Source organism: Solanum verrucosum, unplaced genomic scaffold, assembly GCF_900185275.1.
Source record: "Solanum verrucosum unplaced genomic scaffold, falcon-dt-bn FXZP01000067.1, whole genome shotgun sequence".
In the NCBI taxonomy this organism is placed as follows: domain Eukaryota; kingdom Viridiplantae; phylum Streptophyta; class Magnoliopsida; order Solanales; family Solanaceae; genus Solanum; species Solanum verrucosum.
Window position 1 is genome coordinate 293 of NW_026020175.1, and position 72,089 is coordinate 72,381.

At 34.2% G+C, this 72,089-nt stretch overlaps 1 protein-coding gene and 1 pseudogene across 1 annotated transcript; both read left to right on the top strand.

Moving 5' to 3' along the window:
- Positions 1–5,221: 5,221 nt before the first annotated feature.
- On the top strand, positions 5,222–6,280 carry LOC125828887 (uncharacterized; annotated as a pseudogene).
- Positions 6,281–22,003: 15,723 nt separating this feature from the next.
- LOC125828888 (uncharacterized) lies at positions 22,004–23,557 on the top strand. Its single transcript, XM_049508205.1, has 4 exons — positions 22,004–22,438; positions 22,575–22,901; positions 22,997–23,074; positions 23,312–23,557. The coding sequence occupies exons 1-4, from the start codon at positions 22,004–22,006 to the stop codon at positions 23,555–23,557; spliced, it is 1,086 nt and encodes a 361-aa protein (XP_049364162.1).
- Positions 23,558–72,089: the final 48,532 nt, after the last annotated feature.

A 72,089-nucleotide genomic window follows, 5' to 3' on the forward strand; every position in this document is an offset into this window, starting at 1 on the left:
AGGATAGTTAGAGTGCTTCCAAATATTATATCTCCTAATCAGTTTGGATTTTTGAAAGGAAGAAGCATAACGAAGAATGTGTTGTTGGCACAGGAGATTGTACGGGATATACACCTAAGAAGTAAAGAGGTTAATGTAGTGGTAAAGTTGGATATGGCCAAGGCATACGATAGAGTGTCTTGGATATTCTTAACAAAAAGTGCTTAGGAAATTTGGGTTTTCAGAGGTGCTAATAGATATGGTCTGGAGGTTGATTTCGGCTAATTGGTACTCTGTACTAATTAATGGACAAACTCACGGTTTTTCCACTCAACTAAGGGTCTAAAGCAAGGGGATCCACTGTCCCCAACTTTATTCATTATAGCAGTTGAAGTGTTATCTAGAAATTTGAATCAACTTCATGATCAAGAGTCGTTTAAGGGATTTGGTATGCCAAAATAGAGCCCTAAAATAAATCATATAGCATATGCAGATGACACAATTTTGTTTGGATCAGGAGACGCCACTCAATTATACAAATAATGAAGGTTTTGAGGGATTATGAAACAGTGTCGGACAAAAGGTCAATAAGGAGAAGAACTTTTTTAACTTACATGAAAAGACCCCTCTGATTGTTACAATAAGACTGAGGAAATTGACTGGGATTAGGCCTGACAATTTCCCTTTCACATACCTAGGGTGTCCTATTTACTATGGAGGAAAAAGAAAAAGTTACTTTGAAAGGTTAATCAAGAAGGTTCCTGCCAGAATCTTCTCTTGGCAGAACAAATTCTTATCATTTGGTGGAAAATACATTTTGATAAATCATGTACTACAATCCATACCTATTTACATGCTATCAACTATGTCTTCACCAAAAGGGGTTATAGAACAGATTCACCAGCTCTTTGCTAAATTCTTTTAGGGAAATTATACAGAGGTGAAAGGTAAACATTGGGTTACATGGACTGATATGTGCTATCCAAAGAGGGAAGGGGGGCTGGGTTTCAGATCGCTCTTTGATATATCTAATGCTCTCTTTGCTAAATTATGGTGAATGTTTAGAACTCAGACATCTTTATGGAGCACATTTATGTGGAACAAGTATTGAAAAAAAACACCATCCCATAATGGTGCATAACAGAGGTGCATCTTAGGTATGGAGAAAAATGATACGAGTCAGGGAAGATGTAGAGCATGAAATTTGGTGGCAGCAAAAGTAAGGGAATGCTAGTTTCTGGATGGACAATTGGACAAAACAAGGCGCTTTTTATTATATAGAACCGCAAGGAGTAGAGGAAGAAGTGAAGGTCAAAAAGTTGATTCAGAATGGGCAATAAGACATAGCAAGACAACAACAATTATTGTCTCAAGATATGGTATAATGCATTGTGGAGAGTATCAGTCCTAAATTGAGTGTGGTTACTCAAGATAAGGCCTGGTGGATGGGTAATTCACATGGAGAATTTACTGTGAGATCAACATTTCATGTAACAAGACAGAAAAGGGAAGAATTTGAATGGATAAATAATATCTGGATTGGGGGATTATCATTTAAAATCTCTTTCTTTTTCTGGAGAGTATGGAGACAGAGAATCCCTACAGATGATGTTCTTAAAAGGATGAGGGTACATATGGTATCGAAATGCTACTGTTGCAATGAGGGGAAGGAGGAAACAATGCAACACCTATTTCTAATAGCTCCCATAGCCCAAAAGCTATGGAAGCATTTTGTTTCATGTGCAAGTATTAGCATTGAAGGAGTTCACTTACAACAATTGATTACTATCTGGTGGGATTGGCCAGGACAATACAAGGTTAAACAAATTTTTAAAGCCATACCAACAATTATTATTTGGGAGTTGTGGAAAAGGAGGAATGCTAGAAGTCATGAAAAAATGTTACATATGCGAGGTTATTAGGGCAATGTCTACAAATTGTTCAATGGTCCATTAGAGTGAAGTATCTGTGGATAAGAGGAAGGATTCAGAATTGGAGGGAGATGCTCACCACTTTAAGTGCATATAAACCTACACTATATTATAGAATATTGTATTGGGAGAAACCAGATCAGGAATGGGTGAAATGCAATACAGATGGTGCATGTAAAGGAAATCCTGGACAGTACGAGATAGCAGGGGAGATTTAATATATGCGGAGGCACAAAAGATAGGGGAAGCCACCAATATGGAAGCTGAAATTATGGGTGTGTTAAAAGTAATGCAATATTGCGAAACACAAAATTTTCAGAAGATAATTCTGGAGACAAACTCATTAATAGTTACAAACATGTTGGTTAAACAATGGAGGATTCCTTGGTTACATGCTGAAAATATAGAGAATATACAGCAAAACATAGCAAGGAAGCAGGTTCATGTAAAGCACATATTTCGGGAAGCTGATCAATTAGCAGATTATCTGGAAAAAATGACCCTAAATGAAATAGAGGAAATACAAGTAAATAACTTCTATGATCTACCAAGCATTGGAAGAAGAATTCTCAACATAGAAAAACAACACATTCCATCATTGAGAATTAAAGCAAGGAGAATCAATCTATTATGATAAGTGAGAATATCTACAAACCAGAATCATTCAGCTACAATATTTACAGGTTCTGTCTTCTAAGAGATGATCTAGCTACGTTAGGGCTACTTCAATTTACAAAAAAAGATCAGCACAAAAGGGGGATTTCAAACCTGGTCAATGGAGCACATACTCGATTCAGCAGGCCGGTGTCCTCAAAGCCTTTAGAAGGAGTGTCATTGTTCAATCCCAACAAAAGAAGAGGAATTCCAAACACTTTCACCGGGATGCACATCTACAAGAAGAGGAAAGTTAACACGGAAACTAGGTGGGAGAAGCACAGAAAATAAAGTGAATACCTTTGTGAGCTGTTATATCGCCTCACTGTCCATGGATGCAGAATATTGATGACCCAGAGGTGGAGAAGAATCAAAATCAAAGAAACAGGAACAAGAAATATGGAGGCGGTGGAATAAAGGAGAAAGGAAATGGAGGCGGAGGATAGAGAGGAAAAAACTCTTTTAGGAAATCCTACTAGTCTTTTATTTCCTATTTTGGGCCATCTTTCTCTTGCTTAATTCGGCTTATTTTGTCATATGATGTAAGGATTTTTCATGTGAAATAAATGGACCCCTGGTCCAAAAATTCATTTTAAAAAAAAGAAGTGAACATGGTTCACTACTTATTGTCTTATGTGTACTCTATCAGGTGAACCAAGTTCTCAGACGTGATTGCAGACAATCTGTACAAATATGAAAGATTGCGGCAAAGATGAAAAAGTGCAGAAATAATTGAGCGAAAAAAGAAATAAAGAAAGAGCTGGAACGCAGGAGCAAAGAAGGAAAGAAATAAAGAAGGAAAGAAACAAATAAGGAAAGAAATAAAGAAGGAAAAGAAGGTAGCCAAATAAGGAAAGAAATAAAGAAGTAGCAATTCAAGTCAAATAAGGAAAGAAGTAAATATAGACAAGTTCAAGAAGGAAAATAATTTGTTATTCCTTTCCTTGTAGAAGTTGATGAAGGCAAATCAAACTCTATAAAAGGTTCAAGCCAAAGAAGAAAAAAAGTCGTCTTTGCATAAATAGAAATTGAGAGAATTTTCCAGCAAAGCCAAAACGATACCTATTGCATATTCACGAAATTCATCATCTTGAGATCAATAGTTATTGGAGCAAAAATACAGGCTTCGTCACAGCAACACAAGGACCAGGTTCACGCTTCGTCATAGCAACACAAAGACCAGGTTCACGAGTTGTGTTCGAGTCTGAACTATTGATTGTTGAAGTCTGATCAATTAAAGTCTAGGGTTATTAGTCTTTGTTGATTTGTTCTAGGTCTATTATTGAGTTGTAGTAATTCCTAGATTGTGTAATAAGAAGTGGGTTTGACCTCTTGGAGGGTAGAGTCTTGAAAAAATTGTAACAAGAAGTGGGTTTGACATCTTGGAGAGTAGAGTCTTGAGAGAATTGTAACAAGAAGTGGGTTTGACTTCTTGAGGGGGGGGGGGGGGGTTAAGAGAGAGTTATGAGAGAATTGTAACAAGAAGCGAGTTTGACTTCTTGGAGAGTTGAGTCTTCAATTATAGTTAATCGTTGGAGAGTTAAAGGTACTAGAGTTAGTTTCTTTAGAGTTGTAATCCTAAAAAGGACGTGAATCTTGAAGTGAATAAGATTGTGGTGTGGTTTTTACCTTCCTTGAGGTAGGAAGGTTTCCACGATAAAATCTCCATTTTATTGTGTTGCGTTTTGTTTGTCTTGACAAAAGTACAAGAACCTGGTCCTTGTATAGGGGTAAGGTTTCTTCAATTGGTATCAGAGCAGACATTTTCATTAAAAGACTCACATCTTGAAAAGGATCAATGGCTGCACCACCTACACCACGAGAAGGAGCTTCTCAAACTCGACCACCACTGTTCAATGGAAAGTACTATGGATGGTGGAAGAACTGCATGAATGATCACTTAATATGAGAAAATCAAACCTATGAGGAGTCGTGTTGGATGGTCCAACCATACCCATGAAGAACGGAACTGATAGAACTACTCAAGTACCAAAGGATAGGAAAGAATGGAATGATGCGGATAAACATGCAATTCAGAACGATACTAAAGCTAAAAAGATCTTGATATGTGGAATAGGTCGAGATGAATACAATCGAATCTCATCATGTCAAGATGCAAAATCAATATGGGAAACTTTGCAAACTGCGCATGAAGGAACAACTCAGGTAAAGAAATAAAAAATTGATAATTTGAACAAACAATACAAATTGTTTCTAATGGAAGAAGGTGAAACAATTGAAGATATGCATACCAGGTTCACTGCAATCATTAATGAAATCTACTCACTAGGAGAAATAATTTCCAATGGGAAGGCAGTCAGAAAACTTTTGAGTATTCTTCTAAAGTCTTGGGAAAGCAAAGTAGAAGCCATTATTGAAGCACATGATCTAGATAAGTTAGCTATGGAGGAACTCATCGAAAATATCATGACCTATGAACTCAAGAAAAATCAAGAAAAGAAAATTGGTGGAAAAAGAAAAGAGAAGAACCTGGTTCTTGAAGGAAGAACACCAGAAGATTTTGAGGACGAAAACATTGCGCTAATGACCAAAAGGTTCTCAAGAATGTTAAAAGCGGACAAGTATTTCAAAGTAGGAACAGTTCAGAAAAAGTAAAAGAGATCAAGAATGATAAGTACATTCCCACAAACAGACGAATGACCAAGCAAGAAGCAGATCTCTCAATGAGAAAGGCCTTTGCCGCTATGAGAGACTTATTAGAAGAACAATCTAAGGATAAAAGATTCAAAAATTAGTCACTACTTGCAATAGAGGAAACAAATAAATATGACTTTCTTGCACTAGTTGCTGAAACAAAATCAAAAGATGAGAGAAACACCTGTCAAACACAAGAAACAATTCAGGCACTAATGACTAGAACAGGTTCTGATGAAGATGAAGAGGAGGACAAACAACCAAAAGTAAGTTTTCTTGAAACTAAGTCTAAAATAAATATGTATTCCAAGAAACAATTGCAATCCCTGTCTTCAGTTCGTATTGATGCATACTATCTAGTGAAATCCAAAAAGAATCAATTGATGAATGAGTATGCATCCCTAAGACTTGATTGTATGACATTGGAAGATCAAATTGCTTCTTGTGATAACACCATCAATGATCTAAAAGAGCTGGTTAATACCACATAATTAAGTCACAAGGGCAAAAACTCTGCTAGTGAACTTCAATTAGCACTGGAAGAAGAAATCCAACGGTTAACCATAAATTGTTAGGTCTTAACTGAAAGAAATAGGTTGCTACAAGAAAATCTTGATAAGACCAAACCTGATCTGGAACAAAATCTTAGATGGACCAGATCCTCTGAAATTTTAACTCAGACTCAAGAAAGGTAGACCACCAGTCAAAGTGGGATAGGTTTTAGAAAACAGAAAAATCTTGTAGCACACACTATTCACATGTCTAAAAATTTATGCACTAATTGTGGAAAATCAGGTCATTTAAGGAATCAATGTAATGCTCTATTTGAGGCCTTGCAGAAAAATATTAAGTTCACCAAAAAGGAAAAGGCTGAAACAGTTAAAAACCTGGTTCCAAATAAAAATACTTCAGATAAAAGATCTTCTTATTTGCCTTGCTGGACTAAAAGAGATCTTATTCATCCCTTTACTCACAAAAAGGGGCCCAAGCTAATATGGGTTCCCAAGGCTAATTTTTTACTAGTGTTTCAGGTGAAGGTGAGAGGAAAAAGGTCAACCTGATATATGGATAGTGCATGCTCCAAACATGTGCTAAAAATGGTAGAAAATTTCCTCTCACTCTCTGATTTTCAAGGCGACAGTGAAGTCCTTGAAAATGACGAGAAAGATGAAAGAGTCAAGATTGATAAAGTTGAAAAGTCATAGCCACATGCCATAGATAATGTGTTTTATGTACAAGCATTAAAGAATAACACGTTGATCATCTCTGAAATTTGTGACAAAGAAAATAATGTAGTGTTCACATCAGTTGAATATCGTGTGCCAAACTATAACTCCGGGACCTAGTTCTGAAAAGACACAAGAATGTATACAAAGTTGATAAGATTCCCCTTCATGAAGAGAATCTTACTTGCCTCAGCGTCATTAATGATATTTCTCTACTTGGGCATAAGAGAATGGGTCATGCTAGTTTTTCTCTTTTAAGTAAACTAGTCATGAAGGATGTGGTTCACATCTAACAATCATTGATGCACCTACAACAGGAGTTAGTGGATTAACCCATGGTCTTGGAGATAGGGGGAATAACAGAGCAATCAGGACTAGAGTCTGGTACACCTTCAGGGGGAACTTCGTTATGTGAACCTAGTCCTTGTTACTCATTGGAAGTTATTGAAAATTGATAGGACTTAGTTCTCTCTTACTCAACTTGAGATTCCTTTGATATGGGAGAATATAATGTTGCAGACATACTCATGAAGGCCTTGAATATGAAGAACTTGAGAAAAATTATCCAAAGCTTGGTCTTGTCGAAACAAGCTGATGCATTATCATGATTTCCTTTAATAATTGGCTAGTAAACTAATAATCTTATGCTTGAGTGATTATACAATGAATATTTGCTAACTCAGTCTCATACTATAACATGTACACACTCCAGGCACATCTCAAACAATATTTAGAAGGTCTGCGGATATTATCCCTACTCTTTTACTAACAACATTTAGCAAATCATTGAGGAGCACACAAAAGGGGAACTTGGTTTCTTTGTAATACTCAGGTATGTACCATCCTTTTTCAATGTATATATTTCCTGAGTTTGTGTCAAACATAAGCACTAGTGAACCTGGTCGATCATCAAAAATTCAATTCTTTTTATTAGAAAAAAAATCGCCAAGAATCCTTTCTTTGACAATAAACATCATTCAATCCCAAACCACTCAAATGATGAAAATCTCAGTCTTGAAGCCACCCCTGTTTTAATTTAAGGGGAACCTTGTTTTACCTCTCACATATGAACCAGGTTCACAAATTCCAAATTGATATTCCATCTATTCCAAGTGTATAACCAGTTATCTCTCAAGGGGAACAATCTATTAGTAACATACTATTATCGGTGCTTGCCTTTACTATTGATAAATCCATCTCTATTGCACCAAAGTGTGATGAGTCCCTTACTTATAATTGGTACTCCTTCAAAATAGCATCAAGAAAAGGTCTATAAAAAACATGGAGGAGTGAAAATGGTATGGAGTAGAATTAAAAAAAAGTGAAAAGTTCAAAGAAAGAGAGCTCCATAACTCAGTTGTTGTTGCTCATAGTGCATGAAAATACTCACCTAACCTTTTAAAACTGATTATGCTCAAGTGATGATGGACCTCATATTGCTCTTGATGTAATTTCACATTCTAAGAAAACTGATTATAACGAAGGAGCTGGTGCACAATGGGCGTACTGAAAACATTATTGATGACATTAAGCATTCTTTTTCTCCCCACTTTAATAATCTTCGTCCCAATCCTTATCCTCCATTTTCCCAAACTCTTTGATGTGCTTGTGTTGGTCTCATACGCATGATATCATATGCTTTTGAATTAGGGCTCTAAGGGCTTAAGCTGGTACATATTTGTTTATTTTATTTCTCATTGAAGAACTTAATTGTGTGTGAGTTCAAGATGGTTAATATCCTCATATTAACTTACCTTATTGTTAGCAGTAGTGTACTTCAAAGTGTTGTCCGAGTAGACATGAGTTAAAATGATATTGCACTGATTGTATGTTAATCAAGTTCTTTGGTTATTGGTTGTCAATGATGCCAAAAGGGGGTTAGTGACATATTATGCATAGTTTGTCATCATCAAAAAGGGGGAAATTGTTGGGGAATGAGAGAACATGAAGTTTGTAGTTTTGATGATTGACAAAGAGTCTTGATGGTATATAGTTTTGATGATTGACAAAGAGGTCTTGATGTGTTACAAAGCATTGTTTATAATCATAAAAAAGGGGGAAAATGTTAGGAAGTAGGAGAACATATAGAATAGTTTTGATGATTGATAAAGTGAACATGGTTCATGACTTGTTGTCTTATGTGTACTCTATCAGGTGAACCAAGTTCTCAGATGTGACTGCAGGCAATCTGTACAAATATGAGAGATTGCGGCAAAGATGAAAAAGTTTAGAAATAAATGAGCGAAAAAAGAAATAAAGAAAGAGCTGAAATGCATAAGCAAAGAAGGAAATAAATAAAGAAGGAAAGAAACAAATAAGGAAAGAAATGAAGAAGGAAAAGAAGAAAGTCAAATAAGGAAAGAAATAAAGAAGCAGCAATCCAAGTCAAATAAGGAAAGAAGTAAATATAGACAAGTTCAAGAAGGAAAAGGATTTGTTATTCCTTTCCTTGTAGAAGTTGATGAAGACAAATCAAACTCTATAAAAGGTTCAAGCCAAAGAAGAAAAAAAGTCGTCTTTGCATAAACAGAAATTGAGAGAATTTTCATGCAAAGCCAGAACGATACCTATTGCATATTCACGAAATACATCATCTTGAGAGCAATAATTATTGGAGAAAAAACGCAGGGTTTCGTCACAGCAACACAAAGACCACCAGGTTCACGCTTCGTCACAACAACATGAGGACCAGGTTCACGAGTTGTGTTCGAGTCTGAACTATTGATTGTTGAAGTCCGATCAATTAAAGTCTAGGGTTATTAGTCTTTGTTGATTGTTCTAGGTTTATTATTGAATTGTAGTAATTCCTAGATTGTGTAACAAGAAGTGGGTTTGGCTTCTTGGAGAGTAGAGTCTTGAGAGAATTGTAACGAGAAGTGGGTTTGACTTCTTGGGGGTAGAGTTAAGAGAGAATTGTAACAAGAAGCGAGTTTGACTTCTTGGAGAGTTGAGTCTTCGATTATAGTTAATCGTTGGAGAGTTAAAGGTACTAGAGTTAGTTTCTTTTGAGTTGTAATCTTGAAAGGACGTGAAAACCAGGGAAAGTGGATTATTTATCTTCGAGGACCTGATAAAAGGATCAGACCTACCTTTATCATAGCATATAAGATTTTGATACTTTGACATGTGGATGGAAACAAGTTACTGCAGTTTATGTCATTAATGGTGGAGATGATTATCTTTAACATCTTGTAGATCAGCAGGAATATCTTTTAATGTATGTAAAATCTCAAAGTTTAGAAGTAATTAAGATGCCAAAAAACTACTTGGTCGATAACCTTTAGTAGTTACAAGGGAATGAAGAAAAATCAGCTATGCTAGTTTATCATTAATGATTTTTAAAAAACATTTAATTGTTACCTTGTTAGGTCATATATTTTCTGCTATTATTTTGATGCTGCACTTTTTGTGCAATTATTATGCTAATACTCTTCACAAGTTGTTATTTCATCATAGAGAAACTTGAAATTTGCAATCTCAATTAAGTTTGGTTCATGATCATGTTAACTTATTCAAAAAATTTGCAGCTCAATTATAAAAGTCTGCAATATTTTGAGACAATCTTTTTGAGTCTAGTTACATTTTTGTTTGACTTTATTTTCTGAGGTCCAACTTCAAGGAAGTATGAATTGGTTGTTAGGTCTATGTTTATTTTATCTTTTATAACTCATGAAAAATGCATGATAACCTTATAATATAAAGTGAAACACAATGTTTTGTCACTTCTTAACAATAAGAAAAAAATCAATATATCAAAATACCAAAAATGCACAAATGGCCTTGAATGACCCATCTGTCGCACCTTCCCTATCATTGTGGCAGACTAGCAATCGATGGTGTGAAAAAACACAATAGAAATAAAATTTGATGACGATCTTCATTATTCATGTCCAGCCACCTCTTTGTTCCCTGCTGATTATTTTACAAATGTAGTTATAGGTGAAACTCCTAGAGTTGATGCAACTATTGTTGATTCTGCATCAACCATATATGGTGTATATTTTCCCTCTTCAACCACGAATATCATCTAGCACATCAATGTATAATTTTTTTGATAAAGCTACACACATTTTAGCGATATTAATATTTAGGACGCCATCCGTTGACTCAATTTTATGAAAATTCATATTTTTTTTATTGTGCCACGTAAAAATTATCGTAATCCTACTAATATTGACTCAATTTTAAATTAAGTTCATACATAACTCTAATTTTGTCATTTTTAACTTGTAAACAGATACGATTCTTTTTTCTTTTTAGAATTTCAAAATTTTATGTCCAAACGCCACTAATAGAAGTTGTGCAAGTATATTAGGCATGTCACATCTAGATTATGGTAATCCTACTAATATTGACCAAACTTATGTTAGGTTCATACACAACTGTAATTTTCTACTATCATTTTCAACATGAAAACATGAACTATTTTTAAAAAAATATAATTTCACAATTTTTATGTCCAAATCCCAACTAATAAAAGTTGTGCAGGTATAATGGGTGGACCACATACAAATTATCCTAATCCTACTATTATTGACTCAATTTATATCATGTTTGCATACAACTCTATTTTTTGACTATCATTTTCAACTTGAAAATAAATACATTTTTTCGTCCTTTCAAATTTCATAGTTTTTATGTCTAAACACCAGTAATAAAAGTTGTGCTAGTGTACTAAGTGTGCCACATAGGCAATATTATAATCCTACTAATATTGACTCAATTTATATTATGTTAAAACACAACTCTAATTTTCGAATATCATTTTTTACTTGAAAATAAATACTATTTTTTTTCAAATTTCACAATTATTATGTCCAAATGCAACTAATAAGATTGTGCACGTGTATTTGATGTGTCAAACAGAGATTTGTCATAATCCTTATAATATTGACTCAATATATATAATGTTAATGAGCAACTCTAGTTTTCAAATATCATTTTCCAACTTAAAAACAAATACTATTTTATTTTATTTTTCAAATTTCATAATTTTTATGTATAAACACTATTAATAAAAGTTGTTCACGAGTATTGGGTGTGCCACATAGAGAAAATCGTGATCATATTAATATTGACTCAATTTATATTATGTTCATACACAAATCTAATTTTTGATAATCACTTTTAACTTGAAAATAAATACTCATTTTTTTCTTTTACAAATTTCACATGTTTTATGTCCAAACACCACCAAAAAAAATTGTGCACGTGTATAGGGTTGCCACATAGAATACATTTTTATTATGTTCATACACACTCATTTGTTTGCTCTCACTCTGTTATTTCTCGTGTTTTCAAATTTCACATTTTTTACACAACACACTTGCATGTTCATAAACACTATGCATTTGTATATGGACAAATAAAAAGAACAAAAATTTTTTTTTTTTTTTTTGGATAGTGCAACGGAGAAAGCTTTGCTATTTAAACCAAATTTGCACACTGATTCTGACTCAACAAAGAGTTTTGGTTCCTTTATTTTCAGACGGTACTAATCTTTTCCTCTTCTTTGTTTTCTTTTTAATTTTCAATCCTCCTCATGTGTGTATATATTGGAAATCTTTGTGTTTTGCTTGTTATTTTTTCTGTTTCCAGATGGTATCAATCTTTGTGTTTATTCTAGCTCTCAATTGTTAATAGCCATAATTTGAAAAAATAGGGTCATGTAAAAAAATAATTAATGTTAATAACTTATTTGAGTGCTGAAACATGAATGGATCATTGTTGCATCAACACATCGATTCGATTGATAACATTTATTGTTTAAAGTACTATTTGGTGATTAATGTTGTGTATAGTATAAGGTTCGATCTAGACTACGTGCATTTGTACTTAAGATTACAAAGGTAGTCAAAATATTTGCAAAAGAGAGATGAACAGTCAAGTTGAACTTTAATTAGTTGACTAGGTAGTGTTATATTATTTATATTTTTGACATCTTAATATGCTTTGGTCAACTATTTAATCTGTTTTTTTTATTAGTATTAATTTCCTTGACTTAAATTTTTTATTAATACTTTCATATCCTTTCTAGGATTTAGAAGTTGTTGGGGAACCAAATTCTGCACAGTGAGAAGATGGAAGAGTGCAAGAAGGACCGCTTGTTGATTAATGGAAAGAAAGTTGTTTCTTTCTTTAAAGTAATGATTGCAGAAACTTTCCTGGAAGTTCTGGTAAAGTGTTATTCTTTGTGTACGCTTGTTTTTCCTACTTAGTTTAAAGTACTTTTTTAAATGTATAGTTGGTTTTGATAATCATATGCGTAATTATCTATTATTATAGTTATTAATTGTCTGCTTATTAATGTGAAAATTTGAGTTATGTATCAATATAATGTATTTCTTAGTTTTAATTTCATTAATTTCTTTTCAGTTTTTTCCTCCAAAGTTTGCTCGTTCAGTTCCACACCTAACTGATCGGGAGATTTATTTGGAGGACTCACGTGGACGACGATGGATGGCAACAATATGCAACTATAATGGTTCACTTGCTATTCGACAGGGATGGGACAAATTTTCAGCTGAGCATGATCTAAAAGTGGGTGAATTTTTGCTTTTCCATTATGTTCCGGATGATCGCCACTTCATTGTTCAAATATTCGGAACAAGTGGTTGTGAAAAGATCAATTTTAGTAGTGACATTGGCCAAGGAAAACAAAATGAAAGGACTTATCAGGAAACAACAACCCCCTTGCTGGATCCAAAAGAAGCATCTCAATCTGGTAAGCTTTCTATTCACAACAAATTTTTAGGATTATTTTGTTTTTTGTTGTGTTGTATTGTACTGAATTTACATATTAGGGCTATAAAGTTGAGGCAATAATGGCTTAGTTAAAATTTGATTTTTTTGATGCTATGTTGAGCTAGTTCATAAATATAATTATAGATCAACAACATGTTTTTGATAATCCCACAAGTAACCCTACTTTGAAATTAGAGAAATTGTTTTTCTAAAATAAGTATCTCAAGATTATACCTGGCACACTATAATTTTTCTCAAGTTTAGCACCTTTGAAGTAGGACATGTCAATAGTGGCATCTAAAAAGAATGAGTATTTTTTTTATTGTGCATTGTAACACCTAGGAAATTAAAAGGTTGGATTAAAAGGAAAAAGTTTAGTTTTGACACTAAAGCAGTGAACCACGAGTCCAATCTATGGACTATAGAAAGGAAGTCGTAGGATCATGATTGAGTTTTGAAATTTTCAAGTCCCAGTAAATTGACCTACTAGTGAACATGACGGATCGTGGTTTGTTTACGGGTCATAGATGGGTTCCATAGGAGTGTTCCAGGCTTAGTGAAATTTTGGGCTTGAACTTAGGTTCTATGTGCCATAGAAAGGTTGACGGGTCTTAGGAAGATTTCTTAGAAGTTGGATAGATTTTAGGCCCCAATAAGTGACTCTACGGTTGACCAGTACAAACCGTAGAAACTCCTATGGATCGTAGGTCCAACCCGTAGGTCACTCTAGCAATTCTTTTTTAAGTGTATTTGGGTCTTTTGTTATGCATTTAGTACTCATACTATGTCGTTTTGACCTTCTAAGTCCTATAACTACCTTTCAACTCCTAAAACTACCCAAACCCTCTCATTCTCTCAAATGCCTAATTACCATCCAAGTTCATCGTCTCCAACTCTCTTTCTCAAGCTCAAGGAAGAAAAGCTAGGGTTTCAAGATCCAATTCTTCAATCTGTTTGCATTTTAGGGTTTTGATTATCAAGGTATGTGGGAATTTACCATTGGATTTCATTCATCCATTGGGTCCCAAAAGAATCTCAATCTCCAAAGTCAATTTCACCTAATTTGATTAGGGTTTCATGCCATCTCCATGTGTCTTATTTGATTATGATTCAATTGTTCAATTTCAATCTTATTAGGCATGATTTAATTAAGCTACATGATTTCCAATTGATTTCACATATACCCATGCTTCTTACTTGATGATGATGATGAATTTATGAAGAAAGCTTATGAACTTATGAATTATGATTTAGGAAAGCGATGGACATTTTATGAAAATGATATTTATAAACTAAGGATACTTTTGAGATAAGTATAAATGAAATCGTGAAAGGTTTTCTCACATATTATGAAATCATAGTTGTGAAAGATTTTCTCACATATGTATGAATATGATTATTAGGAGCTACTCTGTGATGACTAATGATTGGATTGGTAGTTTAATTGTGTCTTTTCAAATATGATAATATGAAAATGATTATGACTAATTCCATTGGGATTTTACTTAGCATTGAGAGGACTTTGAGATGAAGGCTCTCCCATTAGTAGAAATTGAGTCTCTAGAAACAATCTTTTTGTGTCAAACTACGTGCTCCTTAGTATTGTCTTAAATGACCTAGCTAGTGGATCCACAAATAGAATATGAATGAATGTTACGGAGACTACCTTGGCAAGTAGAATCCCTTTTTCGATGTTAGGGTTGCATCAGATTCCATGTTATAGCTCGCATGGTCTTAGTGTCGGTTAACGGTAAGTATCCCACAAAACGAACTATGTTACCTTTAAAGGTTTTACGAAAGTTTTCATTATGTTTTAAGAATTCATTGACCTCGTTTATGACTTACAAATCTTTAAAAGTTTTTACTCAAGTTTTAGCTTCGTAACGCATATCATGTTTGAATCCTCATATGATCATGCTTATGTCTTTTATTTATTTCCCCATACTTAGTATATTCCATATACTAATACATACTTGTATCAATATTGTTTTATAATATAGGATCCGACGCTTCTCCTTCCACTCGTGGCTAGCTTGGGTTGCTACTTTACTATTGGGTTGGTGAGTCCTCATGCATTCGAGGGCAAGGTCATGAAGACTTTTATTACTTTTGTTGTTTTTCGTTGAGACTTTGTATGTGGTGTATGGGTTACGTCCCAACCACTCTTATGTTGGTTTAGAATGGCTTGTCAAGACATAGTTATGATTCTATCTTTATGTTTGAAACTTTATTTGATAATATGAGACGATGTTTACCTAATCTCTCTATCTTTTGTCATAATTCCTTATGCATTATGTATGTCAAATGGCTTGTGTAGGGGCTCTCGTGGTCTTCTACGTCATTCTTTGGATCGTGACACACATGTCCTTGAATAAATGTGAGATTTGATTTTTTTGAAATATATGAATAAATTGATTAGTTTGACCTCTATTAATCATACTTCTTTTTTAATCAAAGCAACTGAAGGATTTCCACCAACTCTTGCGTGTGCAGACATTTTGTTAGGTTTCTCTTTACAAATAAGAAATATTGCTTTTTTGGTTTATAATCTAAAGGAGATACGTTAGTTTATCATTAATGATTTTTAAAATACATTTAATTGTTTTCTTGTTGGGTCCTATATTTTGTACTATCATTTTGAAGCAGCACTTTTGTTGCAACTATTATGCAAGTAGTCTTCTTAAATTGTCATTTCTCATCATAGAGAAACTTGGAATTTACAATCTCAGTTATGTTCGATTCACAATCATGGAAACCTATGTAAAAGTTTTTGCAATTCAATCATAGACGTTCGCTGTATTTTGAGACTAAATCTGTATGAGTCTAGTTACATGTTTGTTTAACTTTGCTTTCTATGATCCAATTTCAAGGAAGCATGAATTTCGTGTTAGGGTCTATGTTTTTTTTTTCTTACGGCTCATGATATATGCACGGTAACCCTATTCTATGAAGTGAAACACAATATTTTGAATTATCTTAACGATAAGAAAGAGCATCAAACTATCAAAAATGCACAACTGCCCTTGGATGGATCATCAATTACTAAAAAAGAGGCAAAAACTGATGGTCAAAAGCGACGGACTGCATCACTTTTTTGGTCAAAATAAATGGAATAGCGACGCAGTCAGGTCCACCACTTTTTAGAAAGCGACAGACTGCGTTGCTTTTTATTTTTTTAAAAAAAGTTTTCTTGAAAATGCGACACCATCCGTCGCTTTTTAAAAAATAATTTTTAGTTTTTTAAATTTCTAAAAAATAACGCAGTCTGTCATTTATTTTTAATTTGTAATTTTTTAAAATCTTAAAAAGTGACGGATAAAGAGACTCTATCCGTCGCTTTTATATATTTATTTTAAATACCAAAAAGCGACGCAGTCTGCCACTTTTTTCGAAATTAAATTTTGAAAAAGCGACGGACTAAAGGACCTTGTCCATCGCTTTCCTGTTTATTTTTTATTAAAAAAAGTGTAGAAAAGCGACAGACAAAACCACCCTATATGTCGCTTTTTCTACATTTTTTTGACAGCCAGTTTCTGCTGCCCACCTGCACAATCAATTCAGCCCAATCAAGCAAAATACATAATAAACATAATACACAAAATATAAAACAACAAACTTAAATTAACATTCAAAAGTATTTAAATCACAATTTAAAGACTTATAAAGTCTTTCAAATTTATTTCAAAATTCAAAAACGTTCATAAAATAAAGAGATGGAAGCTAAGGGTGCAATCTATAAAATCATCATCATCCTCCACACTCTCGTCATCGGTGTCCTCGGCAGGAGAAGATGTAGTAGGTCGACGAGCGAGGTTAGCACTTGTTCTTTGATTTGCTGAACGGTGCACTCATGATTTCTTGTTCAGCTACTCTTCTTCGCTCAGACTCTGCCAGTGTTCCTGTAAGTTTAGCTATTTGATCTAACATAACAAATATCGGAACACCGTCGAGTGACTCGACTCGAAGTAACGAACCAATACCTTCTAAGCCTAACTAAAGTCGTCGTAGGTCATTCCAAAGCCTCGACCATAGACTCTACCCTTGTGTACTCCCAACCACTTTTTCTGTCCAAATTTGAGTTGACAATTCAGACGTCATTTGGACCGAACTATCTAGACTCTCATTCATGTACTGATAATACTCTCCCTCCACATTAAAAATAAATATTAGCATCAATATATATATATATATATATATATATATATATATATATATATTCGTATTCACTTTTCATATTAAATAATGTTCGTTCGGCCCTTTCCTCCACCCACACATCCGGATCCGACTCATTTTCTTTCTTCTTCACATTAGTCCTCTTGAAAACCTATGATACAAGGGGAGTGTGCCCCAATTGTTTTTCACATAAATAGAATAAAATACTGATGATAATAGTCAACTAATTTATTTAATCAACTTTTTATTTATTTAAAAGTTTGAATTAGAACTTATCAGCTCTTGTAATCATTCCAAAGCTCTTTTCACCCCCGGTGTTCAACGAGCCACCCTAATACTGCGTCTAGCCTTTTTAACTTTTTCAGACATTGCCTTGAATTTATCTGTGTTCCAATACTGGTGTAATTCATCAAAAATATTAGGTAACATCCAAGACCGACATTGATCAACATCTCGGACTTTCATTAGCCAACTAGACAGTCTCATGGATGCCCTCCTCTCAAATGTGGTTGTAATGACCATATTGTACCTCAGTTTCCGAGTACACATAGTTTGAAAAAAATGAATAGCGTTAGATGATAAAAAAGTAAAGTATACTAAAATTATTAAACTTAACTAAAAAAATATATAATTAAACATATATATACCTTAAATTCATTAAACATCGTCTGACGTACACTGTTTGGGATCTCACTCTAGGAGTGATAAGCTTGTGTAAAAGAACTTCTAACACACTCTTTTAAAGTTTGGGTAGCCAGAGGCGTATCTAGAGGGGGTTTTTGTGTGTTCACGTGAACCCATGCTCCCCTCTTTAGATTATATATATATATATATATAGTAGTGTTATATTTTTTTTTAAAAATACTTAAATATAGATTTGTGAACCCACATTCAAAGTATCATATACAAATATGACGATGAGTGGGTGCACCTCTCTAAGTGATGATAGAAATTTAAATCTTTTATATATATATATATATATATATATATATATATATATATATATAATATATATATAATGTTTTTCTTAGTAAAACCTCTCCAAGTGGTTATCAGTAATACTTTTGACGTTTCAACAATTTTTTCTTTTATTTTTTTTACTTTAATCTTTCAAAGTTCAAGAGTGTTACATTGAAAATTCCTAAAATAATTATATAAAATTAAATCAAATTTGTATATTAAAATTTAAAACTAGTAATATTATGTATTTTGGACCTATAATTTTAAAAAATTAATGGTTCATATTAAGAACCTAAAGGCCAAACCGCTCAAATTCATAATTTAGATGTATCTTTTCGTAATAGTGCACCCATCCTTATGAAATCTTGAATACGCCAGCATCCTTTGCAGGATTCCACCTACACAACACATAATAAACATGTCCCATAACTATGTTCCTCCATAGGTTGTCTTAGATAAACATAAGCTAGTGACCTAAAAATAGAAAATTTAAGTATTGAAATCAATGTGAATATCTAACTTCTCGAAAAAAGGCCTAACCCTTAATTTTCATAATAAGCTTTAACAAATTTGAGGTACAAACTTTAAAGGCTTAAGTCATCAACGGCCCCTTAAAGTTGTCCGCATAATTCACTTAGACACCTTAACTAGAACTTGTACCTATTGAACACCTCTACTAATTCGGATTTAAACCTTTTGAACACTTTTTTGACAATCAGCTAAAAGTATGAAATGTGTATAATACACTCACGATGTCATGGAAAATTGACAAATCAATGACGTAAATGTGGCATTTTGACGAAAAATAAAAAGAAAAAATAAAAAATTGAAGTGGCCATCCACCCAGCTACAAATCAAGCAACTTGTTACAATGTCCAATGATGCATTGAGAAATTTGGTTGTTGAAAGAGCTTCCGCTCTTTAATCATTGAAGGGTTTTTTAATGCACAAATGGGTTTCTATGAAATAAATGTTGTTAAGGGGCCTCCTGAGATGATTTTTACACTTAGAATAGATAAAGGAAATGATTAATTTTTCAGAAAATTCCACATGCTTAAGATCACAAGTGATGTGTTGTTCAAGATATGGTTTCCATATGCGTTACATTTATTTCTTAGATTTCTAGTCTTTTCATAACCTGAACTTACATTACATTGTTGTGATTAGGTTCCATTCCACTCTATGTTTCATTTAATTGCTTGGCTATGATTCTCTTTGTTTCCCAATTTGTATATTTAATTTTTCTCTTATTGAATCTAGCCCTTGTTTATGTCCGTGCAAGATTTATCAGAATTTTGGAGGAAAATTTTAGTGAAAAGGGAAAACCAGGGAAAGTGGATTATTTATCTTCACGGACTGGATAAAAGGATCAGGCCTACCTTTATCATAGCAGATAAGATTTTGATGCTTTGAAATGTGGATGGAAACAAGTTACTGCAATTTATGTCATTAATGGTGGAGATGATTATCTTTAACATCTTGTAGATCAACGAAAATATCTTTTGATAAGTCTTACTGTTTCCGGATGTTTTGATGATCTCCTCACAAATGCAGGAACCCGGTCCTCTGTAGAGTTTGCTCGTCTAGGTCTGTGTGCTATACAACTGGGAAGCTGTCGCGTCAGAAGTTGGTGAGGTCGCCAGTGTACCACACCAATCAGAATGGACAAGGTTTTTTTGTCCAACAGTCAGTAACTCTTTATGGTTGATATAGTCAACATGACAAACAACAAATCACTCATTTCATTCAAAAAGAGAATATTCAAGCTTCAACAAAACAACAAGGGACCTCATAAACTGACGTATTGCTTCCTAAACCAGCTGTTTTTTTGATTGCTTGTATTTATGCTTATATTGTAGGATTCGTTTCACTTGTGTTAGAAATGTTTCAAACCTTGGGTGAATTACTGTAGGAGCTTAGTTGAGAGAAACTTTGTATCTTACATTAAAAATCTATATTAATCAGGTGGGTTAGTATAGTGGGCAATGCAGGCATTGATTTAGCTCATTGAGTGATAGTGTATTACTCAGAATAGAGATTAGGAGGTTAATCTCGTGTGTGTTGTAAACTGTATTTTACAGTTGCTTGAGAAAATTAGTAAAAACAGTTTGAAAATCTCGGAGACAGGTAGTGATTTTACTCCCTTGAGAAAGGAGGTTTCCACGTAAAGTTGTGTGTGTTATCTTTACTTTCTACATTTACTTCAGTTTATCTTAATTGTGCTAAGGACCTGGTCCTATTGTAGTTAGTGAACGCATACATTCCAACAAGTGGTATCAGAGCTTGGCTTTCTATTTGGGTAACACCAGGAAAAGAAAAGATTCTGAAGGAATGACTGCTCCACCTAGCCTAAAAGAAGGTCAGTCCACCACTAGACCACCTCGCTTTAACGGACAATTTTATAGAAGGTGGAAGACGCGTATGCATGACTACATCAATGTTGAAGACACTGAGCTATGGGATGTTATTCTTGACGGACCTTACATTCCTACCAAAGATGTAGTAGATGGAAAACTTACCAAGGTGATTCCCAAAACCAGAAGGAAGTACAATAAAGCTGACAGGAAAAAGATAGAAAAGAACTATAGAGCAAAAAAGTTGCTAGTGTGCGGGATTCGTCTAGATGAGTACAACAAAAGCTCTACGTGCGAGACAACTAAAGAAATATGGGATTGTCTCAAAACAGCTCATGAAGGAACGACACAAGTGAAGGAGTCTAAGGTACATATGCTAACGACTCAATATGAGAACTTCTTCACAAAGGAAGGCGAAACCATCCACGAGATGAATACAAGATTCACTTTCATAACCAACGAACTAAGTTGTCTTGGTGAGCCCATTCACCCAAGCAAATAAGTTTGAAAGATTCTCAGGGTGCTTCCCAAGTCATTAGAGAGTAAAGTGAATGGTATCACTGAAGCAAGAGACCTAAAGACACTCACCATGGATGATTTGATCAGAAACCTTCAAACCTACGAGCTGAACATGCAATAGGGGTCAAACGTGAAGGAAGGAAAGAAGGAGAAATCAATGGCCTTAAAAATTTCTCTGAATGATGTGTCAGAAGATGAGGATGAGATGGCCTATCTCACTAAGAGGTTTAAGAAGATAATAAAAAAACATTGAGGGTTCCAAAAGAAAGGATCTACCAGCAGAGCAACAAATGCAAATGATCTTTGCCACAGATATGAGAATCTTGAATATTTCATTAGGGACTATCTAATTCAGAAGCAGGAAGCTCAGGACTTCAAACCTCGCGGAAGGGACCAGGTCCCAGATCATGCCAGAAGAAAGGTGCACGCCTATCTAGTAGTGAAGAAAGCCTTTGCAGTATGAGAAATAGATCCAGTGAATCAGAGGAAGAAGAGGACAGTCATGAAGATGTCTCGATGATGGCCGTCAAAGATGATGAAACTGTGTTCAATTCCATTATCTCACTTATGGAAAAATCGGACGATGAAGAGAACTAGGATGAGGTAACCCTTTTTTATCTCAAAAGTGATATAGATACTTTATCCATTAAAAGGCTAAGAAAACTTGCTGCAGTTTTAATTGACTCAGTAGATGAACTAACCACTGAGAATACGATGATAAGTGAAAAACTGAGTATGTGTGAGGATGAAAATGCAGCCCTTAACTCTCAAATGTCTGAAATGAGTGTTAGGCTAAGTATTATAGAAAATGAGAACACGCTGCCCAACGAGGACCTCTGAGGGTAGGACACGGAAACTCAATAGCTTTGAGGTTAAATTAGAAGAAAAGTTAAAGGCATCGGAATTTAAATTAGTGGTTTCTCTTGAAAAGAATTCTCAACTAATGAAGGACCTTAGCAAGATCAAAGAAGAGCTGAATCATTCCCTGAAATGGACTGATTCATCTAAGATCCTTTCGAACTTAGCCAATCAAAAGCTTAACAACAAAAAGGGATTAGGTTTTAGGCAGATAGAACCTTCCTACAATCCTCACAGCAAATATGTCTCTGTTTATGACATTCTTTTGTGTACCCATTGTGGAAGAAATGGCCATCTGAAAGAAAAATCTGAGTCTCTAAAGAGAGTAAAAGAAAGGCAAGATAATTTTCTCGTGATAAGAAAAAGATATGTAGAAAAGAAAAAGGTACCTAGTCCCAAATACCATTTTAGTAAGAACACTTTGCCTCCGTGGACATGAAGATTTCTCATTAAACCTTTTGACAGTTTTGGGAACTCCATCTCAAGTGGGTTCCTAAGTCTAATAAGTTATTCTTGTGCAGAAGAGAGAAAACAATCAGTGTTGGTACATGGACAGTGGATGCTCAAGGCACATGACTGGAGACACTCAAAACTTCCTCTTTTTGGAAGCACACCAGGGCGGAGGTGTGTCGTTTGGTGAAGGAAAAAAGGGTTTCATTCTCGTAATTGACAAAATAGGAAGATCAACAGAACATTTCATAGACAATGTTCATTATGTGAATGGTTTGAAATACAATTTGTTAAGTGTATCTCAAATCTGTGATAAGGGAAATGAAGTTAAATTCTTATTTGACAGGTGCCTGGTTATCAACTGTGTTACTCACAAAGTTGTCATGTCTGCCAAAAGAGTAAAAAATATGTATGTTGCAGATATTGACTCAATAGAAGGTTATAGTCTCACGTGTCTAAGTGCTCAGACTGACAATGCAAATCTATGGCATAGATAATTGGGATATGTGAGCGCTTCATTGCTAAACAAGCTTGTTACGAGGGACCTGGTTCATGGACTGCCAAGGCTGAAGTTTTCTAACAACAAAGTCTGTGAGGCCTCCGTAAAAGGGAAACAAACGAGATCATCTTTCAAACCCAAGAAAGGTGTAAGCACAACCAGACCGCTAAAACTTCTCCACATTGATCTATGTGGACCTGTCATGATCCAAAATAGGGGAGGTAATAAGTACATTATGGTAGTTGTTAATGATTTCTCTAGGTTCACCTGGAATATGTTTTTGCGGACCAAGGATGAGTTGGACTACAGATCACCTTCGCCAAGGCAATTCAACTGAAGGTTAACTGCAAGATTGGAAGCATCAGATCAGATCATGGCACAGAGTTTGAAAATACACAATCTGAAGGCTTTTGTGCTGAAAATGGAATTCATCACAACTTCTCTGCACCAAGAACTCCTCAGCAAAATAGGGTTGTGGAAAGGAAGAACAGGACATTGGTGTATATTACTAGAACCATGATGGTTGACTCAGGGCTTGCAATGACTTTTGGGTAGAAGTAGTCATGTATGTTACAAACAGGTGTCTCATCATGTTAGTGATCAAGAAAACCCCGTATGATTTGTTGAACAATAGGAAACCTTTAATTGCTCATCTGAAACCTTTTGGTTGAAAATGTTTCGTATTGAATAATGGAAAGGATGATCTTGGCAAGTTTAATGCCAGGACTGATGAAGGGGTGTTTGTTGGGTATTCCTCTACCAGCAAGGCAATCAAAGTTTTCAATAAAAGACATATGTGTGTTGAAGAGAGTATAAATGTGATTTTTGATGAATCTGATGATAAGAACAAGGATGAAAACAATTAATACATTGAATTAGAGGAACTGATGAAGGTTCAACCAAATAAACTAATCCAAACTCCTGGAAGTGAACAGGTTCCAAAGGAAGGAAAAAGTGCAGAACTCACAGAAGAACCTGGTCCCTCTGGTGCAGCTCAAGAGGGAGACTCTCAGAACAAAGAGCATGAAGAAGATGAATCTGTTGCTGATACTGAAGAGGATATAACTAGAAAGTTCGAATGGAAACATTAATCTTCTCATCCTTTGGGCAATCTTGTTTCTCCACTTGACTCTGGAATACAAACTAGATCCAAAACAAGATATCTAGTTGCATATTCAGCCTTCATATCCACTATTGAGCCCAAGAACATCAAGAAAACATTAAAGGATGTTGATTGGGTAACATCAATGTAGAAAGAACTCCATCAGTTTGAGAGAAGCAAGGTATGGCACCTGGTCCCTAGACCCCTCAACAAAACCATTATCGGAACTAGATGAGTCTTCGGAAACAAACTTGATGAGCATGGGATCATCACCAGAAATAAGTCAAGACTCATGGTACAAGGATATAATCAAGAGGAATGTATTGACTATGATGAGACCTTTGCACCTGTAGCCAGAATGGAAGCCATTAGAATCTTAATAGCCTTTGCTGCCTACATGGAGTTCAAACTGTTGCAAATGGATGTCAAAAGTGCCTTCTTTAATGGGTATCTAAAGGAGGAGGTGTATGTTAAGTAATCTCCAGGTTTTGAAGATGCTGATCTCCTAAATCATGTGCTGAAGCTGGACAAAGCTTTGTATGGTCTAAAGCAAGCTCCCAGAGCTTGGTATGAGCGCCTGTCAAAATTCTTGCTTGCAAACAGGTTCAAAAGAGGTAAAATTGATAATACTCTATTCCTAAAATCCACAAGTAAGGAGCTGTTGATTGTGCAGGTATATGTAGATGACATCATATTTGGAGCTACCTCAGATTCACTGTGCAAAAAGTTTGCAGATTTGATGAAAAATGAATTTGAAATGAGCATGATGGGGGAGCTTACATTCTTTTTGGGGTTGCAAATCAAACAATCCCCTCAGGGCACGTCAATATGCCAAGAGAAGTACATAAAATAATTGCTCAAAAAGTTCACAATGTTTGAGGCAAAAGTTCTTGACACTCCCATGAACACAAATGTCAAACTTAACATGGATAAAGAAGGAATTAATGATAATAAAAACATGTACAGGGGAATTATTGGGTCACTTCGCGACATCACTGCAAGCAGGCCTGACATAGTTTTCAGTGTAGGGATTTGCGCAAGGTTCCAAGCAGCACCAAAGGAATCACACTTGAAGGCAACCAAGCGAATACTGAGATACTTGAAGGGAACACAAGACCTGGTCCTCTTCTATCCTTCTAGGGACTCCTTTGATCTAATTGGTTATATTGATGCTGACTATGCAGGTTTTCTTGTTGATCGAAAAAGTACTTCAGGCATGGCACATTTCCTAGGATCATCACTGATTTCATGGGGCACCAAGAAGCAAAATTCAGTAGCATTCTCTACAGCAGAAGCAAAATATGTGGTTGTTGCATCTTGTTATACTTAACTCTTATGGATTAAGTAGCAACTCAAATATTTTGGTGTTCTCACAGACACTATTCCCCTCATATGCAACAACAAAAATGCAATGAACATGTCCAAGAACTCTGTTCAGCATAAGAGGACTAAATATATAGATGTGAGGCATCACTTTCTAAGGGATAATATTGAGAAGAAAAATGTGATAATGAGATTTTGCAAGACAGAAGAACAGGTGGTTAATAACTTTACAAAGCCCTTGAGCAAAGAAAACTTCGTCAAGAACAGACTGAAGCTGGGAATGCACAAAGTCACCTGACTTTATAGCAAGCCTGCATGAAATCTCATTTTCTGACTATGTTAGGGAGGGCGGGTATCTATACAAGCTGTATTACTTATCGTTTAAGAATTCACATCTGGTACCGTACTATAGGTACACACTCATGGCATGTTGGCTAGAGGGAATATCAAATCATACAAGCAGGACTATCTATAGAAAGGGACCTGGTCTACCAAAGGTTAGTATCAATTATGCTACACATTTTTTTCAGTCAACAGTCACTCCACGTGTCCTTCCCCCATTCATTATGCCAGTTTAAGACGTCCTTTCACTTTAAATCCAAGCGTCGTTACTGTTTAGGGACCCGATACCCTTTTTAAATACAATCTCTTGAGTGAATCCAAACATCCAAAATTCTACCTAATTTTTTCTCTGAATTCACTTTTCTTCCTTCAAATCTTCTTATCCTCTTTCTTAAACAAAATGACTAACTCGTCTTCTTCTTCAAAACTCCCTATCTCCCAAGAAATTGAAACTCCCAGTTCATTCAATTTCTCCCCCAGCAGAATATCCGTCCATACCAGTCTGTGGGGTTGGTGAGACTGATGAATCCAACACACCACACACTGACGTGGTGGTGTCTCCTGCACTCCAATCTGGGGAAGTCTTGTCCTGTTCTTCCACTTTAGTTCTATCTGGTGAGAAATCTAAAAAATTTGAGGCCCAGTCAGTTGTGAAGCCCAGTCTTGGAACACCCTCTGAAGAACTTGAAGTGTCTAGAGCTATGTCATTTACCATGTCTGTGCAGCTGAAGGGAGGGTCCAGAGTCCAATATCTTAGCAGCAGTAAAGGAACTGGTTGTTGTACAAAGTTTGGCATACCTGAGAGGAGATGTTCAACCAACTCTGTTGGAACAAGAGTTGAGATCGCCGGAACAGGTCCCTTACAGTGCTCAACCCGTGTTCGACCAAACTCCTAAGTTATTTGATGTTGACAATGAGGAAGAAAAGGAAGAAGAAACTTCCTCGGTGTGGCATAGAAAAAGGGTTTGAGCTGCTAACACTTTGACAATGGTTGTCACAGATCTAGAGGCAGTTGATGATGTTCCTGAGACTAAACACGACAATGAGCCTACAAGGTCTGAACGAGAAAGAAAAATAAAGGGCAAGGGAAAGATGGTACAATCTTACACCAAAGGAGACAAGAAAAAATATGCAACCAGAGGAGCAGTTCAGAAGATAATAGGAAGTGCCATAGCAGCAAATCAAATCCAAACTGAAAGAATCAGGAAAATAAGAAGGGATGGTCATGTGCCTAAGGAACCTACCTCAACTCCTCTACATATAGGGTCAAGTGAGACAGATTCTGATGACATTATTCGAGCTGTGGTTAAAAGAAAGAAGGAAGCAGAGGTTGAACAGGTCAGAGCAAAAGGGGGTCACAAGTCAGTGAAAAAAGCTCCCGTGAAGAAGGAGAGTGTGGGGTACTGTGAAATCGAAACCCGTCAAGGGACCAGGTCCTTCTGTTCAAAAGCCAGTGGAAGAAAAGGTACTGACTAGGGAAGAATGCATTGCAGAAATGGAGAAACAAAAGGTGCTGAATGGAAGATTCTTCGATCTTGAAATTCAATCAGAATTTGGTATGTCTACTCTCTTTGACTTTGTCTCTCTACAAGGTTGGGATCACACGTTTGAAGCCCCATCACTTTATTTGTATGAACCTGAGGTGCGTGAATTCTATTACAAAATGGAGCTTCTAAGTGATGGAGGAATCAAGACAACAATGTGAGGGGTCGACATATCTCTGAATGATGAAATCTTGGGCATCATTTTGAGTGTACCGGATCCGGTCCATTGAAGGATGCAAGCCCTCTAGTGAGTTTAATCAATAGGCCACAAAGCGAGGGGACATCAAACGAGCAAGTCTGCCTAAGATATTTCTCAAAGGGGAGTACCAGTTAATGTTTGAGTTCATCAACAAGGTTTTGGTACCAAGGACTAAGAAGAGAACTGTTGCATCTGCTGCTGATATGTTTCTCATGGAAAAATAGGATGAACTTGAGGTCATCAATCTTCCTGCAATTATGCTCGAACACATGCACATGATAATGACTTGGATGTCCACCAAACATGGCATTCTTTATGGGAATCTGTTGAACTATGTGTTCAAACACTTTGAAGTACCTATTGGAAGAGGCGTACCTAGTACTATCAAGTATATGTTCACTACTATAACCCTCTTGGAGTGTGAATGTGTTGAGGGAAAGGCAAAAGGCAGGTCTCATGTGTCAGATCTTCCAGAGCAGCAAGCCTCTCTCAAACTAGAGTTAACTGACCTTACAGTGATCCTGAATGATAAGTAGGTTGAGATTGCACAACTTAAGGCTTAGTTGCAAAGGGCTATCTCCAAGGGACCTGGTACCAGTTCTGTGGATACGAAGGAGGTTGAAAAGTTGAGAGCTGAGAATGAACAGCTGCTGAAGACAAATGCCTAACTCAGTGAGGAAGTCCAAGCTCTCCAAAATCAAATCATTTAAGCTCATGTCGATGTAAATGGGCATATGACTTTGCTGATGAGATCTGTCACTACCCTTCCTTCTCTGTCCTAAATGTGTCATATTTCCCGTTTCTCTAGTCTTTCTATCTAACTCTAGTGGCAAGTGTACTATTTTGACTAACTTCTGTGGTCAGCTCTGTGATTAACGACATTATTTCTTGTGCCTTGTCTAATTTCACGTATCAGGACACTTCATCCAATACTAAGTGCCAATGATTGTAAAGTAGTAATATAACCCAACTAAGTGAGTTGGGGTCGAGTCCCAAGGAGGTGGTTTGTAATTGAGAATCAATAGGCAAGTAAGAATATGCTCAAGTCAATCATAGCTAAAAACATTTATGAATAAAAGCATGGTTCAAATTTGGGGTGACATAAGTGTCAAATATCATGGAGATTTGGTTTCAACTATCAGCTACAATAGCAAATAATACGAAAATAACAAGTATAGAGAAGGGTTCTTGGGATGTGATCGGATTATGGGCTAAGGTAGACAATCGGGTAATTGCAATTAATAGTGAATAATTGTAAATCAGTGAATAAGCTAGACTTTTGTAACGACCCTTAAAACAAACTAGAGTAACTAGAGCCTAACGTGTGTTTGTTTGTGATCGTCTTGAGTGTTGGTGGTATTTCGTGTGGTCAAGATGCATGGTTAAGGTATTTTTTTTAAAAGGTATTAAAACATTTAAAATGGTATTTTAGAACTCATTCTTCATATTTCTCAAAAACTAAACCCTTCTCTCCTAAAAGTTCTCTCTAGAACTCCATTAAAGGTCAATGTCCAAAATCAAGCTAGGGTTGAAGGTTTCAAGTGTTTTCTTCTCAAAATTCGTGGGATTCATGAAGGTTAATGTATGGGGATCCTTTATCCTTGATTATTCTTCCTTTCAAGGAGCTCAATCCAAATGATTTCAAAGTTCTTCCAAAAACACAAAAACCCAAATTTCGATTCTAAGCATGGGTTCTTGCATTAAATGATTTTTAATGATGATTTATGTTATTATTGATATTTGTTGATGGATTTTCAGAAAGAAAATTCCATGAACCCATGTCTTTCCAAGTTTCCTAAATTTCGTCATAAAGTGGGTGTATTGATTTTGATTCGATGATAATAGAATTATGTTTAGATTGTTGTGGGCTGTTGATTTATGCCATTAACTATATCTAATTGGGTGGAATTGTTAGTGAATTGAGTAATTGGGTTCATAGCCTTGAATGGACATTTATTGAATTAATCTTCATGATGATTATTGAATTATGTTTAGATTGAATTGTACTATTGGTTTCTATTGTTATCTACACCTATCTTATGGTGAATTGTGGTAGAATTTAGTAAAGGTGATTATGGTTTTGGAGAATGGTAAGTTGACATAACTTCATTGTTAATGTAAAGTTGATTTAGGATTGTGATAGATTGATGTGTGATCCACTTATGGTGGAGGTGTTTACTTATAGAATGTATTATGATCATTGCCTTAAAGGCATTATATGAATAATTGAGTATTACCATGATATTGTGTTGCGAATGTGATGTAAAGGAGTTGAATGAGATTCAAATAAAGTAAAGGTAATTATGTTGTAAATGCAAGGGTGTTGTGATTGAAACCATGTTCTCTCCTAACAATTATGAATGAAGATGATGGAATGTGAAGTGCCTTATACTGTTGAATGTCATCTATTGACTTGGTAGACTTAGGTGCTCTTCTTGATAAATGAAAAGCTATGTTGAATATAAATCGATTGGCAATGGCATTCCTTTCACAAGTAAGTGATGAAATCTGTTTCTGAGTTGGGCAGTGTTTAGTAATTTATACATATATCGTTCTCTATAACATTGTTTACAATGAATAAATATAATTTGGAAAGCTAACTCGTATACCTACAACTCTTATGTTTATGTAAAACTCTAATTTAACTGTTATGGATATGAAATATGGGACGCAACAAAGGGCAAGTTCTGCCCAGATTTCAGAAATTGAAATCCTGTATGATCAGCTGTTAGTGTTTTGAATATATCTTTTTCTACAAAATGTATTTTGTGGTGATTCTTGTTTGTTTTCAACCTTAAGAGATGTAGTTACATCTTTCATGAAGGTTAAAAAGTCTATTTTTTCCGTTTTCCTTTTCAAATCTAACTTGCTACTTGAGGTACCAGGCTGCACAGATTCACTGTTTTGGGAGCATAGTGTATTTGTACATGCTAGGCTTACTTGTGATGATGATCCTATTTTACGTCAACATTACTGAGCTAATAGAAGTTAAAGAAGTTATGTAATTGTATTTTTAAGGTTGTATATACTCGTGAACAAGTTGAGGACCTTGAAACGTTGGTTGGTCTACAGTCTAAACTCGCAAAGTTGTGTGGCATGTTTCTTTGTTAAAGTACTGAGATTTATGTATAAACTTGTACTTGCACTCTTTTAACTGCTGGAATATTTGAAAGTTGATCTTGGTAGCTTGGTTACCTCTTGTCACTTTGCATTGTCGTGTTGGTATCCTTTAAGACGTTAAAGACGCTTGTGTATCTCGCCCACTTGTACGGATTGTTTGATCCCTTGGCACTCTTGTTGGGAACTTTTCCTACTTGTGGCTGTGACTTTGTCACTATTGGCATGCCTCTTGATTCGGATCATTTGCCATCTTGACTCTGGATTTTTAGTCCGTTTTAAGAATGGAAGTTGTCCATTTTAAGTACGAACTAGAAAGACATTTTTAATATGTTTCTTGGTTCTCTTGATTATTGGACTTTGACCCTTCTTGATACAGGGCGTCGACCCTTCTTGATACTTGCTTGTGCTTGGTGCGAGGACATGATGTACATATTGGGCGAGCCTTGTTAATGAATTTCTTGGTAATTTGTGCTATGAGCGTTCTTGACACTTGGATCTTTAAATGTAAAACTTGATACCCTTAATGTGAACTCTAATTACTTGATAGGTTCTACAACGTGTAGGTAGTAGTATGGGATGCTATCTACACATGGCATAAGTAGGCTTTGAAGGTGCTAAAGTGAGTTCCCTAAGTCTATATGACTAAAGTGTGAAGTCCCCTAAATGCATGAACGTGTCCTGAATGACTTTAAAAAAGAGTGTTGACGTATTTTCTAAATGATTTGTTGAATGAATAGCGTATGTTAATGAAGTGAGTTACTTAGTATGTTACCTTGAAGCGTGATGGTTCTTGTCTATAGTAGCCTTGAGAAACACTTAGGTGTGTATGAAGAGGTTGTATGGGCGGCCACTTCATGTCTCACTCAAGTGGGTAATTTTAGATAAGGGTCCTTGGATGATGAAATGAGTTACTTGGTGAAACTGTTGAGTATGTCTATAATGTGGTTAATGTCTTATATGTTGGTTATGTTCTATAATATGCCTAATATGTCAATTTTCATGAAGTTTTACTAAATGGCATAAGGCATGACTTTCAACCAAACGTTTTTTTTAGCATGGTTTTGCATGGTTTCCATATTTAGTACTTAATTGTGCTAACCCCTTTCTTTCCCTTTTGACTAAAGTGTAGGGATTTGGAGATGTTGATATTCCATGGTTGATGGATAGGTTACTAAGGTGTTTTGAAGATGAAGACTTGGTGAGTCCTCATAGATTCGAGGACAATAACCAATTTGTTCATTTATGTCTTGAAGTTTTGTTATAGTTTTGAGTGGGTTTAGTCCCAATGTTGTATTCAAGTATTATAAGGTTTTGAGACATCATGTATAAAGTCTAGAAAGTCTTCCGCTTGTTATTTGATGAAAGTTTCTTCGTATGTGAAGAAAGTTTTTTATTCCTTGTGGGTTTTAGTGCCTATGGGATGAATGAATGCTAAGAGGCTTTTATTAGACCTCCGAGAGGTCGAGTACGCCGGTTACAACTAGGGAGTGCTCTCGGGTCATGACAACTTTAATAGGGGTAAACTTTCTCTTGAACAATTTACCCCGAATCAAATTGGTTTTTCTCGAACACCAATAAGCAGCAATTAAGAACAACCTTCGCTTTAGTCCATTCATTCTCTCAAGATGAATGCGTGGAAAAGGGTTTAGGGATCACTCTCTCGAGCTGAACCCATGACAAGCCAATACTCACAGACCATCGATTCAAAAATTTTGGTTTTAAAACCTTTTTGTCGAGCAAGCCAAAAACACAAAGTTAGGATTGTATTTGCAACTACAACCCATTAATTTCAACCACAATTACAAAATGAAATCACTTTTAAACAACATTTACACTATCAATTAACAATACCCAGCAGCTAAATCAACCCATAATCACACCCCAAGAATTGGGTTTTAGCTAGACATCATAAAAAGGTAAAAATCGTTACCAAGTTGTGTTTCTATCAACTGGGTAGGACTGATATAGTGTTTACAAAGGTCTAAGATGAAGAATCTTCAACACCCACTTCCAATTTCTTAGAAATAGAAATCTTCAAAGTTAAGGAAATATTGTCTCTAAAACTCAGTTCTAAGCTCTCAAACTTGAAAACTGAATAAAAATGAAAATTATTGAATGTTAGATCCTAAATGAAGAATTAAAATACGTATTTATAGTCGCCAAAAAATGTGCTGCGAAGGACCATTCAGCGTAATAATTTGGGATCGCCGATCCGTCCTCTGGTCAATTTCATTGCCTTTTTGCTTTGGCCTTCAGCAACTTCAAGCTCTGTAACTTTGGGCGATATGGCACTATATCGCGGAACCGTTCGGCGACCCACCGACTACTCTTTTCTATCACCGACTTGATTTTCTCCTTGAGGGGTTGGCACACTGGAACATTAGGCGAGACCATGGCCGTTCGGTGACTCGCCTAATGGGTTAGGTGATCCTTAGGCTTTCTTTTCTTCGTTGTTTCAACTGCATTGTTCCTTTTTGCTCAATAGTGTCCATGCTTTGTTCCTCAATCCAAATATCTGAAATTCAAGGATTTACATCAGTTATTGGCACAAAATATGCATTTAAGGACACTAAATCTATTAAAATAAATCTCTAAATGAGTCCAAATCGTGGACTCATCAACACCCCCAACTTAAACTTTTGTTTGTCCTCAAGTAAAACTCAAGTTCAGTAGTTCAAAAAGGATGTCTCAAATAGTGTCACATAAGACTCAATCATGAATGCACACAAAAAGACTCAACTTACTCAGGCAAAGATCAATTGTAAACTCAAAGATTCAAGTTGTGACTCACCATTATCAAAGAATCTCAAACTCACAATACTTGCTTCAAATGCAAGTTCAAGCTTAACAAAAGTACTCAAATGCTCTCACACAAAGAATGATTCCATATTCACACACAATAGTTCACAATTTTAAAGCTCTGGAATCAAATGCAACGCTCACACTCGCAAAGATGACACAATGCATGACTTCACCCATAGGTTTTCCCGTATTTTCGAATCAACCCTTGTTCAACTCACTCAAGATCAAAAAGGTCTTTTCAAGGCATGTAACGGGGCTAAGTGTAAAGGTATGGTCATTTAGGCTTAGTGACTTCTATCCTCATAAAATGTTGTCTGCACAACACTTTCTTTCCTCTTCTTTATCATTCTCATTCAAGCTCAAAAGTCACCCTTTCTTCACTTTCCATGGATTGCTTGGACACCCCATTTTCTTTGCACTTTCACAACTTTATCATTATTTTTCTTCTTTTTCTCTTTTTTTTATATGGAAGGGTTCCATTTTTCTCAAAACCATGGGTCAAAGGTGACTTTCTTACACTTATTGATTTACCTTCTCTTTTCACCACACCCCCAACTTAGGCTTTTGTCCTAAGTTGGCTATTCACAGAAACCGCAAATCATGAGGATTATGGGTAATGGGTCAAAAATGTCACATTTTTATCAAGTTTCTTCTAAGAAAAGGCTAAGGCTCAAAGGGTGTTCAAATGGGATTCACACACTCACAAGATAGGTCACAAAAGATGTATAATGTCAAATTGTTTCACACTCTTCAAAGTTGCCTAAGATCATATCAAGAGATTGCATCACTTAGTAAACCGGACCAACATGGAAAATTTTAGGTGTTGTCACACATGGTTCACAGTAAGTTCATCACACAAGGCATAAACACCAATGTCAAACAAGACTCCACACTTTCACAACTGTGCAATGTTCATCACAAGAGACTCAATTCGATACTTGGCTAGTCACAACGAGATGTAAAGAGTTCACATATTGTCTATGCAACTTCATTAGGCCTCATCGTAGCCGCATATTCACTTTTGTTCGATTATGAGCACTATTCAAGTCATCAGTATTGATCAAGACAGATACTCAAATTTGCAAGCGAACAACCACATTCAAACACAAACAAGAGGTGGCACAATTTTTTTTGGAAGGGTCCAAAAATCATTTGGAATTAAAAACAAGGAGCCACAAGCTCAATTGTCCAAAAAAATAGTGTAACACACAATTATCGCTCAATACCCAAATATATACACAAAACAAGAGAGTCACAAAAGGTGGGCCTCACCCCACCACAAATAAAAATCATTTTTCCTCTAATGCAATCAAAATAATCCTAAAGTCAAAATAAAGAAAGACAAAGAGGGAGGTAAAGAAAGGATCATGTCTACTCAATCACTCTATCTATCTGGGCATCAGTGCCCGGTGCATCAATATGGACTTGGGTATCAGTGCCTGGAGTAGTGCTCTGGTCTCGGGCCTTAGTACCCGTAGTCACCTCAGAAGGACCAACTCCACTGGACCACCAATGGATGTCTTTGTCAGCGATGTTGTATCACCGATAACACAATTTTCTCCTCAAGGTCCGACAGGTCTCTATATATGCTCTCCTCCTTGATCTCGATCAGTTCCTCATCGATCTCTGCATCCGACTCCTCAACAGCTGCATCATCCCTATGCTCATCTCCGGTGGTAGCCGGAGGAAACTCTAAAGTCTTGGGCACATCCAAATCATTTGTAGCCTCCAGTAATGAAGTGAAGTCAGTAGACTTAAGATAGTCTACGTCCTTTCTTAAATCAACAACTTAACCTTTTAAAGTCATAACCTCGGAGGTCTCCCCCTACTTGCTTTCACAAGCCTCAACTATCCTGGTGAGAGTGTCAATAGAAGTCTGGAGGGGGGTCAGTGCAGCATTGATGGCACTCTCGATCATCCAAGGGATGTCTCTGTCAAGTCTGGTAGCCCTCACATTAGCTGAAAAGGCCAGGTGCCCCATCTTCAGGATCATCGCCTGAGTAATCATGGCCGACTAGGAGGAAGTGGAGGTACCCGGAACCGATGAAGAAGTAGAAGGGGCAGAAGTACCTGAAGACCCGGAGGCCGGCGCAGGCAAAGATGCCTCTGCAGGTATCGAAACGCTGCGCCTGCACTGACGTCACTTGCAAACAACGTTGATGCTATATGAGAATAGAAAGAGCCCGACGTAACTTGGGCCTAGTTATATAATAGAAATCAACTTTTACCAATATCTACCTACGGGGATGTATCCACCAGAGCTGCCCTCCTCCTATCAGCCTCCTCACAAGTGTACTTGGCCTTAGTACGCCGGATGTCAGTGGAAGAAGAAGGGGTGACCTCGGTATCTCTAGTCAGATCCCTAGGAACTCCAACACGCCTGCATAACTCCATGATCAGTACCGGAAATGGTAGAGAAGCCTATCTCTGCTTGGCCCTCATGGCCATTTCTTGCTCAATGATAAGTCCCAAGTCGATGCTCTTTCTAGAAATAGTTGTCCCAAGGCAAGCCGCCTTAGGATGACGGACAACAGACTCTCAAGCTTCTCGCCGAAAGTTACTGAGTCAAACTTCAAGTATAGCATGAAATCAAGGCGAGATGGGGAACTTCGATGAACTACCGAGTGGTTCGGTGAGCTCGACCCAGCTCGCCAACCGACCCAACATGCCTACTTTCAACCCAACTTCTCGAATTCAACCCCGCAACCCCCGAAAACAAAATCAAAGCATGCACTTATTAAATTAAAGCAAGACCCATTACCCCGGGATACTCAGACTTCTCCCGATTTTGCCAAATTTGTCCATTTGACGACTTTTGCCCATAGGAATGACGTCACCCGCTCTATCATTGGGAAAATTACGTCATTTGGCACAACTACGGGTTACTTAGACTTCACCTGACTAGACCCAACAACATGCAAGCACAACCCCATAAAATTTAGCTAATTTTAACAATATAAACATTACGGGAAAGATATCAAATTAAAACAGGCATTCAAACAAATTAACACTATCAGAGAGGCCCAGCACACGACAACAAGATAAGATCATTGCAAATGAGTACAAATTCTTAAAAATAAATGCAGGGTTCGGGAAACCAACTTTGAATGCCGATAAAGATAAGATTGAAATCCAAGCACCAAGCAACGACTAAAGTGCTTTTAAAATTCAAAAAAATAGAAGCTAAAGTGCGGGTGTGAGTTTTGGGAGGATAAAAAGTGAGGGAAAGTGAAAGAGTTAGAAGTTTAAACTTTTGGCCTTTTAAGAAACCGTCCAGTTCTCGCCCATTCGGCGACATTAGTCATGCTCGCCGACCCACTCGGCGACACACTGAATGGTCACTTACCTCACCGAGTTTTATAGGACCTCCAGTTAATTTGGGGGTCCAAACGACGGACTAGATCATGATTGTCGACCTGGTCGGTGATTCGCCAATAATTTCCTGGGCTCACCGAGTTTTACAGACTACAATTTAAAGTTATCTTGAGTCCAACGGTGGTCTAGGTCGGGATCGCCGACCTCTTTGGCGATGCTCCGACTCGACCTTTAGCTCGCCAACATGCATTTTTCAACCACTTTCCACACTTCGACCTGCACAATCAACACACCAATATTTCACACTTAAAAAGAAAGAAAATAAAACTTGGTTGCCTCCCAAGCAGTGCCTTAGTTAACGTCGTTGCACAACGCAATTCCACTTTCAAACCTCATTCTTGGGGTTAGCCATAAGATCACTAGTCAACCCCCCTTGTTGTCTCGGGTTTAGATGAGATGAGATATGACCCATTTGGGTATCCAACTATTTGATCGACACTGAATGGTAGGTGATGGTCTGGCTAAGGGTCGACACGTCTTCTTTCATCTCTTTCAAGATCTTGTCCAACCCATCAAATTTGTTGAGAATACGAGAAAGCATATCCTCAGACCGGCCACCTTCTGAATCCTTTGGCTTTTCGCGCTCGTGGGGAGGCACATATCTATCTTTCTCCCCATCTTTCCAATTGGGATTTCGATCCCTTCATTCTCGGTCACGATCTTTCCAACCTTGGTTACCACCCTGTCTCGGGTAGTTTGAACGATAACCACCACCTTGGTTGGCTAGGAAATTCACCTCTTCATTATACAAGGCCTCAAACTTAGACTCATCCAGATTAGCACACCCGACACCCACGACATTAGCACTTCGAGCTCCAGCTCCTATGACATTTTTAGACAAAATGTCAAGTTGTGTCATGATCTTGGCCATGTTTTGGTCTATCTCTTAGTCTTTCTCCATCTGCTATTTGGTTAGTTTAAACGTGAGAGGGGAGACCTGGTCTTCACGGGTATACCACGCCCTGTTTATGGTAGTCATGCCATCCAAGAGTTGAGTCGCTATCACATAAGGTTGTTGCATCAAACCTCCTAAAGAAAGTTGGTCAGCAACACCATTATTTACCCAGTCAAGACTCTGGTAAAAATACTACAGCAACACGTTATCAGGCAAGCCATGGTTTGGGCATTGAAGCACCAACTTTTTGAATCGCAGCCAAGTTTCATGAATTGGCTCGCCTTCTAGACGTTTGAAGCTCTGAATGCTATCCCGAAGAGTCATCATCTTCGAGGGAGGGAAAAATCGCACTTGAAATGCGGTAACCAACTCCTCCCACGAAGTGATTGATTCACGTGGCAATTCAGCCAGCCACTTGCACGTCTCTCCCATCAAAGAGAACAGGAACAGCCTCAAATGGACTGACTCTTGGGAGATGTTCTTGAAGGAGAATGGTTCGCATACATCCACGAAATTTCAAATATACTCATAGGGATCCTCATGAGCCAAACCACTGAAAAGCCCCTTAAGTTGTAAGAGTTGCAACATAGTACTCGTGATGTGGAACACCGCATTCCCTTCGGCCGGAGGCAAGCGAATGGCACCAATACCACCCATTAGATGTAGGTCATTAGCATTAGGCTCGTTGACATCGTTGACGTTTTCAATGTCATCTTGATGGCCTACTTTGCTGCCATTGTTGTCGTTTACACTCATACTTCGTGTTTCAACACACAAACAAGCAAAACAAAACTAAAATTTAAGTAAATATCACTATAACTAACAAGAACAAAATCCAACTTAACTAAGAATTCTCAAGTAACACCACTCCCCGGCAGCGGCACCATTTTTTATTTCACGTATCAGGACACTTCATCCAATACTAAGTGTCAACGATCGTAAAGTAGTAATATAACCCAACTAAGTGAGTTGAGGTCGAGTCCCAAGGGAGTGGTTTGTAATTTAGAATCAATAGGCAAGTAAGAATATGTTCAAGTCAATCATAGCTAAAGCCATTTACGAATAAAAGCATGGTTCAAATTTCGGGTGACACAAGTGTCAAATATCAAGGGGATTTGGTTTCAACTATCAGCTACAACAACAAATAATACAAAAATAACAAGTATAGAGACGGGTTCTTAGGATGTGATCGGATTATGGGCTAAGGTAGACAATCGGGTAATTGCAATTAATAGTGAATAGTTGTAAATTAGTGAATAAGCTAGAATTTACTGGGGTAAACTTTCTCTCGAACAATTTATCCCGAACCAAATTGGTTTCTCTCGAACACCAATAAGCAGCAATTAAGAACAACCTTCGTTTTAGTCCATTCACTCTCTCGAGCTGAATGTGTGGAAAAGGGTTTAGGGTTCACTCTCTCGAGCTGAACCCATGACAACCCAATACCCACAGACCATCGATTCATAAATTTTGGTTTTAAAACCTATCTCTCAAGCAAGCCAAAAACACTAAGTTAGGATTGTATTCACAACTACAATCCATTAATTTCAACCACAATTACAGAACGAAATCACTTTTAAATAGCATTTATACTATCAATTAACAATACCCAGAATCGAAATCAACCCAAAATCACATAATTACACCCCAAGAATTGAGGTTTTAGCTAGACATCATAAAAAGGTAAAAATCGTTACCAAGTTGTGTTTCCATCAACTGGGTAGGATTGATATAATATTTACAAAGGTCCTAAGATGAAGAATCTTAAACACCCACTTCCAATTTCTTAGAAATGGAAATCTTTAAATCTTCAAAACTAAGGAAATATTGTCTCTAAAACTCAGTTCTAAGCTCTCAAACTTGAAAACTAAAAAAAAATGAAAACTATCGAATGTTAGATCCTAAATTAAGAATTTAAAAACGTATTTATAGTCGCCCAAAAATGTGTTGCGAATGACCATTCGGCGCAATAAGTTGGGATCGTCGATCCACTCGATGATCCGTCTTTTGGTCAATTCCATCGCCTTTTTGCTTTGACCTTCAGCAACTTCAAGCTCTGTAACTTTGGGTGATATGGCACTACATCGCGAAACGGTTTGGCGACTCACTGACTGCTCCTTTTTATCGCCGACTTGATTTTCTCCTTCAGCGCTTGGCACACAGGAACATTAGGCGAGACCATGGCCATTCGGCAACTCGCCCAATGGGTTAGGCGATCCTCAGGCTTTTTTTTTTCGTTCTTTCAACTGTCTTATTCCTTTTTTCTTAATAGTGTCTATAACACCCCAGAAAATTTTTTACCTAAGACTCGAACCCTTATTTGTAGTGAGTGAGATTTTTTGCAAGGAATTTAAAATTTCTTAAGTTTTAAGGTCATTAGAGGTAGCACCTTAAGTTTCAAGAAGAACTTAAGATAGTTCATTCAAGTCATTCCTAAGTTTTGCTAAATTTCAAGCTCTGAGTAAAAAGTTATGACGGGTTTACTAACGTCGCGCAAACCTGGCAGCAGATCCACGATAGCTCCGCGACGTGGAGCCAACACGGACCTTACTGCCTGGTGAAAGATCTTTTCGACTCCCAGCTCATTTTAATTATTTATCTAAGGGTATTTTAGTCCTAAAAACCCTTAGGAGGTCATCTAAATTGCCCTAAACGTGTAGAAAATCAGTTTTCTTAAATCTAAACCCTCTCATTCACTCCAAAGATTCTATGCTCAAGAAATTCAAGAAAATGCTAAGGCTAGAGTTCATCTTTCAAAGGTTTTCCTTCAAGTTTCTTCAAGAAGATGTTCTTTCAGGTATGTAAGCTTCCATAGTGTTGGGTTAGTTCACCCACACTCCAATCATGTTAATTTTAGCGTTAAATTCATTCTAGAAAGTTGAAGCTTTGATGTTCTTGTTATGTATTCATGAAAGTGCTTTCGTTCTTGAATTGGACTGTGATCGAGGAGTTCTTGAGGTTATTGTTCGATTTATAGAGTTGTTAGAGTTAGATTTTTGTGTTCTTGTGATGGGTATCTAAATCTAAAGAGAGATTGAGAAAAAGAGTCGAAGTTAGAAGAATTGGGGTTAGAAAACGAAGAAGAAATTTCATCAATTTAGATTTGAACCTGCTCCCGCGTCGCGCCCCCAATCCCCAGTTTTGAAAATTTATGCTTTGCGTCGCAGAGCTGACACGAGGTGTTCTGCCTCAAAATGCATTTTCGAAACTAAAATTATTCCTAAACATCATGAGACTTTTCCCATCACAAATCACAACCTTGAATTCATAAACTACATTCAAGGTAGAGTTGAGAGTCAAGCCTTAGGAGTTCTTTCAAACATTTTGGGAAAGTCCCTTTGAATCTTTTGAGGAGTCTTCTACAATTTCTAGTAACTTGTTTCAAGACTCGAGCAAGTGAGTATGAGAGTGAGAAGAATGTATTCATGTGTCTACCTTGTCATCACGAGATCTTTCATATCATGAACCATAACTCTTGAATTCATAATTCACATTCAAGAGAGAGTTAAGAGTAGAGTTCAAGAAAGCCTTTGAATTCAATTGTGAATCCTTTGACATTAACTATCGATTTGAATTAAGTTTTAAGGAAGTCAGTCAAAGAATAAGAAGAGTCGTATACATGAGTTCCATATAGTTATGTAGACCATCGAGTCGAGTTGTTTCATGCCCATAATTTCTCATGAACTTCGTAAGTTGAGCATTTTTCAGAAAAGTGGTATCTTTAAGTTCTAATCCTTTAAGTGTTGAGTTCTTAATCCCTTTTGAGAAGTATCTTTGAGTCCTTGAGTTGAATATTTCATGCTCATAATTCCGCATGAATATTATAAGTCGAACAGTCTTGAGATGAGAAGTATATTTAAGTCATTGAGTTGAGTAGTTCATGCTCATAATTCCGCATGAACTCTGAGTTGAGCATTCTTGAAGATGAGTAGTATCATTGAAATTCTTGAGTCCCAAGTATTTGAGTTCTATCTATGGTTATTGAAAACCTTGCATTGAGTCGTTCATGTCCATAATTCGGCATGAAACATATTTTAAGAAGTCTTTTACAAACGTTTAACTTTGTTTTAAGACTTAAGTTTTGAGTTCAGTAAAGAGTAAAGTTGAAGTTCTTTTCTTCAAAAAGTATATGGGGACTAAGTATTCCCAAAGAGATTTAAAATGTTTTCACATTTAAATAAGAACGGAAACTGAGATTTCCAAAGAGCCTTATGCTAGTTTTCAGAAAAGAGTAATCGCTTTCTAAATGAAACAAGAGAAGAAACTTTGATTTCCAAGATAGCCTTTGAGCTAAGTTTTTGAGCACTAATCTCAAATCACAGAAGAAGTATGTTTTTAAACATAAAGAGCTAATATAATATTATATTTTTGGGAGTACTCTTGAGCACCGATATAAGGATGTGAGTTCACATTAACTCAAGTCTTCATAAACCATGTAGCCATCATAGGTAGAAAAGGGTCATACTTTTTAGATGAATCCTTTTCGCATAGACTAGTGGATCCACTTAGTAGTTCAGGTCCTATACCATGGCAAGGTATAGGATGGTTCGGGTAGCGTGGGCTAATAATGTTGTATCATCACTATAGTTCTTAAGTGTTGGTTGTTGGTTAGAGAAACTCCCACAGTAGTATTTGCATGGTTCCTTAAGGGGTTCTGCTTAGTATGAATGGGGGTATGGGACTTCATTCATGCATTGCACAAGTAGACTTTGAGAGGGAGCATGGTATGTCTTTTATGATATTATGATTATGAGTTAACATCATGTTTTAAACAGTTTTCCTTTTCTTTATATTGCACTTGTTTTAAACTGCTTTATATTGAAATGAGTTCAATTATGTTGAGTTGAGTTGAGCCAGGTAAGTTCTTCAGATTCTTTCAAGCTTATGTTAAGCTTTAGAATTCTCCTTACATGTTTGTACATTCCACGTACTGAGCCATTTGACCTGCATCTTCTCATGATGCAGACACGGGTATTCAGGATCATCAACAGGAGCTTCGTTGATACATCCGGAAGTTCGAGTTAGCTATGGTGAGTCTCCTTGTTTTCGGAGGATTTCATTTACTTTTCAGTTTAGTCAGGATGTCGTGAGTCTTGTCCCGACTTCCATATTTATCGGTTAGAGGCTTCATAGATAGTCAGTATAGTTGAGAAGTCTGTATTACTCATTTATTTTATTAAATGTCTTAAAGACTTAAGTTGCCTATTTTATGGCGAGTTGAATATATTATTTTTATTATAAGTTGTTCATTTAAGTTAAAGTTTTGTACATAGTTGAGTTTATGGAATTTTATTTTAGTTTTTAAGCTTTGTATGCTTGAATTAGTTTTCCGCTTGTAGTTAGCCAGGATGAGGGTTCGCTTGGGAACCAGCAATGGTCTTCAACTATTTAATCTATTGTTTTTATTAGTATTATTTTTCTTAACTTAAATTTGTTATTAATACTTTCATATCCTTTGTAGGATTTAGAAGTTGTTGGGGATACAAACTCTGCATAGGGAGAAGATGGAAACATACAATGATGAGTGCAAGAAGCACTACTTGTTGATTAATGGAAAGAGAGTTATTTCTTTCTTTAAAGTAATGATTGCACAAACTTTCTTGAAAGTTCTGGTAAAGTGTGATTCTTTGTGTACACTTTATTTTTCCTACTTAGTTTAAAGTACTTTTTTAAATGTATAGTTGGTTTTGATAACCATATGCGTAATTAGTTATTATTATAGTTATTAATTGTCTGCTTATTAATGTGAACATTTGAGTTATGTATCAATATGATGTATTTCTTAGTTTTAATTTCATTAATTTCTTTTCAGTGTTTTCCTCCAAAGTTTGCTCGTTCAGTTCCACACCTAATTGATCGGGAGGTTTATTTGGAGGACTCATGTGAACGACGATGGATGGCAACAATGTGCAACTATAATGGTTCACTTGCTATCCAACAGGGATGGGCCAAATTTTCAGCTGAGCATGATCTCAAAGTGGGTGATTTTTTGCTTTTCCATTATGTTCCGGATGATCGCCACTTCATTGTTCAAATATTCGGAACAAGTGGTTGTGAAAAGATCAACTTCAGTAGTGATATTGGCAAAGGAAAACCAAATGAAAGGACTTATCAGGAAATAACTACCAAAGAAGAATCTCAATCTGGTAAGCTTTTTGTTCACAACAAATTTTTAAGATTATTTTGTTTTTGTTGTGTTGTATTGTATCGACTATACATATTAGGGCTTTAAAGTTGAGGCAATAATGGATTAGTTAAAGCGTGATGTTTTTGATGTTATGTTGAGCTAGTTCAAATACAACTTTAGATCAACAACATGTCTTTGATAATCCTGGAAGTAACCCTACTTTGAAATTAGAGAAACTGTTTTGACAACCCTCGGCTCATGAAAATATAGTTTAAGAAATAGAAAAAATAGTTATAGAGGAAATAATGTGTTTTTTCAGGACAGTTTTGAGCCTAAATACTATAAAATATTTTTGAAGATTCATGAGATTGAAAATCCATACACCCAATTTGGATTAATTTTTTTTTAGTCTATAATTTTTCTAAAATAAGCATCTCAAGATTATACGTGGCACACTATAACTTATTTTTAATACTTTGATAGAGTATAACTATGTTTCAAGTTTAGCACTAACTATGTTTCAAGTGTAGCACCTTCGAAGTAGGACATGTCAATAGTGACATCTAAAGTGAATGAGTTTTTTTTTTAATTGCTCATTGTAACACCTAGGGAATTAAAAAGTTGGATTAAAAGGGAAAAGTTCAATTTTGACACTAAAGCAATGAAGCACGAGTCCAATCTATGGACTATAGAAAGGAAGTCGTAGGATCATGGTTGAGTTTTGAAATTTTCAAGTCCCAGTAAATTGACCTGCTAGTGAACATGACGGATCGTTGTTTGGATTATGGGTCGTAGATGGGTTCCATAGGAGTATTCCATGCTTAGTAAATTTTGGGCTTGAACTTGGGTTCTACGAGCCGCAGAAAGGTTGGCGGGTCGTAGGAAGGTCTTTTAGAAGTTGGATAGATTTTAGGCCCCAATAAGTGACTCTACAGTTGACCAATATAGACCGAAGAAACTCATATGGATCGTAGGTCCAACCCGTAGGTCACTCCAGCAATTATTTCTTAAGGGTATTTGGGTCTTTTCTTATGCATTTAATACTCATATTATATCATTTTGACACTATTTCTAAGTTCTATAACTACCTTTCAACTCCTAAGACTACCAAAACCCTCTCATTCTCTCAAAGGCGTAATTCCCACCCAAGTTCATCCTCTCCAACTCTCTCTCAAGCTCAAGGAACAAAACCTAGGGTTTCAAGCTCCAATTCTTCAATCAATTTGCACTTTAGGGCTTTGATTATGAAGAGATGTGAGAATTTACCAATGCATTTCATTCATACATTGTGTCCCAAAAGAATCTCAATCTCCAAAGTCAATTTCACCTAGTTTGATTAGGGTTTCATGCAATCTCCATGGGTATTATGATTCAATTGATCAATTTCAATCTTATTAGGTATGATTTAATTAAGCTATATGATTTCCAATTGATTTCATATATACCCATGCTTCTTACTTGATTATGATGATGAATTTGTGAAGAAAGCTTATGAACTTATGAATTATGATTTAGGAAAGCCATGCATGTTTTATGAAAATGATGTTTATGAACTAAGAATGATTTTGAGTACAAATGAAATTGCTAAAGGTTTTCTCACATATTATGAAATCATAGTTGTGAAAGATTTTCTCACACATGTATGAATAATGATGATGACTAATGATTGGATTGGTAGTTTAATTGTGTCTTTTCAAGTATGATAATATGAATATGATTATGACTAATTCCATTGGGATTTTACTTGGCATCGAGAGGACTTTGAGATGGAGGCTCTCCCATTAGTAGAAATTGGGTCTCTAGAAGCAATATTTTTCTGTCAAACTACGTGCCCCCTAGGATTGTCTTAAATGACCTATCTTATGGATCCACAAATAGAATATGAATCAATGTTACTGAGACTACCTTGGCAAGTAGAATCCCTTTTTTGATGTTAAGGTTACATCAAATTCCATGTTATAGCTCGCATGGTCTTAGTGTCAGTTAACGGTAATTATCCCACAAAACGAACTATGTTACCTTCAAAGATTTTACAAAAGTTTTCATTATGTTTTAAGAATTCATTGTCCTAGTTTATGACTTACAATTCTTTAAAAGTTTTTACTCAAGTTTTAGCTTGGTCATGCATAACATGTTTATGTCTTTTATGTATTTCTCCATACTTAGTATATTCCATGTACTAATACATACTTGTATCAATATTGTTTTATAATATAGGATCCTCCGCTTCTCCTTCCGCTCGTGGCTAGCTTGGGTTGCTACTTACTATTGGGTTGGTGAGTCCTCATACATTCGAGGGCAAGGTCATGAAGATTTTATTACTTTTGTCGTTTTTCTTTGAGACTTTGTATGTGGTGTATGGGTTATGTCCCAACCGCTCTTATGCTGGTGTAGAATAGCTTGTCAAGACATAGTTATGATTCTACCTTTATATTTGAAATTTTATTTCATAATATGAGATGATTTTTACCTATTCACTCTATATTTTGTTGTAATTCCTTATACATTATGTATGTGAAATGGCTTGTGTAGGGGCTCTCGTGGTCTTATACGTCATGTCACACCTAGGGTATACTTTGGGTCATGACACACACGTCCTTAAATAAATGTGAGGTTTGATTTTTTTCAAAATATATGAATAAATTGATTAGTTTGAGCTCTATCTATCATACTTTTTTTATCAAAGCAACTTAAGGGTTTCCATCAACTCTTACGTGTGTAGACATTTTGTTAGGTTTCTCTTTACAAATAAGAAATGTTGATTCTTTGGTTTATAATCTAAAGAGGAAAAAGTCAAACAGAAGCAAGACCTACGCTAGTTTATCATTAATGATTTTAAAAAACATTTAATTGTTTCCTTGTTGGATTATATATTTTGTACTATCATTTTGAAGCAGAACTTTTGTTGCAACTATTACGCAAGTACTCTTCTTAAATTGTCATTTCATCAGAGAAAAACTTGAAATTTACAATTTGAGTTTTGTTCGATTCACGATCATGGATGTCACACCCCTTTTTGCGCATAGCGGCGGAAGGGTTTTTCCAATTTAAGTGACGGTATTGATTAAGAGATTATTTTATTTTTTCAGAGTCGCCACTTGGAATTGAGTTATGGTGTTCCAAGTCACCTTTTGTTTAATCCCTAATCAAAAGGAAATGACTCTTTATATGGTCTGCGAACTAGAAATTCGGGTAAGGAATTCTGTTGACCGAGGGGAAGGTATTAGGCATCCCTCGAGTCCCGTGGTTCTAGCACGGTCGCTTTTATTGACTTCTACCTACTTTAAATCATTTGTAGATATATTATTTTCAGGTCATGACTTGTTTGCATTCTTATTGTTGAACTTTTATTTGGTTTCAAATCGGATGCATAACTGCATTCTCGACTTTTGACATATAAATAGCTTATGAACATAATTGTTTTCTTCTCTCGAGTGCATCACCTAATTTTATCGATAAGTGATCTTATTTTAAATTAATGAAAGTTATTATATTTTTGGACAAGGTGCGTCACCGCATCCTTGAGTTTTTTTTTTCAATGTCTCAAAAAAGATGCGCAACCGCATTCTTAATTTTTTACAGATATTTTTAACGTGCATAAAACTCATCTAGTATTAAAAGTACTTACTCTAACTTTTCTGAATTCGAGACAACTAATCTTCTCATTTCATTATTATATTTATTGATGATACTTTTAATTAAATTAATCCACATGTTAAAATATATATTAGAATAATTTTATCAAGGTGTGTCACCACATCCTTGAATTTCTTTTAAGTGTTTCAAAAAAGATGTGTAACTACATTCTTAATTGAAACAAATATTAATTTTTTGTTTACATGCCCAAAACCCATCTAATGTTATAAGAAAATATTAAATAAAATCAAATAAAATAAAACAAATCTAAACTTCTAGGATACAATATAAATTTTGGATTATCTTATATTCTTTTATTTTTATTCACCCTTAAAGTTAATGTTAAAATTAGGCCTACACATATTATATTTTAATTTTTTTTTTATCTTGAAGTTAATGGCGAAATTAGGCATACTCATATTGTACTTTTTATTAATCCAACAAAACAATGACGAATTTCTAAAATAAATCTCATTCTTTATTTAATAAATAAAACAACAATAATTTTGTGAACCCAATAATTCCTACCTTATCATTATTAGCATCGAAATCAAGAAAAGAACAACATCATGACCCATTCATTTTAAGACATCACAACTAATGAACAAAAATAGATAAATAAAAATAACCACCAATAAAGTTACTTTCATTCATTAAAGAGATATAACACTTAACACATTCTTCATTTTAATCAAATTATGAATAAAATAAAAGTGTAAGAAAACTTATCATAATAATTACATCAAATTCCATGAATAAATTAAATAAGAAGATAAAGTAAAGTTGAATACCGCAAAATCTTAACCGAAGCTCGATTAGAACACCCACAACTTTTGTAGGTTGTTTGTGATGGTATATGTGTTTGTGTTGATATGAAAAAATGGGTAAGAAAGAAAATATGTGAATGTGTTGGTGAATTTTTAAAAGAAGAATCAAATAAAATGGGAAGGTTTTTCTTCTTTCTTTCTTTTTTCGTGTAATCTGGTCGTTTTTTTTTGTTTCTGTCCGTTGTGTTGCTGTGTTGTTTTCTGATTCTTGTGTTTTTTTTTTTTGTTTTTTGCGTCCTCTTTTCTGTTGTGTATGTTGGTCAGTATATAGGTTGAAGGGGTGTGTTGTTGATGTTTAGTAGTGTGTGGTACGTGTGTGTGGTTGAGGGGAGTGATGGATTAATGTGGGATTGTGGGGTGAGTGTGAGTGAAATGGGTAGAGGTTTAGGGGGTAATGGGTAGTTTAGGCTATTTTTTATTTTATAAATTAAATATATATAAAAATTTAAATTAGTTAGTTTGAACTAAAAAGTTAAATAGTCAATCTAAAAATATAATTAAAAAACATTGGCTTATTTAGTAAAATCTAAATTAAAAGAATACATATTTTTTTGTAAGTTTTCATTTCTTTTTTAAACAAGTGAAAAATAAAACTTACCTTAAAAAGTAATTCTTTTTTTGTTGTTTTCAAATCTTTAAAATAAACTTAATAAAATAAGATAAAAGTCAAAATATTTAATTTAGATTTATAAAATATTTAAGCTCTAAAAATGGTGTTAAACTTAAGTTCGTCAAAAATTACGTGTCTACAATGGAAATCTATTTAAAAGTTTTCACAACTCAATCATAGACATTCGCAGTATTTTGTGACTAAATTTTATGAGTCTAGTTACATATTTGTTTAACTTTGCTTTCTGTGATCCAATTTCAAGGAACTAGGAATTTCTTGTTGGGGTCTATGTTTTTTTTTCTTATGACTCATGATATATGCACGGTTACCCTATCCTATGAACGGTAAATGCGGTTATAGATGAAACTTCTACAAATTTTTGGTTCAATTTATATCATGTTCACACATATCGCTAATTTTTTACTATCATATTCAACTTGAAAAAAATATTATTTTTCCTCTTTTCAAATTTCACAATTTTTATGTCCAAATACCTAAATACAAAAATTTTCCAAAAAAAGTTGAATTTTAGAATTTTCAAGAATTTTAAAAATAAGGAAAAAGTTTTTTTTTCTACTTATTAATTCCAAATTACTCACAAAAAGTCAAAAACAACTCTAATATGTATTCATAGCTATATACCACTCTTTCAAATATCATTTTTCATAAATATGTTTTTTTTTTCAAATTTCTTACGATATATGGTCAAACACCAGTGTTTGGACATAAATTTTGTGAAATTTGAAAAAGGAAAAACAATATTTATTTTTTAGTTGAAAATAATATTCAAAAATTACAGTGATGTATGAACATAACATATATTGAGTCAATATTAGTAGGATTATGGTAATCTCTATTTGACACATCCGATACACGTGCGCAATTTTTAGTAGTGGCATTTGGACAAAATAATCGTAATATTATAGTACTTTTTTTCAAGTAAAAAAATGATATTCAAAAATTAGAGTTGTGTTTTAACATAATATAAATTGAGTCAATATTAGTACGAAAATGGACCTAAAATACCCCCCTCAACTATGTGTCTTTAATTTACCGTTGATGATGCATGCATTTTAAGATTTTTTTTTTCCATCAAACTTTTGCATTTAATAGGTTATAGAGGAAATAATGTGTTTTTTCAGGACAGTTTTGAGCTTAATTAAATACTATAAAATATTTTTAAAGATTCATGATATTGAAAACCCATACACCCAATTTGGATTTTTAAAAAAATTGAGTCTATAATTTTTATAAAATAAGCATCTCGAGATTATACCTGGTACACTATAACTTATTTTTTATACTTTGATAGAGTATAACTATGTTTCAAGTTTAGCACCTTTGAAGTAGGACATGTCAATAGTGGCATCTAAAATGAATGAGTATTATTTTTTTGTGCATTGTAACACCTAGGAAATTAAAAAGATGGATTAAAACAGAAAAGTTCAGTTTTGACACTAAAGCAGTGGACCACGAGTCTAGTCTATGGACTATAGAAAGAAAGTTGTAGGATCATGGTTGAGTTTTGAAATTTTCAAGTCCGGGTAAATTGACCTACTAGTGAAAATGACGGATCGTTGTTTGGATTACGGATCGTAGATGGGTTCCATCAGAGTGTTCCAGGCTTAGTGGAATTTTGGGCTTAAACTTGGGTTCTACAAGCCGTAGAAAGGTTGACGGGTCATAGAAAGGTCTCTTAGAAGTTGGATAGATTTTAGGCCCCAATAAGTGACTCTACGGTTGAGCAGTCCAGACCGTAGATCATAGGTCCAACACGTAGGTCACTCCAACAATCATTTCTTAAGTGTATTTGAGACTTTTTTTATGCATTTAACACTCATACTATGATGTTTTGACCCTACTTGTAAGTTCTATAACTACCTTTCAACTCCTAAAATTACCCAAATACTCTCATTCTTTCAAATGCCTAATTCCCATCCAAGTTCATCCTCTCCAACTCTCTCTCTCAAGCTCAAGAAAGAAAAGCTAGGGTTTCAAGCTCCAATTCTTCAATCTGCTTGCATTTTAGGGCTTTGATTATCAAGGTATGTGGAAATTCACAAGTGGATTTCATTCATCCATTAGGCCCCAAAAGAATCTCAATTTCCAAAGTCAATTTCACCTAATTTGATTAGGGTTTCATAACTTTTTTGAGTCTTCTACATAGATATTATCGTAATCCTATTAATATTGACTAAATTTATATGTTCATACACAACTCAAATTTTACTTTCATTTTTCAACTTAAAAACAAATACAATTATTTTTCTATTTAGAATTTCACAATTTTTGTCCAAATGTCACAGATCAAGTAAATTGGGCATGTCACATAGAGATTATCGTAATCCTACTAATATAAACTCACTTTATATCATATTCATACACAACTATATGCAATTTTCGAATATAAATTTCAATTTGAAAACATATAAATTTGTTTTCTTTTTCAAATTTCATAATTTTATGTTCAAATGATGCTAATAAAAGTTGTGCAGGTATATTGGGTAGGCCACACACAGATTATCGTAATCCTACTATTATTGGTTCAATTTATATCATGTTCACACATAACTCTAATTTTCGACTATCATATTCAACTTGAAAAAAATAATATTATTTTTCCTCTTTTCAAATTTCACAATTTTTATGTCCAAACACCTAAATACAAAATCTTGCCATAAAATTTTAAAATTCATCTCAAAGTTGAATTTCAGAATTTTCAAGAATTTTTAAAAGAAGGAAAAAGTTTTTTCTTCACTTTTTAACTCCAAATTACTCGACAACAACCCTAGCCCCCGCTCTTTCCTTTCCCTCTCTCTATGGCGACTTGAATAGAAGCCATGGCTGCTTCGCCCTCTCCCCAGCCTATGGCTATGGGAGAGACAAACATCAACCTTAATACAAAAGCACCGTATGCAGCAATCCTTAAACCACAACAAGCGACCCAAAATCTGTTAAAAACTATACTAAAGTCCATTGAGTTTATTCATGGAAAACCCACTGTGGCATTTACAATGGAAGAAATAGAACAATTTGTTAGGGAAGAAGGTTTACATCAAGCCGTGATTATCAAATTTGCTTATGGAAAACCGGTGTCATCTGAGTTGTGAAAGCTTTACCAAAGCAATTTGATTCTAAAGGAAAGTGTAATATTTGACAACTTGATTTTTTCACCTTTTGATTGGGTTTGATTTATAAGAGGACTTTGTACAGGTTCTATCAAATTCTTATGGATATTTTAAGTTTGATGGTGAAGAGTATTTGTTCAGAATTTTTCTGTGGACACCATCATTCAACCCTAAAGAGGAAACACCTAAAGCCTGGGTATGGATTTCATTGCTAGAGTTACCTACATATCTCTTTGCAAGGAGGTCCTTATTATCGATTAATTGCGACATCGGCAGGAAAGCCTATTGCGGTGGATAAAGCAACACAAGATCGAACCAGGCCAAGTACTGCTAGGGTTAAGATAACCCAAGACTTATTAGATAAGCATCCAAATCGTGTAAGACTACAATTTTTGGAGAAAGAATCGGGTAAAATTATTGAACATTATCATAAAATTGTCTATGATAATCTTCTGATGTATTGCACTCATTGTAAACATCAAGGGCATGAAGAAAATAAATGTTGCTTGTTGATGAGGAAAGTAGTGTCTCAAGGTGATCGATTAGGTGATGAAGTTGGGCGAGATTTTGCACTTATGCAGGCTGATTCTGAGGCTAACAATATAGAGCAATTAAAGGGAGATGCACGTGATTTTTTGAATGATAAGAGAGCTGGGCAAAAAGATGTTGAAAAACATGTAGGTGATCAAAATATTGAGCAGCAATTGACTGAGAAAATCAATTCGAACAAGGATAATTCTTTGGCTATTTTTGCGGGGGTAACTGGTGGAAATCAAATAACCAAACCTACTGAAATTAGAACTTCAGAACTAAATGCTTATGTTGTAGCGACAACGGAGAATCAAATTCTTGTTCCCAGTAGAAAGATACTATAGCACCAAATGGATGTTTCGGGTGGCTGCAATAATCAACAAGGTGTGGTTATTGGTTATATAGTTGATGATGTTGGAGTTAAAGAGTACAATAGTGAAACAATTACAAAAGCTTTGGTCATAGCATCACAAGTCGATTCTGGGAAGCAACTAAATGGCAATGGTGTTGGAAATCAAAGCGCTACTAGTGCGAGGCTTAATATTGAAATTGCCGCAGCTTCAAAACCTATTGAATTACAAGCTAAAAATTCCAATTGAGAAGAAAATGCATCTAGAAATTGGATTGTGATTGCACACAAAAATTCAGTTGGTAGTTGTATTGGTTCCTCGACAAGTCGAAGTAATTCTTCAAGTCATGAAAAAGGTGTGACTGAGTGCGTTGATCCTAATTTAACTTTACCAACTCCAAATGTGTTTGAACCATTGTCGGCTACTGGAAAAAAATTAACTAGAGCATTGTATGGAGAAAGGTATGTCATCTCTCTCTCTCTCCCTCATGATAAATCGACAAATGATTTAACTATCTCTAAAGAAAAACAAGGAGAGATAAGTGTTTCTAGGTGGGCTGATTTGGTTGATGAAAAAGAACAAGTTTCACCTCCTCCTCTGAATAGCAAATTATGCCCAGAGTCTCTTATATTTGTGCCTAAAAGTGTGATCGCAAAGAAGAATGATTCAGGGGCCTTAGCATCAAGAATTATCCAATGTATTGATTTGGGAAAGGAATTCTTTGAAGAGGACGAAGAAGATAACATGTTAGATATATGTTTTGATAAAGTGGCTAGGGATGGGGATCTTTCACCTAGGCAACAAAGAAGTGGAAGTAACAAAAGTAAAAAAAAAAAAAAAAAGACACATGGAAGACAACATAGTTGGAATGGTAAGGTGACTGAGGAATTTGTTCCAAGGCACCTACCTATGCGACTGGCAAAGCAGAATCATATGACAGTCCCAACAACTTTGACAAGATCCAATAAGTCCAAGAAGAAGTGATGAACTATCAAGTGTTATTAGACGGATTTGAAGAAGAAGAAAAGAGGAAAATACTTCAGGTTACTCTAGACGGGCAAATTATCTTTTTTAGTTCACACATATATAAAAAGAAATTTGAGGTTGATAACTCAACCTTCTTCTTGACGTATATATTTTTGCATTATTTAAGTATCTTCATTTGTCATATCATCATAGAGTGTATAATAAACTCTGTGATGATCATAAAATACTTAGTTTTCTCTAGCTCTTATTTTATTCATGCTTGTTTAGTAGAGGTTTGTTACCTCATTAGGATTGGTAAGGTAAGACCTAGCCCCCCTTGCTTGTACTTATTCACGTTGAGGATTTTATCTTACTATTAATAAAAGACCGCTAGACGCCCTGTCTAGCGATATAAATTTGTTTTTAAAAAAAAAAAAAAAACTCCAAATTACTCACAAAAAGTCAAAAACAACTTTAATATGTATTCATGGCTAAATACCACTCTAATTTTCAAATATCATTTTTCATAAAAAAAAATTCAAATTTCTTACCATATATGGTCAAACACCAGTGTTTGGACATAAATTTTGTGAAATTTGAAAAAGGGAAATAGTATTTGTTTTTTAGTTGAAAATAATATTCAAAAACTATAGTTATGTATGAACATAATATATATTGAGTCAATATTAGTAGGATTATGATAATCTCTATTTGACACACCCAATACACGTGCGTAATATTTAGTAGTGGCATTAGGACAAAATCTATATATAATATAAAGCTAGGTGTTAGGATAGTGATGTGGCATTGTCACGACCCAGACCGTCGTAATTGACACTCACACTAACCCTCCGATAGGAGAATCAAAACTACAGCCCAACTAATCAACTTAACCAAAGTACTACTCATTTAAAGCTACGGGAGCAAGTTTAAATAACTATATAATTAATATAGAGTCCCCATAAACTCCAAAAGTTCAACTAACATCTAACAACTAATGCGAAAATAACCCCTAGAACTTGAAAGTCATTGTCCCAAAACTCTGATTAACTAACAAGTCTAAGAAAAGGGGGCACAGCCCCCAAAACTAAACAAAACACCTTAAACAAATAGCCTGAGTCCGAAAAGAGTGGAGTTAAACAAGAGAGATCCATGACAGCCTGAAAAAACTGGCTCACCCTTGAATCTGGTCACACTCAATAGTCACCTAACTGAGGTATGTTAATAGCCGCCTGAAGATGCCCTGAGAAAGATGAGGAAACAAGGGCAGATCTGACTGGGGATGTTGATCGGAAGGGAGATGCAGAAAGGGATGAATCATTAGCCTCCAAGGTGTCACAATGTGAGAACCTTGAAGTAGATGAGACCATGGACTATCTCACTCAAAAATTTCAAAACCTTGTGAGTAAACGTGGAGGTTCCATGAAGAAAGAAGCTCATGACAGCGTTACAAGCTCTAGTGACATGTGTTACAAGCGTGATCAACCAGGTCACACCATGAGAGACTGTCTTGTGCTTGAAGTTGATCACAAGGAAGTACAAGACCAAGAAGGGGACCCGGTCCGTGCCAGCAGTAGCAAAAGAGAAACTTTTTTTCAGATGGTAAAGAGGGAGATGACTGCATGGGAAAACTCCTCGAGTGTTTCAGATGACGCTAAGCACTCTGATGAACACTTTATGGCAAAATCTGACGATGAGGAAGATGAAAAAGAGGTAACCCTTTCTGATCTTAAACAAAACTTGCATGTTTACTGTGTTACGAAGTTGAGAAGTCTAGCTGCTATTTTGATAGACTCTTTCATTGAGTTGACAACTGAAAAGGATCTGATGAACAATAGCCTAGGTATCCTTCATGAAGAAAAAATAGCCTTGGTTGACCAAATGTATGTTGTGGAAGAACAAGTGATAGTTCTAGAAGTTGAAAATCTAAAACTTGGGGAAAAATTAAATATGCTAAGTGAGAAATGTGGCAGCAGTAAGGGAGAGGCCAGCAGCTTGCAAATCGAGCTAGAAACCAGTTTGAATACTACTGAAACAAAACTTGCTATGGCCTTGGAGAGAAATAATCAGTTAGAGAGGGACATGGTCCGTGTCAAAGAAGAACTGAACAAATCTCTCAAGTGGACCAACTCCTCAAAATTGCTTGCAAAGCTTACCAGTCAAGGTCAAAATGATAGGAAGGGGTTAGGAAATTCAAGCAAAAGTCCTTCTTACAATCTCCATGGCAAAGATGTGTCCATGTCTGATAGTTTGTCGTGTCTCCATTGCGGTCGCGATGGTCACTTGAAGAAGAATTGTCCAGCTTGGAAAAGGACCCAAGATAACCTCTCAAAATATTATAAACAGAGAAACAGGAAGAAGAGTGGATCTGGTCAACAGAGCAACAAGCAGAAGAAGGGACCCGGTCAACAGAAGAACTGGCAGAAGAAGGGACCTGGTCGTGCTCCTGTTCCTAAGTTGGAAAAAATCAATCTGCCTCACTGGACAAAGAATTCTCTTATCATTCATTTATCTGCTTACTAGGAACTTCAACTAAAGTGGGTTCCCAAGGCTAACAAGTGATATGGTATTCTTGTGAGAAGAAGTAGCGGCAGTCAATGTTGGTTCATGAATAGCGGATGCTCAAAGCACGTGACTGGGAAACTGAAAACTTCTTCTCTCTCAAGGCACTTCAAGGTGGAGGTGTCTCATTTGGAGATGGCAGAAAAGGTATGTTTTTTTTTGTGTAGGCATGATTGGGAAATCTATGGAACACACTATTGAGAATGTGTACTATGTCAATGGTTGAAGTACAATCTTTTAAGTGTTTCATGAATTTGTGATGAATGAAATAAAGTTTTCTCGGGCGAGATTGTATGCTTCAGTGTCTCACAAATGCAGAGACCTGGTCCCAGGCAGAGTTCTCTCGTCCAGATCTATAATGGGGTACAGCTGGAAAGTTGCCTACGTCAGAAGTTGGTGAAGTCGTCAGAAGTACTACACTAATCAAAAGGGACGAGGTTGTTTGTCCAATGTGTATTAACTCTTTATGGTTGACTTAGTCAACATGACAAACAACAAACTAATTCATTCATTCAAAAGGAGAGAGAGCCAGCACGTCTTCTCAAGAACTTACTAAGAAAAGTCTGTAAGGGACCTGGTCCCTGCAAGACTGTGTATGTGAAAGGACGACAATACAGCTATAAAGTTGTCACTTTTGATGTGACAGGTGCACGTCTTTACAGAGAAGGCAGACTCTTAGCCAATGGGTTGTCCCGAGGGTTTGTGTTCATTTTCAATATAGTCTCTTCCAACAACACACAAACTCAAGATTTGGCAAACAAAAACTTGGATTTTGTCTGAAAATTCATAAGCTTGAAAAGAGAAGGTCATCTTCAAAGAAGAACACTGCTCATATCAATAAGGGACCGGATGGAGTGCTAAAGCATCTTGTTTTATTTAGAACTTTGTGTCTTATGTGCTTACATTGTAAATCTATTCATATTCTATAAAGGATTCAGATATTTTGTTTTGTTTTCTAAAAGGTCTAAGTCGATTAGAGTTAACTGATTTAGTGGGCAGTGTTGTATCTACTTAGTCAAATTCTAAATCATCTAGAGTTAGGTGGTTTAGTGGGCGGTGTGGTATCCGCTTAGCAAAGTCTAAGTTATCTAGGTGTGATAGCTTAGTGGGCAGTGTGGTATCTGCTCTGGCTCAGCTAAGTGATATGAGGTATTGCTTAGTGTGGAGATTAGCAGGCTAATCTCATTCTGTAAACTGGCTTTTACTTTTGATTGGAGAAGATTAGTGGAAGCAGTTTGAAAAGTCTTGTTTGAGACAGGTCGTGGTTTTACTCCCTTGAGCAAGGAGGTTTCCACGTAAAGTTGCTTGTTCAATCTTTACTTCCAGCACTTATTTTACTGTTTGTTATTGTAACTGTGTTGAGGACCTGGTCCCATCGAAACAAGTGGACGCATATTTTAAGTTATTGTTCTTGTTGAGTCAAAGGATATGGTCCTTGACTGATAAGTGGACGCATACATTCCAACATGTAGACATTTTGTTACGTTTCTCTTTACAAATAAATAATATTGCTTCTTTAGTTTATAATCTAAAGAGGAAGAAGTCATATAGAAGAAAGACCTATGTTAGTTTATCATTAATGGTTTTTAAAAAACATTTAATTGTTTCCTTGTTGGGTCATTTATTTTGTGCTATCATTTTGAAGCAACACTTTTGTTGCAACTATTACGCAAGAACTCTTCTTAAATTGTCATTTCATCATAGAGAAACTTGGAATTTACAATTTGAGCTAGGTTCGATTCACGATCATGGAAATCTATTTAAAAGTTTTTGCAACTCAATTATAGACGTCTATAGTATTTTGAGACTAAATTTTTATGAGTCTAGTTACATGTTTGTTTAACTTTGTTTTCTGTGATCCAATTTCAAGGAAGCATGAATTTCTTGTTGGGATCTATGTTTTTTTTTCTTATGACTCATGATATATGCATGGTTACCCTATCCTATGAACTATAAATGTGGTTATAGGTGAAACTTCTACAAATGATGCAACTATTGTTGATCCTACATCAACAATATATGAAGTATGTTTTCCTTCTTCATTCACAAATTTCACCTAGCACTTCTATGTATAAGAATGTTAATAAAGTTTTACACACTTTATCAGTGTTAAAGTGACTATTATTAGGCCATTAGTTGTGGACTCAATTTTATGAAAATTCATAACTTTTTTGAGTCTTCTACATAGATATTATCGTAATCCTATTAATATTGACTAAATTTATATGTTCATACACAACTCAAATTTTTACTTGGTACCCCAGCCAACCTTTAGTAATTTGTACCGGAGTGGTACTCGAATCAATCATCATATAGCTATTTAGTATCAGGCGCGGTACTTGAGCCAACTGTTAGAATGTACCTGGCGTGGTATCCAAGCCAACCAAGAGATATCATGTACTAGGCATGGTACTCAAGTCAATCGTTAGTATGTATCAAGCGTGGTACCAAAGGCAACCTGCAATCACACGTCACAATCACCATGCATAAAAAATCACATGTATACACCCAAGTAAACACATTCATTGTATGAAATTGACATAAGCTTACATTTCAGTTTATACTCCTTCTATTCTCTAGTCATACATTATACCGATAATACAAACGAAACAATTAGAAAACAAATATAACATAAATGGAAACAAACAATTATCACCTATCTCAAATCAAGCCCGGAATGCTCTGTTGAACCTGAGTTTTCCCTTGTTATGATACCTAGGTTGTTCTTGGTCTAAAACCAATCAATATGACACATATGCATACCTAAATGGCCTAAAAACAGCTGGATTAAATCTTAAATCCAAATCCCAAGCCATTAGCATGATTATGCCACCCAAACAAGGGATTTTCCGCTACTAATTTAAACGAAACCCTCTCGTAAGATCACTACCGTATATTGTAAGGCTCTAGAATCAAATTACTAAGTTAGGAGAGTAATTTACTTACCTTTATGGATGATTACGATGGAAAACAGATGAAATTTGCCCTAGATCTCCCGTTATCTTCTCCAAAACGTAATTGCCAAATAATAAGCAGTATATAGAGAGATTTTCTGCATTAATTGCGACAAACCCAGCTATATTAGTGACGTTGTAGTTGGATCTCCTGCTATAGCAAAAATTAAATCCACCGCTCTAGTAGCGTGTCACCAACTATCGCAGCTTGCACGAGAAAGAGACTCAGAAATCCTCGAAAATTAACCTATTTTGCAATACACCTTCAAACCTTGAAGTTTCAAACTAACTCCTTCCTGCCAAGTTCGATATCGGGAGTTCTATTCACCCGAATTCACTTTCGAAAAGTCCCAGGACTCCTTAACATCTTAGAAACAAGGATTCTAAATTTTGCTTAGATGTTTCCCTCAATCCTTTCCCCCAATTTCCCTAGACCTCATCTCGCTCAGATTTCGTTCGAGTCTAGCCGAGTCTGAAAATTTTAACTCACTTTTATAAAAGTTTTCTCACTCACTTTCATTCACCAAAAGTTTTCCCATAACGACGAGACATATCGTTACAATTAATCTATCTTGTGTTTCATAGTATGTGATTTTTCAATAACGGAAGAAAGAAAAACTACCCTGACTTTTCATTTTCAAAATGATGGCAATTTTTGTTCTGCACAAGTCATAGTGATGGCATTAGAAGTAGTTTTCAAACATATAATACAAGAATAATATTGAGTTAAACCACATGATATTTGAATATATTTTTTTAAAAAAAGTTATTAATTATGGCCAGTTGTGTGCATAAAAAGTTTTTGTGAGTTCCTAATCTTTTACTTTATATGCTATATAAAAATCAGATTGAATTTAATTAGTGCAATTATTTATCTATATGTTGGTGTACTTGCATGATATGTAGAACCTCTGGTATTTCTATATGTTGGTGTACTTGCATGATATGTAGAACCTCTGGTATTTCTATATGTTGGTGTACTTGCATGATATGTAGAACCTCTGGTATTATATGTCACTATTCTTATTTTTAAAAAATATGTTTGTTATATATTTTTAATTTTTTATCTTGACTTTAAGTAATTTTGCTAACAAAACTTACTTGGTATCATAGATAATTATTAATCTCTACTTCTTAATACTAATATCTAGCTAACAATAAATAGAAATCATTTAAAAAGGTTATTCCATTTAGCATCATTGATACAAACAAATATAATTCCTTTTAAGTTATCTAATGTTATTCCATATGAGTTGTCGAAAAACAAAATTTTATTTAATTTTTTTATTAACTCTTCAATTTGTGTTGCTTTTGTTCACAAACTATTTCCCCCCATGAAAAATAGTTTCTCATTAATGATTTTTAATAGTATTTAATAGTTGCCTTGCTTAGTCATATATTTTGCACTATCATTTTGAAGTTACACATTATGTGTAATTGTTACGATAATACTTTTCACAAATTACCATTTCATTATCGATAAATTTGAGATTTCCAATTCCAATTAAGATTAGGTCAGGATCATGGTAACCTATTTAGAAGCTTTCACAACTCAATTATAGACCTCTGCAATATTTTGAGAATAAATGTCTAGACTCAGAGGCGGATCTATTAAGGGGTTTGGGGGTGCCACGCCATCCCCGAACTTCGACGGAAACTCTATATATACATAGGTATATATATATATAATATTTATATTTATATAAAGCGTGCCACCCACAGAACAAAATTGGCTTGTGGTGCCACGGTAGGAGGGCAACTTTAGAAGGCTGATGTTGCGGGTTCGAATCCCATTTGTACCTATTTTTTTGAGAAAGACGTTTTTTTAAGAAAAAGGAAATTGCTGCACACGTTCTTTTAAGAAAAATTAGAGAACTAAAATTAATTTATATCGAAAAGACGAATAATTTAATCAAATATAAAATTAATTTAATCGATAAGTCTATTTGGCACCCACGGAATCTAAATCCTGAATCCGTCACTGTGTCTAGTTGCAAGTTTGTTTATATATATATATATATATATATATATATATATGATGTATATTCTTCTATAAATTCTCCTTCTTCATTTATGAATCCTCCAATCATAATAGCTTTAGCATTGTCAATAAGAACAACAATTCATATGGATTATTATTATAAGTATAATTGAAAGAATATAAGTATCTTGTTAGATTCGTCAACAATGATTCAAATGCTTAATAGATGAATAGGACTTTCACAAAAAGTATTATATAAATATTGTTTATGAAGATACTGGTATCTCAAGCATATCAGAATTATTTGATTTTTCTGAAATAAGTTAAGGTGTTAATACTAAGTAGTGTAGTTTTTACTTAATTTTCATATATGTAAAAAAAATTTAAAAATACAAACAAATTAAAATAAAAAAATACGAAATGAAATCATCAAATCACCCTTAAATGTCAAAGCAGTACTCATGTTGACGTGTTGCCTGCTTTGGCATCAACCTGCTTTGACATCAAGAAACTCCCTCTTGTAATATATTTAATATTAATTTCGTTCTTTTTTTACTTTCATTATACTATTTGGGATGTTCAACAATATTTATTGAGTTTATAAAATTAGTGAGTGTCTATTTTACCTTTGTTATTAACTACTATTCATTTTTCATGTTTAGATAACTTATACTTCCTCTGTCCCTAATTATTTGTCCACTTTTGAATTGACACACATATTAAGAAAACAATTAATGTCATAATGAGTTTATCATTTTACCTCTATTAATTTTGAAGTGGATGAATACAAAACTTAAGATTTTCAAAAAGTTCTACCTTTTTCAAAGTAATTAATTGAGGGTATAATAGGTAAAAAAAATTTGTTCTTTCTAAATTTATCAAAATGAACAAGTAATTAGGGACAACTAAAAAAGAAAAAATGAACAAGTAATTAGAGACATAAAAAGTATTTAATAAAAGTAATTTGATAAAATTATTCTATTATTTATTACTTCTTAATTTGTGTGTCAAGTCAATAATAAATAATTTAATGGTCAATAGTGAATAATTATCATTGAGGAGAGAGACTAATTTTTAGACAAACAACACCCAAATAAAGGGGTTTGGAACTTGGAACGAACATATGGTTTAGCAACTTCTTAGCTACGAAGGAATTATGAAATGACTAAAATTGCATGGAAGTTTGCCACGTGGAAATTTAAACATAGAAAAGATACCATAATTAGAAAGTGAAAGTGTTGAGTCAGCTCATTAATAAAGGGAATAATTAAAGCAGAAATGTTTAAGATGAACAAAAATGAAAAGCAAGGTGCTCATTATATGTATCGTACTTATGTTTTTGCTACTATTACTATTTTATGAATATCGTGTATGTATGATTATATGAGAATTTTTTATTGGTTAAATTAAAAATTATTAATTAAGGATTAAAATTTGATCAATCAAAAATCGATAATAAATATCTTATTAGTTTAATTATCAATTTAACGTGTTCACAAATAAAAAAGGAAAAATCACCCCACATACATATTTAAGGGCCAATATTACGGATTTTAAATCTACTTTTAAAATATTATTACTTATAACATTTTAATTGTGGGTTATAGCAGATCATTTTTTATTTATAAATTAATTTAATTCCATTTTATTAAATAATTAGTCTTTTATAATTATATTTTAATTATTAGGTGATATAAATAAAGAATCAATCATAATTATTCATTACCCCTTTTTCGGGATTTTAATTAGTCTTTTATAATTATATTTTAATTATTAGTTGATATAAATAAAGAATCAATTATAATTATCCATTACCCCTTTTTAGGGATTTTAATTAGTCTTCTATAATTATATTTTAATTATTAGGTGATATAAATAAAAAATCAATCATAATTATCCATTACCCCTTTTTAGGAATTTTACCTTGATTCTTGTATTTTTTTTACTGCACACGTCGACCCCCACCCCCACCACCATATTTCTTCAATCGTTCTCACACGCAAAACAGCACCCCACCACCCCCACGTTCAAAATTTTAAAATTTCTCTCTCACCTCTTCATTCACCTTCCTTAGAAATCGTAAATCATTTCTCTATCATCGTAATCAGAATTCTTCATTGTACAATAAAAAAAAAAGCCAAATCTTCTTCACAATACTAAGAAACAAGTTTTTGATATGGGTTCCATTGTTATTGATGCAAAGTACCATCGTCAAAGGTACGCCACAATCATATGGCAGTATGGAAAACACAAGAACGATGATGGCACAATTAGTGAGAATGAAGTAACTGAAACTGTTGCTAGCAAATTTGGTGGACCCCGCATAGCAAAAGAACATGCTCTGGATACTACCAATTATCTTGCACCAAGACCATGAAAATCAAATTTAAAATAGTTGATTGCTGCTTAGACTCTTAATTATTACATGTTTTTTAAATTTTTGAATGATATATATATATATATATATATATATATATATATATTTGCTATAGTTTTTTACAACAATACAATATGCACTGTTTTACATTGTCAAATTTATTCTTTTAGTAATTTGTTTCAATTGGATACCAACTTCATACATTTTGATTTTTAATATGTCAAAAAATTTCAAGTTGGATACCAAGTGTATAAAATTTGGATATCAGCATTAGCTAGATTTTTATTGATTTTAGTTTTGAAAAACACCTCATAAACAGAGTATACCACAATTGTATACATTATTACACTTAAGTTTTACAAATGGATAACACATTAACTAGTTTTAGGTTGACTAATTTTGTTAAAATATCAATTACATTTTGTTTCTTACAATTTTTCAGTGGGATACCAATTTTATACAAAATGCATACAAATTGGATACAACATTAACTAGTTTTAGTTTGAATAATTTGGTTTGAAATCTCAATTACATCTTTTTGTTTCTATTTTTGCAATGGGATATCAATTTGAAACCAAATGGACACCAATTAAAATTACATGAAATAATTTTATGTTGGCTTATATTGTATCTAATTGATCTCCAAATTAAAAATTAAGAATGACATTAAATTGGTATCCAATTTGTATACAATTTGGTATACAATTGGTATACAATTGGTATAGACTTGGTATCCATATAGAAAGAATAAATCTTACAATGTAAATTACCTCATACACATAGTATACAACAAAAAAAAATTCCACTGGCATACCATTTGCACACCAAATGCACAACAATTGAAAATTACATTAATTCAAATATTAATTACATGCTTATAATATTAGTGAGACTTCAGTCGCATACCAAATAGATACCATTTACATATTTAAAATTGTTTTGATTATTCTGATCATTATCAATTGCATATCAGCATGAATTAATCAGTTTTTCACTTTATATTTGAAAAATAATGAATACACAAAAACGATTAAGTAGTACACATAATAAATGTTCTTACATTATAATTCATTCGCTTAAAAGACAAAATAAATCAAAACATGAGTTTGTCACAATTAAACAATCAAATCAAAATCAAAATAAATTATGACATTTTTGCTGCAGGGTAATTTGGACATGTCTTCCTGTTGTGTCCCTCCCGACGACATGTCCTGCACGTAACTTTAGACCTCTTGAATTTCATCAGCAAACTCCTTCCAGCGTTCAAGTTGTGGTATCCCTACAATTCTTTTTTAACCAGGCGGCAACAATTTATGCTCCAATACATAACTTGGTATATCTACATTTTATATACCTATTTCAAGCAAAAAGTCATCACTGATTCATACAACATTCATAACAAAAGAATACCAAAATTATACCATTACCAACTAGTAATTGTCATTTATTAAATAATCAATATACCAAATTTATTCCTTTATTACGCTCAAATCCATACAAATATAATGCCAAAAAAAAGTTCAATCATACCAGATTTACAAATTTCATACCAATTTTTTGCACACTTTCTATATATATTTCATCACTGATTCATACCAAAAGAATATAATAAGTATACCATATCTAACTAGTAATTGTCATTTATTATAAATATACAGTATCCAAAACACAAATCGTACCAAAAAAATCATCAAATTTCATACATGTATAACATATCTAGTATACCAATTTCAATCAAATTTTATACAATTTTTTAAAATCAGAAAGATACCAAAAACTAAAAATTGTTTCATACCAAAAACTAACAACGGTATTCATTAAAAAAAAGTCCAGTTTTTTGCAATCAATTGCACAAAAAATTTCAAAAAAAACACTAACATGAAGGATCTGATCTACCACCATGTTTTACCAGTACTGATAAGAAACCGTTCATTACAAGAAAATGACGATTATTGAACAAAAACAAATTCAAAGTAGACGAGAGTGACAACTAAGAATGTTGTTTGAACGAATTAGACGAGAGAGAATATTGAGAAGAGAGAGAAATTGTTGAAATTATTTTGAAAATAAATATGTTTGAAATAACTGTTTTGAGATAAAAAAGGAAAACGAATATTTTATTTTGTTATGACTCTCCTATTTTTATGCCTCCTTTAATTATCATTAATATTTTCAATTTTTTTTACTCAAAGTTCCATCTTTAATTATTATTTTTTCAAACTAATTGATTTGTATTGCTTTTTTAAATCCCTTTTTAAATAAGTGAAAATTTTATAATTGACATCTATAGGACTAATAATTATAAGTTATAACATTATTCTTTACCTTTCAAGTTATAACGTTAAATATATATATGCTAGAAAATGAGAGAGAGAGAATATTTTATGTTCCTAACTTTTGGCAGTCACATCTATTTTTTGTATGGAAAAAGGTATAAAATCAGCATTGAAATTTATGAATTAGTTCAAATTTTTTGTTTTACCTTTCGTTTTAATTAATTTATTTCCCTTTTTCTTTTTAGTCTATTATAAAAATAATTTTTTTTCATTTTTTTAATATTATTTTATTTTTAAACACAATATTCAAATCCGAAAATACACCAACAACCCAAATATTGATCTACAAAGTAAGAAATTAATGAGAGGATAAGAAATCTTCATAAACTTGAAAACAAACACTAATTCCCAAGGCTTTGATAAATGGCCAAAGATGAAAATAATGTCTTCCAAGTCTTACTTTTAAGTCAAAATATGACAAAATAAGCCCTAACTTTGTAGATTTATACATTTTTTGTCATTTTCTTCAATTTGGCCTCTTTGACTTGATTCCTTTCGAATCACTTCCCAACCACACAAACCTATATAATCAAAGTAAACCATAGTAAATGTACCTTTTTTTCTCAATTAAACATAACAATAATCTAAGTGTAAAGTAGAGATAAAGAGTTTGCAACTTGTCCACTATATAATTAGGCTGATGAGGACGTTGACCACCTATTTTTTGCCTATTCTTGTGCATATGTTATTCAGGAGATAATATCACATATGTCCAATCAATTATGAACTTTTTTTCTCATATGTCGTTTAACTATGAGTTCTTTTCTCAAAATAAGTTAGTTCTTTTTCCAGAAATCTCACTCAACTTTGATTTTTAACTCAAAAATTACTTTACTATTAGTGTTTTACTCACGAAATCAATCACTTATAAATATAAGTGTTTTTATTAAGCTAAGGCAATAAATATGTAAACTTTGTATGAAGTGGCAAAACAAGAAATAAGCTTTTAATGCTCAAGTATTCAAAATGACTTTAGCAGGAAATAAATATAATTAAGGTTATTTCAAGAAAAAAACAAAGCATATTTATAGTAGAGTTGAGGAACAAAATATGTATCCCTGGTTTGTAGCTAAATAATCTCACAAAGAGATTTAGAGTGTAGTAGAGTTGAGTTATTGTTACTTAATTAATAAAATCTTTATTTTATAATATAAAAAAAAGATGCCTACGGATATTTGGGAACAAACATATAGAAATAATTAATTATTTTAATAATGATTATTAAGATTGTTTTCATATAATTAGATTTTAATTATTCATTTAAACTATGATATATATTTTCAATTCAAGTAGAAATTTGAGAAATATAAAATATAAATAGGAGCCAGATACGTTTAGGGGTGTTATAAAAAAAATATGCATTATTGGTTAAGTTTATTATTTTTTTACTTGAAAACTTTTTGACAAATTAAAAATAAAAATGTATGAAGTTGGTATCCAACTGAAACAAATTACTAAAAGAATAAATTTGACAATGTAAAACAGTGCATATTGTATTGTTGTAAAAAACTGTAGCAAAAACAAATATATATATCATTCAAAAATTTTAAAAAACCTGTAATAATTAAGAGTCTAAGCAGCAATCAACTATTTCAAATTTGATTTTCATGATCTTGGTGTAAGATAATTGGTAGTATCCAGAGCATGTTCTTTTGCTATGTGGGGTTCACCAAATTTGCTAGCAACAATTTCAGTTACTTCATTCTCACTAATTGTGTCATCATCGTTCTTGTTTTTTCCATACTACCATATGATTGTGGCGTACCTTTGACGATGGTACTTTGCATCAATAACAATGGAACCCATATCAATAACTTGTTTCTTAGTATTGTGAAGAAGATTTGACCTTTCTTTTGATTCTATAATGAAGAATTCTGATTACGGTGATAGAAAAATGATTTCAGATTTTTAAGAAAGGTGAATGAAGAGGTGAGAGAGAAATGTTAAATTTTTGAATGCGGGGGGTGGTGGGGTGTTGTTTTGCGTGTGAGAACGATTGAAGAAATATGGTGGTGGGGGTGGGGGTTGACGTGAAAATAAATACAAGAATCAAGGTAAAATCCCTAAAAAGGAGTAATGGATAATTATGATTGATTTTTTATTTATATCGCCTAATAATTAAAATATAATTATAAAAGACTAAGTAAAATCCCTAAAAAGGGGTAATGGATAATTATAATTGATTCTTTAGTTATATCAACTAATAATTAAAATATAATTATAAAAGACTAATTAAAATCCCTAAAAAGGGGTAATGGATAACTATGATTGATTCTTTATTTATATCACCTAATAATTAAAATATAATTATAAAAGACTAATTATTTAATAAAATGGAATTAAATTGATTTATTAAAAAAAATGATATGTTATAACCCGCAATTAAAATGTTATAAGTAATAATATTTTAAAAGTAGATTTAAAATCCGTAATATTGGCCCTTAAATATATATGTGGGGTGATTTTTCCGAATAAATTTTACAAGAAAATGATTTTCTTTATATATATATAATAACAAAAATAATAAATTCAAAAAATATTTTTAAAAATAAAAAATAAAAAATAATGAAGGATATATCAAATTTAAATCTCAAAATTGAGAGATATATCAATTATTATTTTTACAAGAAATCTTTATTCTTATATTTAAAAATTCTAAAAAATATTTTTTTTTAAATTTAATTCATAAGTAATTAAGAGATTTCATTTTCTCAAAATTATATTATTGGAATGGATGTATTATTCCTAATAAAGAGAAACAGCATCCATAGCAAATGAAAATAACTTATAGTGGTTCATGGATGATGAAAAAATTGTTAGTATAAAAGTGAAAAAGTTACCACGTAGTGCTTGTTGGGAAGGATTATCCACTCTTTTCTAATTTTATATGTTTTATTTTCTTTGTTGCTTAGTTTCAACGAAACAATTTGGGTCCATAAGTAATGATGTGTACAATTATTAGTGCCAATTAGGATGATTTCTTATCCAAATAATCGAGTTGGAGATACTTTTCAAAGTTCAAATTATTATTAGCTACTTTAATTTGTAGTAATAGTTATGGATTCTAACTTTGCTTTTGACTATAATTATGTCCAATGAAAGGGAAGACATTGGATAAGGTACTCATAATAGAAAGCAGCATAGTAGCATTATTCTAGACATAATAGAAAGTTTTCCGGCAAGCACTTTTTTATTTTTAATCAGAGTTTTTCTATTTGAGTTTTTTTGGTTAGGAAATCGCCTTTGTTAGAGAGTTTTTTATTCCTAATGAGACTTATACAAATCCAGCCTCATGTGGGTCTTCCTGACGCAAATTCAAATTTAGTTGGGTTTTAATGTAGATATCGAACAACGGGTGAAAACCAAAAAAAATAAAAAAAATTAGAAAGTTTCCCAAGAGAGAAAAGTAAGAAAAAAAAAAAGATTCCAACATTTAGGTGTTTGGTGTGAAGGGAGAATATTTTTCATGAAAAAAATTTAATTTCTTACTTACTTTTTAATGTTTGATAAGTAAGTAAAAAAATGTTATTTGAAGAATATTTATATGTAATCAAGCAAACAAAAAATATAAGGGTAAAAAGGGGAGGCCGGTGTGGAGGCGCGGGATTGAAGGGGGATGGGATGGTCAAATGGTAAAAATCGGAACATTGCATGGATGGGAGGATACAATAAACATAGAATGCCACTTATAAAACTTACTTCCCTACTTTCATTGAGAAAATCATTTTCTAACTTTTAAAGAATTTATTTTTCTAGGGAAAATGTTTGTCAAAAATTTGTTCAACCAAGCATAATAATAATTATTTTTTTTAAAAGAGAAAAGAGTTCTTCGTATCTACTACATCCTAAAAGAAAAAAATATGGTAAAATGACTCAGATTTTTCTAACTTAATTAAATACCTCGAAATTGAGTTATGCAAATGAAAATTTTCTTAATAAGAGAGCACTTTATCTCATAATTGACATATATGTTTAACAAAGATGGGGCCTTGCTCATCGTAAAGGAAATAGTACAATTGCTATGGTATACAAAATGACGTTAGCAAGTAGTTTATATTATTTTTGGCAAGAGAGGAATCATATGATCCTTAATCAAAAGAAAATGACGGAAAGAGAAATTATGAAGATGATCATTCAAATCGTGCAAATGCGAGGCTCTATGATGACTAATTTGACTACAAAAATGACTGAATTGAATTTCTATCCTTAATTAAGAAGCTTAAAATGTTGACATAGTAGATGTATGTGTAGGAAAGGTGCCATGAGAGTGGTGACTTTATTTGTTAGTTTTGTCACTTTGTGTACTGCTTTAAAATGTCTATTTGGTAATAAAGTAATTTACTTTAAAGAAAAAATAAACCTGAATTTCAGTCAGTCAAATTAATAAGAGATAAGTGTCAAAAACAGACCTAAATTATACCTTTTTTTAGTTGGAAAAAAGGACAAATATACCCCGAACTTTCGTAAATGGTATGCAGACACCCTCCGTCATATTTTTGGGACATTGATGCCCCTACCGTCCAAAAACTAGAGCATATATACCCTTTATACTAACGTACATACAGGTTTTATAATCTTATCTATTGATCCGATATTTATTAAATATCGGATCGACAAATAAGATTGTGCCACGTGTATCCCTATTTAGTCTTCCGTTAGAGTGGAGGGCATATATGCTCTAATTTTTGGACGGCAGGGGCACCAATGTCCCAAAAATATGACGGAGGGTATCTGCATACCATTTACGATAGTTCGGGGCTATATTTGTCATTTTTCCTTTGAGTTTCATACCTAAACTATTGAAAGTGTGAGTTTCATACCTAAACTATCACTTATTAGTTTGAGAAACGCATCTCTCTCTTTATCACTCTCATCATGGTGTGTGTAATACACTCTCTCTTTTATTTTTAAAAATTGTCACATCACACTCTACATGGACAAAACATTTCACCTTGACAAATATTAAATAAATTATTAAAATTATTATCCCAAAAAAAATATATCTTTTTGATAAAATAAAATGTAAAATATTTTTCTTACCCCACTCCATCACTTCCTCTCACCCCCCCCCACACCCCCACCCCACCCCGCACCCAATTTTTTAAAGTTTTTTTGGTTTAAATTTCTTTTGTAAAAGTATTTAATTTTTTTTACTTCATCTCCTCCCCCCCCCCCCCACCCCTCAAATACTAATTTAGATATTATTTATTTTAAAAAATAATAATTTTATCCACTCCACATAACCCTTCACTTCCAATTATTTTTTTCCGTTTTGTGTTAGATATATACCTATCAAAAATATTTGTTACTTGCCGCCGCAAAACTTTTTAAAACTAAAAGTTTTATTTATATTATATTTGGTACACAAGTAAAAAAAAAATTCCTAAAAATATATGTACATATCTAACACAAAACGAGAAAAATGTTAAATAAATAAATTAGGAGTAGAGGGTTAAATAGGATGTGGTAGAATTTTATTTTTTTTAAATAAAATAATATTTTTTTTTTTGGGAATAAGTGGGTGGTTTTTTTTTTTTTGTGAAGTAAAAGATATTTTATAAAAAAAGTTTTTTTAAAAAAGGACGGGGGATTGTCGGGGGGGGGGAGGAGGTTGTGGAATGGGATAAGAAAAATAATTTAAATTTATTTTTAAAAAAATATTTTTTTTCGTGGATAGTAATACTTTAATCTTTAATTTTTAATTAATATTAATAATTTATTATTTAATTTTTGTCAAGGTGGAATATATTATCCATGTGGAATGTCATGTGTCAAGATTTATTCAAATAAAAGAGAGAATGCATTACACACACCACTTAGGTGTGTTTCTCAAACTAATAAGTGATAGTTTAGGTATGAAACTCACACTCTCAATAGTTTAGGTATGAAACTAAAAAGAATTGGATAGTTTAGGTGTGTTTTTGACACTTATCTCAATTAATAAGTTTAAAGTATTGAATAACTTAAAAAATAAAGTAGACAACAACCCTTTTTTTCTAC

Bases quoted from the DNA above. Each gene is read 5' to 3' on its own strand.
- LOC125828888 (XM_049508205.1), top strand. From the start codon at position 22,004: ATGAGAACACGCTGCCCAACGAGGACCTCTGAGGGTAGGACACGGAAA. The intron at 22,439-22,574 runs GTACCTAGTCCC...ATTCTTGTGCAG, and splicing joins GATATGTAGAAAAGAAAAAG to AAGAGAGAAAACAATCAGTG. The intron at 23,075-23,311 runs GTTTTCTAACAA...GTTGGACTACAG, and splicing joins CATGGACTGCCAAGGCTGAA to ATCACCTTCGCCAAGGCAAT.